Raw genomic sequence first — 72,089 nt, forward strand, 5'->3', positions numbered from 1 at the left:
CAATCTTTCCCAGCATCAGGGTCTTTTCCAATGAGTCAGCTCTTCGCATCAGGTGGCCAAAGTATTGGAGTTTCAGCTTCAACATCAGTCCTTCTAACGAACACCTAGGACTGATCTCCTTTAGGATGGACTGGTTGGATCTCCTTGCAGTCCAAGGGACTCTCAAGAGTCTTCTCCAACACCACAGTTCAAAAGCGTCAATTCTTTGGTGCTCAGCTTTCTTTATAGTCCAACTCTCACATCCATACATGACTACTGGAAAAACCATAGCCTTGACTAGATGGACCTTTGTTGGCAAAGTAATGCCTCTGCTTTTTAATATGCCATCTAGGTTGGTCATAACTTTCCTCCCAAGAAATAAGCATCTTTTACTTTCATGGCTGCAGTCACCACCTGCAGTGATTTTGGAGCCCAGAAAAACAAAGTCAGCCACTGTTTCCACTGTTTCCCCATCTATTTGCCATGAAGTGATGGGACTGGATGCCATGATCTTCGTTTTCTGAATGTTGAGCTTTAAGCCAACTTTTTCACTCTCCTCTTTCACGTTCATCAAGAGGCTCTTTAGTTCCTCTTCACTTTCTGCCATAAGGGTGGTGTCATCTGCATATCTGAGGTTATTGATATTTCTCCTGACAATCTTGATTCCAGCTTGTGCTTCTTCCAGCCCAGCGTTTCTCATGATGTACTCTGCATAGAAGTTGAATAAGCAGGGTGACAATATACAGCCTTAACGCAATCCTTTTCCTATTTGGAACCAGTCTGTTGTTCCATGTCCAGTTCTAACTGTTGCTTCCTGACCTGCATACAGGTTTCTCAAGAGGCAGGTCAGGCGGTCTGGTATTCCCATCTCTTTCAGAATTTTCCACAGTTTATTGTGATCCACACAGTCAAAGGCTTTGGCATAGTCAATAAAGCAGAAATAGATGTTTTTCTGGAAGTCTCTTGCTTTTTCGATGATCCAGCAGATGTTGGCAATTTGATCTCTGGTTCCTCTGCCTTTTCTAAAACCAGCTTGAACATCTGGAAGTTCATGGTTCACGTATTGCTGAAGCCTGGCTTGGAGAATTTTGAGCATCACTTTGCTAGCATGTGAAATGAGCACAATTGTGCGGTAGTTTGAGCATTCTTTGGCATTGCCTTTCTTTGGGATTGGAATGAAAACTGACTTTTCCAGTCCTGTGGCCACTGCTGAGTTTTCCAACTTTGCTGGCATATTGAGTGCAGCACTTTCACAGCATCATCTTTCAGGATTTGAAATAGCTCAACTGGAATTCCATCACCTCCACTAGCTTTGTTCATAGTGATGCTTCCTAAGGCCCATTTGACTTCACATTCCAGGATGTCTGGCTCTAGGTGAGTGATCACACCATTGTGATTATCTGGGTCATGAAGATCTTTTTTGTACAGTTCTTCTGTGTATTCTTGCCACCTCTTCTTAATATCTTCTGCTTTTGTTAGGTCCCTACCATTTCTGTCCTTCATTGAGCCCATCTTTGCATGAAATGTTCCCTTGGTATCTCTAATTTTCTTGAAGAGATCTCTAGTCTTTCCCATTCCACTGTTTTCCTCTATTTCTTTGCACTGATTGCTGAGGAAGGCTTTCTTATCTCTCCTTGCTATTCTGTGGAACTCTGCATTCAGATGGGTATATCTTTCCTTTTCTCCTTTGCTTTTCGCTTCCCTTATTTTCACAGCTACTTGTAAGGCCTCCTCAGACAGCCATTTTGCTTTTTTGCATTTCTTTTTCTTGGGGATGGTCTTGATTCCTGTCTCCTGTACAATGTCACGAACCTCCATCCATGGGTCATCAGGCACTCTGTCTATCAGAGTCCTCACTATACCTACACAGTTATTTCTCTTCTCCTAGTGCTTGCCCTTGGGAGCTGGGGGATAAGACTGGACAAGCAGAGCTGCTCTGTAGAGTCAGAGCATCCTTTTCTTTTGGCTGTGCTGTGTTTTCACTGCTGCTTGGACTTCAGTTGCAGCGAGTAGGGTCTACTCTGTAGTTGTGGTGCTTCTCATTGCGCTGGGTTCTCTTGTTGCAGAGCACCAGCTCTAGGCTTGCAGGCTCGGTAGTTGTGGCTCTGGGCACATGAACTTAGATGCTCTGCAGCATGTGGGATCTTCTCAGGTCAGAGATTTGAATAGAGAAATCTCCTGCATTGGCAAGTGGATTTTTTAACACTGAGCCACCAGTGGAGTCCAAGTTAGGGCATTCTTGGGACAGAGTTCTTCACTGTCACCTCAGAGGTAAGGTAGGATGGACCCTGGCAGACACTGCGAGGTGGGGTTGCTCTCTAGCTTGGTCTCATGGGGCAGAACTGGCACATCCACTGTGCTCAGGACTTTAGTTGTCATGCTCTGGGCAAGGAGGACTGAGAAGGGTCCTCAGTTTCCCCCTGGTGCTGTTGTCTCAATAGACCTAGCTTCAACGCCTAGTGCTCTCCCCTTCAAACCCACCAGATGCCCTTGTGAAGCTCTGAATGTTCTGCTGCACATAACTGGGTCTCTCCATTTTTGCTCTGCGCCAGGCTGCTGGCTGCTCTGTGCAGTCCTCCCACCCCTCCCAGGGATGGAGTCTGGCACGGAGGCTGGGGAGGAGTTGGGAGCTTCAGATCATGGTTCCTTCCACTGACTGTTAAGAGAATTCCCATCTCCAGCATGCTAGCTTGTGTAGGATGGAGGGTCCCTACCTGTCAATCTAGCTCTGTCCTTACTCAGAAGGGATCAACATGAGCTGCGTTAGTTTTCTTCCCGGACAAAGCGTGAGGGTGAAACAGAGGAAGCTGTGATAGGTGTGTCCTAAGAAGTAGGGGCTGGGTGTGTGAGGATGTGAGCAGAGAAACGCAAGAGACTCACTCTCGAATCCTTTTGATTGTCTGCTCCCTCATTCCCTTCTGCACTCTTGTACCCCTACACTCACAAAAACAGGAAGTGATGTCATCACACATGTGCATTCCTCCCCCTTTGTGTGATGCCTCCCTCTGGGTCACCACTTCCTGTCTCTGAGTCATCAGAAAGGTGATTCCCCTATGATGCTCTATATCCTCAGGGACAATGTTCACCAGCATCTACCCAGCTTCCTCTTCTATCTTTTCTTTAAAAAAAAAAAAAAAAGAGCTCACCCCACCCCCTCTAAAAAAAATCCCCAAAAACTAAACACAGTACAGCTGTTGGTCTGAGCTGCTGCAAGCTCACAAAATGCACGGTGGATTACAGCCCTCAGCCCCTGTTTGGAAGGATGGCTGAGTGCCTGAATTTAATTGGATAATTACAAGCGAAGATGATTGTGAAGCGCTACTCTTTCTGCAAGATGATCTGTCCTAGATCTTGCCGACTAAGGGAGGGGAGGGAGGTATTTGACTGCTCCCCCACCCCCAGATATAAATCACTCTGCCAGAATAAGCTACCCCAGGAGGCGCAAGATGGCACAGGAAGGATTTGCTAGAGTCGACTGAAGCAGCTGTCTTCGGGGAGCCAGTTCTGTAGACAGCTCTACTGCCTTCCCCTCCCTTCTCCTTTTCTCTTCTCCTCCTCCTCCCTTTTCAGTCCTTTGTCCCCTCTCCTTCCCTTCCTTCTTTTTTTTTTTTTTAAGGACCATTTAAAAATTCTTTATTGAATTTGTTACACTATTATTTCTGTTTTTTTTTTTTTTTTTTTTTCTGGCTATGAGGCATGTAAGATTTTAGCTCCCTGGCCACGAATCAGACCCACACCCCCTGCGTTGGATGGTGAAGCCTTAACCACTGGACCACCAGGGAAGGTCCTCTTCCCTTCATTCTTTCTTCCTTTCCTCTTTCCTTTCTTTGTTTCCTTCTTTTTTCCCCTCCTTCCTTCCTCTTTCCCTTTTTTCCTTTCTTCCTTTTCTTCTCTCTCTCCTCCTCTCCTTCTCTCATTTATATCTTCCTTCATTCCCTCTTTCTTCCTTAAATCTTGCACCCCACTTCCACTTGCTTCCTGTCTATTTTTTGCTTTCTCTCTGATTTTCACAAGAGGAAAGTGACTAGTAGGATCAGGGATATAAACCTAGTGCTTAGGGATCAGAAACTCATTTCCTAACCACTTATTGAGTACCCTAGGTGCTAAGTGCTTTGTTGGGTGCCCACCTCAGAGAGGTGTACAGTAAGTACCCACCTGGCCTTCAACAATCTGTGGAAATGTTTTGTCTATCCATTCATCTGTGGTTGGATGCTGGGGTTGATAAATGATGTTTTAAATGAAACATATGCAAGATTAAGAGTCTGGGAGGGTCAGGCAGATTTCAAAACTAGAGAAGTGAGGGACTTCCCTGATGGTCCAGTGGCTAAGACTCCAAGTGTCCTATGCAGAGCACCCAGGTTTGATCCCTGCTCAGGGAACAAGGTCCTACATGCCATAACCAAGACCCAGTATAGCCAAATAAATAAATATTAAAAAAAAAAAAAAAACCACCCAAAAAACTAGAGAGGTGAAAGGAAGCAGGAATTACAAGTGCATTTTTGGTGGATTTGCCTGGGTTAGGGAAAGGGCAAACATTTTGAACAGGAATGGTGGCAAGAAAGTCAGCAGTGGGGTTGGAAAGATGTAAGTAAATGCAGGCTTAGTAAGGGTGCAGGCTCTCCAAGAGAGTTCCTACCAATTACCCCCGAATCTCTTGGCACAAGTTGGGAAGGAGACACGGGCCTGGTGCAGGTGGAGGAGCTGGGGTGAGAAGTGGCGAGAATGAAACCACCCCTCCAAGCTTTGCAAGGGGAACAAGAGACCCTCAGATTGGAGACCTATCTGCAACCCACCTTGACTTTCTTCCCCTGCTCCCCAGGGGGCTCTCACTCTGTTCATAGCCTCTTCTTTGTTTTCCTTGCTCTCCCAGCTGTTAAATTATGATTGGACTAGAATTGAGGGACTTTAAAATCAGTGCCGTGGACATTTTGCAACAGAAGGATCTAACAAACCTCTCCAGCTGAGCCAGTCTCTCAGATTGAAGCCCGGCCTCCCCTAAGAGAGTGGCTCTGGCCTCTGATTTCGGGAAGGGCCAGTGGGGGCCGGTGGACCGAAGCCTGGGCTTGGAGAAAGAGGACAGTCCAGGTTCCTGTGCAATGTGGCCACGTTCGGGCTGGAGAACAACTCTGAGCCCTGATGCCTTCATCCGCCGGACGAGATGAGCTTAGACTCATATGAACCCGCATCACTGCGCCCGCATCACAAAGACAGTGATGCGGACGCAGTGATGGGTCACGAGAGTGGCTTCCCCGAGTGTGTGGACTGTCAGCTGCTCTACAGGGCTCCTCTCCTTCCTGCCCAGTCACAACCTTGCCTCCTGCACTGGAGTTGCCCCTTGTCCACTTAATCCTAATCCTTTTCTAATCCTGTCTTGGTGAGAAGATATCAAATGTCGGCCGCCTAGGCTGCCGGCGCCCCTCCCATCCGGGTGAGTCTTCTGGGCTCCGCGGGCCGATACCATTTCATGTATTATTTGGGCTCAGTCACTGGGGTTATTTTGGAAGCATGGCTTTGTGAGGCTTCTGGGAGCCGGTTTGAGAATTACGCAACGGCTTTAGTCTGGTGCACTGAAGCCGCTGCTTCCTGGAGCCAAGGGCCCGCAGCCGGAGACGATGTGCTGGGAAAGGAGGTGAAATTGACCTTCTGAGGTTCCCAAGGGACAGAGGGCGTGGTGTCTGTCTTCTCCCCTGAGGCTCCTACGTGATGGACCTTGGTTGTGAGCCAACTGATGAGGAGAGGGGTGTGCAGGAGACACAGAGGTGGGTCCTCTTAGCCCTGATTCCCCGCAGCTGGGCGACAGGCTGGTCCCTGGGACTAGGAGAGAAAAGGATGACGAGCAGAAGCAGGAGAGAGCCCGGGAGCAAACAGAATGGAAAGGAAGCAGAATGAGGGGACGGAGAGGGCGGATGGAGAGAGAACGCTGCCAAATGTACCGGAAATGGTTTATTTGCTGCAGACACCCCTGCCTCCCAAAGCCACAAGCTTTTCCTCCTAGAAGTCACTCTGTCCCTCTCTCCTCAAGTGCTCTTTCGGGGGGCAGAATCTGCTTTACTATAGGATATGGAAGTGGAAGTTCTTAGGGTGACATTTCCCAAGCTAAGGAGCTGGAGGAGGGGTGGGGTGATAAGAAAAGGTGCTCCCGAGCTAATGGGGTGGCTCAGCCTAGGCTCCTGTTTCATCCACCAAGGCAGATGTTGGCTGCCCTCCAATCCCTTCCCTGACTGGCTGCTGGCCTGTCTATAGGAGTACGCTTGCATACTCAGTATCTCAGTCACATCTGACCCTTTGGGACTCTGTGGACTGTAGCCCACCACGTTCCTCTGTCCATGGGATTTCCCAGGCACAAATACTGGAGTGATTTGCCATTTCCTTCTCCAGGAGATCTTCCAATCCAGGAATTGAACCCATATCTCCTGCATCGTCAGGTGGATGCTTTATCACCGAGCCACCTGGGAAACCCTATATAGGAGTACATCCTCCATCGATTGATTGTCCAACATGTGCCAGAAACTTCCAACACCTCACCTTTCTTAAGATTATTCTCATCTATTGAGGTAGGTATTATCACTTCCATTTTACAGATGAGTGATCTGAGGTTCTGAGAGGTTAAGCAGTGTGCCTTGGGTCACACAGTGTTAAGAGGCAAAGCCAGTTTTTCAGCTCCACTTCTGCCTGGCTCCAAAGCCATTCTTTATGGTGCTTGATGCAATTCAAGTGTTCTTTGATTTTGTCTCCAAAATGTGTCCTGATTCTGTCTAACTCCCTTCATATACCTGAATACATCCAGGCTGGGCCAGCATCATCTTTTAACTGGCAATCTGCAATAGCTTCTTAACTGATTACCCTGTTTCTGCTTTTGTCTCTCTCCAGTGTGCTCTCCAGAGGGCTCTAGAGAAATAATCTTAAAAGGTAAATTGGTTTAGGACACAACCTCCCCATAAAACTCAAGTGCTTCCTGGTGCACTTGAGCTCAAATCTGGAACCCAAGATTTGAGCTGGCTCAGCGGTCTCTGAGAGTCTGAAACTCATGACACAGTTTATTAGTAACACGGTCTTCTTGACTTAGCATGATCCAGCCACACTGGACATTCAGTTCTTTTCTATTGCAGAACCTTAGCACATGCTAAGGTTGAGGATTGAGGATGTTCCCTCCAATCTGCATCTGGCTAATTCTTATTCATTAGTTTGGGTTGTAGCTGAACGGTCTTTTCCTTCTAGAGAGGAGACCTTTCCTGACGCCCTCAACTGAAAGAAATCAAATTTGTGCTTGGAGCTTCTCCATCAGCAAAGAGGGAAACGGGATGAGTTACAAAGGTCTCATTGTCAGAAGGGAGAGAACATGCTAGCTCTTTATGGGTGAGAATTTCCTTTGGCACTGAATCCCTTCCCTCGGATTCATAAACTAATGTAAATGGCAGATTGTCCTCAACATAAATCATATGATGGAGAGAGGCCTGGATGGACCTCTCTGTGTGGGAGGACTTGCCCAGGGAGGCTTCACAGAGGAGACAGGTAAGACCTCTCCCTTGTGGATGGAAAGATCTGGATTAGCTGGAAGGGAAAAGAGCCTGGCTATGGCTTGATGAAGCAAGAGAATGAAAACACTGAAAGACTAGTGTGTAGCAGACACCTGGTATGAATACATCTTAGCTTGGGTTTTTCTAGTCCTCAAAGATTACTTAGTAATGCAGGCCTCTGCTGTGGTATCCAGTGTGGTTTTTAGGTTAATCCACAAAGGAGCTAATCCCTGCCCACCTCCTGTGTCCACTTCCTTTTTATCCACCCAAATGTTTCACCAACTCTGTCCAGCAGGGCCAGGACTAGGGTGTGGCAAGGGAGGTGCTGAGGGCACTTAGTGGGTGAGCCAAGCTTAAGGATCTGCTCGCATGGTTCACCCTGGGACACTAACTCCCGTGGGCCTGACCTCAGCCAATCAGGCCACTGAAAAAAAAAAAAAGCAACAGAAACCTCGATTCAAGTGTGTGGGGAGGAAGTAGAGAGGGCCACTAGAAAAAGGCCAGGAGTTGGACACATGCATTCAAAAGTGCTTTCCAAAAACATCTGACTTAGTTTCTTTACATTGTCAGGAAGGCTTTTAAATCCCAGCTGCCTCTTATTAATCCTGTTTGGGCTGATCCCCTTCCCGCCAACCTTGCTTTCGGGCTGTGCCAGCATAAACGGCCTGGTGGAAGTGGAGAGCACACCGAGTGACGTCAGTGGCTGGGTCTGGGCTTCAGATCTCAGCTCAAGCAGCTGAGAACACAGCACCTTGGTCCCCTTCCAGGGAGGCTAGAAAAGGCTCTACCCATTGCCCTCAAAGGCCTGTAAGGCTTGGGGGGGACCAGAGGGTGGATCGAGAGCCTGCAGGGTGCCTACACTGGGTGACTTAAGAGGTGGCCTGTTGACTCCAGGGTCATAAGTTGTTCTTAGCATGAGGTAGGGAACGGAGCATGGGTCTGGGGGGTCACAGAGCCCTGAGTCTGAATGTAGACAATTTTCTAATTGTATGACCTTGGGCAAGTTAACCAATATCTCTGAACAGTGTTTCCTCAATGGCATGATGTGAATAATGACACCAGTACCCACATAAGGGCTTCCCAGGTGGCTCAGTAGATAAAAGAATCTGCCTCCAATGCAGGAGACACAAGAGATGTGTGTTTGATCCTTGGGTCTGGAAGATCCCCCAGAGAAGGGATGGCAACCCACTCCAGTATTCTTGTCTGGAGAAATCCATGGACAAAGGAGCCTGGTGGGTTACAGTCTGTGGGGTTGCAAAGAGTTGAACACGACTGAAGTGACTGAGCACAGCACACTCACCTAAGAGGGTTGTTGTTGGGATTAAAATGTTTCTTTATGTAAAGGGCTCAGCACAGACAAGGTCTGGTGCATAATAGAGGCTCAATAAATGCTACCTCCCTCTTTCCCTCTCCTCTCCCTGCTCCTGTTCATCTTTCGTCTCTCCCTCCTTCCTTTCCTTCTTCTCTTCCTTCCTTTCTTCCTCCACCCCTCCCTTCTCCCCTCCTGCCCATTTTCCCTCTTTCCCTTTCCCCCTTCCCCTTTTTCTTCTCTGTCTGAGAAAGCTGACACCTAACAGTCTGTGGGAATGAGGTGGGCCAAAATGAACAAGGAACACACACCCTGGAAGCCTTAGGAATCAGAAGCATTGGAATTTCAGTACCTCTGAAAGCAGAGAGACTAGGAAGGGGAAAAAAAGTAGGAGGATCAGTGGAAAGTCTGCCCAAAGAACACTTTGGGGGACTCCCCTGGTGGTCCAGTGGTTAAGAATCCAACTTGCAATGCAGAGGATGCGGGTTTGATCCCTGGTCAAAGAACTAAGATCCCACATGTGCGTGCATGTGTGCTAAGTTGCTTCAGTCATGTTCGACTCTTTGCAACCCTATGGACAGTAGCCCTCCAGGCTCTTCTGTCCATGGGATTCTCCAGGCAAGAATACTGGAGTGGGTTGCCGTGCCCTCCCCCAGGGGATCTTCCTGACCCAGGGATCTTCCTGACCCAGGGATCTGAACCAGCATCTCTTACATCTCCTGCATTGGCAGGCGGATTCTTTACCACTTGCTCCACCTGGGAAGCCGTAAGATCCCAGATGCCTCAGGGCAACTAAGCCCATGCACTGACCACTGAAATTGCATGCCAGAGAGTCTGTGTGCAGCAAAAAAGACCTGGTGCAGACAAAAATAAATAAATAAGTATTTTTGTTTTAAAAAAGAATACTTGGATACTCATATTCTCTCTTCAAGTATCCAGGCAAGTGCCTCTCTCCCTGCTTCTCACCAGCAATGCTCCCATCAAGCTTGTAGACTTAGTCTGGCATTCATATAATGTGCTAAAAACGCAAGGGAAGATTTGCAGCCTGAACACTGAGATTCCCTTATCCCCTTCTGCTGCTGTATTCACTCAATGCAGGTGGCCAGGTGAGGAGAGTGGAGGCTGTATTCTGGGAAAACTGTCCTGTTTCAGACAGACTGAACAGAACAGATGGATCCTCCCTGAAGCTCTGGTGAAGCTCACCAGGCAATTAGTCCTGCCCACGCGTGAGAAACCTCTAATAAATGCTTCATTTCTCACCATTAGGTATGAAAAGAAGCCAAGAATCACCAAAATTTGAGGCAAGTCCAGAAGGTCAAACATTTGATGATTAGGGGCTCAAGAGGGAGAGAAAAAAAAAAAAAAGAAAGAAAATCGAGGGGTTAATTATCAAAGAAATGAGAACAAAATTTTCAAAGCATCTAAAGTCTTGGATTTCCTGTCCAAAAAGACTCAGTGCGTGTTTAGCATAATAGGATGAAAGAAAGGTCTCATGCAGAGCACATAATTTCGAAATATAAGGACCCTGCCAGAGAGGAACAAAGCAGATTATATACAGAATGGTGAAAAATTCTCAACCGTTTGATGATGATACAGCAGTGCCTTCCAGTGCCTCCATTGTTCTGAGGGAATCATGATTTCCCGCCTATAATCCTAGTTCTAACAAAACGACCAGTCAAGACTCAAAGGCAGATCTCAAAAAAATGTGCCTTCCTGAACCCTGTTTTGAGAAAGCAGCTGTGGGAAGTGCTCTACCAAGTGAGGATGTAAACCAAAAAAATAGGAAGACTTGGAATCTAGGAATCACAGACAATAAAACCGATGAAAGTAAAGGAAATTTAAAAGCTGACTGTAAAGGGAAGCTCAAGACAATAGTGGAGAACAGCCTAGAGCAATCCTTCCGTATGAAACTGATGATGGGAGGTTGCATGAGGGAAATGTAATAAGTGGTAGATTTCTTTGTGTGTTTCACTGTATTGAGAGTTTTACTATTCTTTTGGAAAATGTGGGCTGAATTAGAGATAGATACTAGAAAGGTAGATTGGAAAAAGAAGCATTTATGCAAAATAAAATATGTACAAGGGAAAACATTATCATAGTACATGGACTGTAGCCTGCCAGGCTCCTCTGTCCATGGGATTTTCCAGGCAAAAATCGTGGAGTGGGTTGCCATTTCCTACTCCAGGGGATCTTCCCAACCCAGGAGTTGAACCCTCAACTCTTACTTCTCCTGCATTGGCAGGTAGATTCTTTACCACTGCACCCCCTGGGAAGCCCAAATATATAGATATGTTAGTATAACTGTTGAATAATAATTTCACCCCTAAGCATGATATAACTATATGAGGAGGATAGAGGGAGGGAAAAGGGATGTTATATGTCTGGTGGGAGATGGTGAGGGGTTGGAGAGAGAAATGAATGCTTACGGACTGTCATAGGAAGAGAAAAGATAATGTCAAAATACATAACAAGTTAAAATAGAATGTAAATGGACTATTTAGAAAAGTGAGGATTATAGAAACATTGTGAAGACATAGTGCTGTTTGACTTCAAAAGCTATGCTTGTATATAACTTTAAGATTTCAAAATGGGAAGTGAGGAGTGTTTATTGCACAGTTGGGCTGTGAAGACCATCAGTTAGAAGAGGGCTCTTGAGTCATAGTGACTTTTTTTTTTTAAGGAAGGAAAAGCTCAGGTGCATTTATAACCTAAAATCTGAGGGGAATGAGATAGAAGATCCTGAAAAAAGCAGAGAATTAATGTTGCAGGATAGGATCTAAAGCAGAGAAAGGTGGAGGAATTCACCTCAGAAGGAAGGTCTAGAGAAGGAAGGGTCGGTATAGACACGGACTCATTTGGGATGCTGCAAGAGCTCTCACACCTATTTTTTTTGTGAAATAAGAGGCAAAACACATAGCTAGAGTGAAGATACTATTACGGAGAGAGTTTAAGGACAGTGTTGGACACATTACTATAGTGACTAGGGACAGAGAGCTGATCTGGGCAGGTAACAGGGTATCTGAGCAAACTCGAGAGTTCATCTGAGAATTGAAACTATGCCTTTGGAATGGCAAACCTTCCCAGCTGTGAATTTTTTCTAGTCACCTCTGCAGTCCTGGGGAACATGCATTTTGAAATACTGGAGATTTTCTAGATGAGGAGAGCAGCAGGACAGGACCGAGGAGCTGCAGGCGAGGGAGAGAAGTGATTGATAACCTGTTGTGTAGGGTCTGGTTTGGAGAGTCTGGTCTAGAGGAAGGAGGAGATGAAGCAGAGAACAGACTGGGGGAAAAGACTGCAAGGGCTTGGAGCACTCTGTGAAGATGGAGAGTAAAGTTGGAGGAAAGAGAGCAGGGGAACTCAAGGGAAGGTGTTGTCATGGATGTGGACCCCCAGAGTCTAAGAGGCTAAGATTTTGGCAGGGAGGCAGTTCCAGCATGCACTGTTGACTTAAAGATGATGAAGCCGGGGTGCTGGATGGGTGGTCTGAGGGCAGTGTTAAGGTGAGGAGAAACTAGTGAGCCAGTTGTCACTGGGATGAGTGGAGGTAGATTTACGGGAAAGTCAGACACGATTGCTACGAGGCCAGGCAGAGACTGGTAGAGCCAGATAGCGAGATGGTCAAAGAGAAGAACTTTCAGAAATGAAAATGACAAGTTGAGAGTGTATCCTGCCTCTAGAATATGGGACTTGGGAATGTGCACACTCCACATCCTAGAGGGTTGTAAGGGAAGTGATATCCTTGGGGAAGGGTCAACGTCAGCTATGGCAGGTTGGTGGTGGGAGCACCTTTCAAAAGTGTGCCTGGGGTTTCTAGACTTTGAAAATATTGGGAGGGAGGTTATCAGAGAGCAGATGAGTCAGCTGAGAGGCAGAGGGGGATGTGTCGTAAATGAGGTCAAGGAGATGAGAGGCATGGAACTAACTGATTTTAAGGGTTTGATTTAAAAACTCTGATGCAGAAACATTTTGCTTTATTGGAAGAGAAATAGACCTACAGATGAGGTGGGGAGAAGGGCAAAGTCTAATGTCCTTAGTGGCACCCAACATGGAAAACAAGCAAACAAATGAAATAAATGCTACTCATGCCAGAGAAGAAGGGGGTTCCTGCGCTGTTGAGTTGGCTGGAATCCTACTTGTTATTTCAGTTTAATTTTTTAAAAAAGGATAATACAAAGCTAGCAGCTTCTGATTAGCATGATTAAGGTCAGATTATTCAATGACAAGGGTAGGTCTAAGAATCTTGTTTTTCTCCAGGACTAAAATCAGGTTAGGAATCTTAGGATGGTATTTTCCTTGAGGTGGGGTTCTAGTAAAATGAATTTTGTTATCTCCTGGAACTGCCCACATGGGGCTTCCTAAACTTACTCTTTGATTCCCACCATTTCGTATTTTCTGGGCTTCCCAGGTGGTGCTAGTGGGAAAGAACCTGCCTGCCAATGCAGGAGACATAAGAGATGGGGGTTCAAGCCTTGGGTTGGTAAGATCCCCTGGAGGAGCCCATGGCAACCCAGTAGTATTCTTGCTTGAAGAATCCCATGGACAGAGGATCTGGCAGCCTATAGCCCATAGGGTCGAGAAGAGTCAGATGGGACTGAAGTGACTTAGCATGCACAAGTGCATTTAGTATTTTCTAGGGTTTCTCCCCGGAGAAGGCAATGGCACCCCACTCCAGTACTCTTGCCTGGAAGATCCCATGGATGGAGGAGCCTGGTAGGCTGCAGTCCATGGGGTCGCTAAGAGTCGGACACGACTGAGCGACTTCACTTTCACTTTTATGCATTGGAGAAGGAAATGGCAACCCACTCCAGTGTTCTTGCCTGGAGAATCCCAGGGACGGGGGAGCCTGGTGGGCTGCCGTCTATGGGGTCACACAGAGTCGGACACTACTGAAGTGACTTAGCATAGCATAGCATAGCATAGGGTTTCTCCCAGCTTTCGTTGACAGAATTCCACCCTCCTCCATGCCATTCCCTGCCTCTTGGGACTGCTTTAAGTTAATCACAGACCTGGGGGGATTAATATCACCACAAATTCATGAAAACTTGCTTCTTACTTCAACAAGAAAAACTTAGGCCAAAAGGATGATTTTTAAAATATTGTTTTAAAATTAATTTTTATTGGAGTATAGTTGATTTACAATGTCATATTAGTTTCTGCTGTACAGCAAAGTGAATCAGATACACATTTCCATAGATCCACTATTTTTTATATTCTTTTCCCATATAGGTCATTACAGAGTATTGTGTCAAGTTCTCTCTGCTATACAGTAGGTCCTTATTAGCCATCTACTTTATATATAATAGTGTTGTTGTTATTGTTCAGTTGCTCAGTCATGTCTGAGTCTTTGCAGTTGAGTGGACTGCAGCACGCCAGGCTTCCTGTCCTTCACTGTCTCCCGAAGTTTGCTCAAACTCATGTCCATTAAGCCTATGATGCTGTCCAACCATCTCCTGTTGCCACCTTCTCCTGTCCTCAGTCTTTCCCAGTGTAGTGTGTATATGTTAGTCCCAATCTCCCAATTTATTCCTCTCCCCTCCTTTCCCCTTTGGTAACCATAAGGTTGTTTTCTACATCTGTAACTCTATTTCTGCTTTGTAAATAAGTTCATTTGTATCTTTTTTTTTAGATTCCACAAATAAGTGATATCATATGATACTTGTCTTTGTCTGACTTATTTCACTCAGTATGACAATCTCTAGGTCCATCTATGTTGGTGCAAATGGCATTATTTCAGAAGAGCTACCATATGATCAGTATCTTTAAACTTTCTTAAAACCTTTTATAATTTATCTGAAGCTTTACTTTTCTTGCTGTTTTCTTTTCCTTTTTTTTCTTGCTGTTTTCTGCTGGTTCAAAGCTTACTTGTGCTTCACATTCAGATCAAGGGCTTTATGAATGTTTTAGGTCCAACCTCCTTTCTAATCAGGTGCGCGCGGTTATAGCTCGCCAGGCTCCTCTGTCCATTGTATTCTCCAAACAAGAATACTGGAGTGGGTTGCCATTTCCTCCTCCAGGGGATCTTCCTGACTCAGGGATTGAACCTGGGTCTCCTGCATTGCAGGCAGATTTTTTATCATCTGAACCACCAGGCAAAGTCTATTGCATCAGGTACTACTGCGTTAATCAACCTCTCTATCTCCTCCCTGTCTTGGCTAATATCCTCAGTCTTTCTTAACAGTTCCTTCCTCTAAGTCTATGAACATAGTCAATTCTTCCCCATTCTAACAACACTAAGGTTTCCCAAACCCCCCTTTGGCCTCCGACCCACTTAGTCACTTTTCTCTTTCAGTCTGCTATTGAGTGGCACTTCTGGAAACCAGTGTCTCCTGAGTGGCTCTATACAGGGGGTATTTATTATTATTATTATTTGTTCTGGTTTTTCTCTAGCTTCCTTCTGAATCTGGCACTATGGATGACTCTCATTTTCTTAAAGTGTTATCTTTCAGCTTCCAGAACTTATAGTCTCCTGATTTTTCTGTTACTTTTTCAATTATTATTATTTTTTGAAATTAATTTTTATTGGAGTATAGTTGCTTTACAAGATTGTGTTAGTTTCTGCTGTACCACAACATGAATCAGCTATATGTATACATATATCCCCCTTTTCTAGAGCCTCCCTCCCACAGCCTCCCCCCACCCCCGCCCCCAGCCATCCTAGCCCTTTAGGTCATCACAGAGCACTGAGCTGAGCTCGCTGTGCTATACAGCAGCTTCCCACTAGCTATCTATTTTACACATGGTAAAATATATGCAAAATAGTGTATATGCTTTTGAACTGCGGTGTTGGTGAAGAGTCTTGAGAGTCCCTTGGACTGCAAGGAGACACAACCAGTCCATTCTAAAGGAGATCAGTCCTGGGTGTTCTTTGGAAGGAATGATGCTAAAGCTGAAACTCCAGTACTTTTGCAACCCATGTGAAGAGTTGACTCATTGGAAAAGACTCTGATGATGGGAGGTATTGGGGGCAGGAGGAAAAGGGGACGACAGAGGATGAGATGGCTGGATGGTATCACCGACTTGATGGATGTGAGTTTGAGTGAACTCCGGGAGTTGGTGATGGACAGGGAGGCCTGGCGTGCTGCAATTCATGGGGTTGCAAAGAGTCGGACACGACTGAGCGACTGAACTGAACTGAACTGAACTGAGCTGAGTGTACATAAGTCAATGCTACTCTCTTAATTCATCCCACCCTCTCCTTCCTTTCCCACCACTTTCTAATTATTAATGTCTCCCTTAGGAGCTCCTCTTTGGTGCCACTTTCCAGGGTCTAGGTTCACCCTTGGGGCCCATCCTTGGCTCACTGCCCTTCTTCCTGGAAGAAATCATCCATACTTAAGACTTCAGTTACCACCTGTATGTAGGTAACATCCACGTCTCCCCAGGGAATACTGGATATGTATATTCCGTTGCATCTCTACTTGAGGTCTCATGAAGTGAAGGGAAAGTGAAAGTTGTTCAGTCGTGTCTGACTCTGCAACTCCATGGACTATATAGTCCATGGAATTCTCTAGGGCAGAATACTGGAGTCTGTAGCCTTTGCCTTCTCCAGGGGAATCTTCCCGATCCAGGAATCGAACCGGGATCTCCTGCATTGCAGGCGTGTTCTTTACCAACTGAGCTATCAGGACCATGGACACCTCAATTCAGCATCTTCAATACTTGACTCATCATTTCAAACCAGCTCTATTCCTAGGGACTTGCTCCTTCTCACATGAATTTAATCGATCACCAAGTCCTGGCACTTGTTCTTTCCAATTAATTTTTGGATTTGGTCTCTCACCTCCATTAGTATTATGAACACCCTAATCTGTACTTTTGTTAATGATCAACTTAATATTGTAAGTTTCCTGTCTTATCTCTTCTTGCCTGGAGAATCTCATGGATGGACGAGCCTGGTGGGCTACAGTCCATGGGGTTGCAAAGAGTCAGACACAACTGAGCGACTTCACTTCAGGGCTTCCTTGGTAGCTCAGATGGTAAAGTGTCTGCCTACAATGCAGGAGACCCGGGTTCGATCCCTGGGTCGGGAAGATCCCCTGGAGAAGGAAATGGCAACCCACTCCAGTATTCTTGCCTGGAGAATCTCATGGATGGAGGAGCCTGGTGGGCTACAGTACATGGGGTTGCAAAGAGTCGGACACTACTGAGCAACTTCACATCACTTGTCTTATCTCTGCCTCTAATCTTGTCTCTGTTAAATCCATACTAAGCTCATCTGCCACTGTGATCTGTTTAAAATGCTGCTCTGGCCATGTCACTCCAGGTTTAAAACCTCTCAATGACTCCACATTGTCAATGGGATAAAGTTCACACTTCTTAACATGGCATGTGGGACCCTGCACCAACTAGCCTCTCCAGATCTTTCTGCCTCCTCTGGCCTTCCTTTCTGCCTGCCTGCCTCACGTTTGTTTCCTAACAATACTGGCTAGCTCAGCAGTCTCAGCCCATGCCCCGCTCCTGCTTGCATCACGGTTTTGCCTAGATGGTCCCCTTGGTGAAGATGATCTCTTTCCTCCTCCTGCCCCTTCTTGTATTTGTCGTGTAAGATCCAGTTCATATGAAACTTGCTCCAGGAAGGCTTCCTTGAGCCTTCAAACTGCTACTGCTCCGAGTCCTCCAATGTCTGTATGTATCTCAGCATGTGGATAATAAAAAGAACAAGGGCTTTAGAGGAATACTGACTTGGATATAAATAACTCCACTGAGATAAAAGAATGGACTCTGTATGATTTCAGTACCTTTAGACCAAGGCATTTTTGCACCTTGTTTAATGTCCTTGGATATATTCCAGGGTCTCCTAGTTTATAGTCTGTGGGAACTAGAATAGAATTTTTATTCTAGTGTCGTGTGAAAATTGTATAAATCTTAATTATGTTGAATTGGTTCATGGTGCTTTTCCAGTATCTTTTACTTTTCTATATATTCATTCTGTTAATTTTTTGGAGTTTGATATTGAAAGTCCAACTAAAAATCTTAATTTATCTACTTAAAAAATAATTATAATATATAGTGGAGCTCCATGTAATTTTTTTCTGTATTTTTCAAGTCTCCTATAAATGTGTCATCATACTTTAATTATTTTTTTTAAAGTAATTCTTGTTTAATTTATTATTTATTTGTCTGCACTGAGTCTTAGTTGCAGCACGCAGGGTCTTTTAGTCGTGGCACATGAGATCTAGTTTCCTGACCAGTGATTGAACCTGGATCCCCTCCATTGGGAGCCCTGAGTCTTAGCCACTGGACCACCATGGAAGTCCCATACTTTCATAATTTAAAAACTAAAATGCAAAAAGAAGAAAAAGAAAAAAAAAATAGCACCATTGATACCTTGGGAAAGGTACTTCTGATTTTGGGCCTCAGTCAGTTTTGTCTTCGGTTGATTAAGGATATGGGAAGGATTATCTTTTTTAGTTTTGTAATTAATTATTTATTTTTTAATTAAAATTTTTTATTTATTTAAAAAATATTTGTTTATTTGGCCACATCAAGTCTTAGTTGCAGCATGTGAGATCTTCATTGCATCGTGCAGGATATTTTTGTGGTGCACAGGCTCTCTGGTCATACTGCAAAGACTCAGCTGCTCTGAAGCATGTGGGATCCTAGTTCCCCCACTGGAGATGGAACCCAAATCCCCTGCAGATTCTTAATCACTGGACCACCACGGAAGTCCCTGGGAAGGATTATCTTAAATAATGTATATGTGTGTAGTGCCAGACATTAGTAGGCATTAGTAGGCACTCAAATGGTAATTAGAAGGCCATGGCAACCCACTCCAGTATTTTTGCCTGGAGAATTCCATGGACTGAGGAGCCTGGTGGGCTGCCCATAGGGTTGCACAGAGTTGGACACGACTGAAGCGAATGAGCACACACACATTATTTTATTTGCATCTTCATCATTGTATCTATTATTTTTTATATAACTCAAATGTAGGAAGGATCCTTTTTTCATCACTTTTTTTTTTAAACTTGGATTAATTGATGAAAGATTTCCTGGGAAGTTAGTCTTACCGCCTCTTGGACACAGGGCTCTTATTGGCACCTGTTTCGAATCAGTGGTGACTCTGCTCTCTGGAAAGGTGGCGCTTGTGGGGTGGGTGAGAAATAGATGCTCCCCTACCCTGAGCTGTGGCTGTGCAGCTTTTTTTTTTGGAGGGGGAGCAATTCCTATGACTTACTAGAGGTTGTCTAATTTTCTTCAGGCCGTACACTGTATCACAGTGGAAGAGTAAGAAGTTTTTATTGAGGGGTTGTGTAGCTACCAGAAGAACATGACAGGGCACATTGAATGGAGAAAATCATTTAATAATTTGCTTGTTCCTTTGTATATCCCAGGGAAGTTTCTTAAAAGTGGAGGCCTTTGAAAGGAGAATGTCCAATATGTCCACCCCCATAGTTTCTCCTCCTTTGCATCTTAATGTCTCCTAAACTGGGGCTTCCATTCCCTTTCACAGTTACACCCCTCCCCACAAGGAGTGTAGCCCCCCTATTCTTGAGGTTTACAAATCTGAATGTTTCTTGCTTCACCTGAATGCTAATGATGTTTTCTCAGTTTTTCATTGCTGCCTCTGGTTGGAGTGGAAATGGACTCAGATTTTTAAAATAAGGATGGAAGTGGGTGATCAAGTTTTAGTATGGTCTCCGCATCAGTTTAAACTAAAACCAAGGTCACCTTGCTGAGGCAGGCAGCACAATTGAGTCTTATTTGAGCAAAGTCTATTCCTTCTCTTGTCTCATGTGAAATAGTAACACCTACCATTAGTGTAAGTAGTATTCTACCATGCCATCTACAAATGCCCTTAAGTCCTGGCTAGTTGGCAACAGATTTTATTAGATTTTTCTTAGTTTCAAAATACTCTCAGTGGAATGGGGATGGGGGTGTTCCACTTTCTTTTGACATGTCATTTGATAATGATCTGTTAAGGCATTTATATGGCAGAGTACATTGTGGCTTCTTGAGAGTAGAGGCCACATTTTATTCAGCCTGGGCTTCCCTGGTGGCTCAGAGGGTAAAGCATCTGCCTGCAATGCAGGAGACCTGGGTTTGATCCCTGGGTCAGGAAGATTTGCTGGAGAAGGAAATGGCAACCCACTCCAGTACTCTTGTCTGGAAAATCCCATGGATGGAGAAGCCTGATAGGCTACAGTCCATGGTATCGCAGAGAGTCGGACATGACTGAGCAACTTCACTTTCACTTTATTCAACCTAGGACTCTCAGTCTTGCTCACAATGCTGGCTTTATAGAAGTCTTTTGATTCATGCATATGTGAATGAATCCCAAAGTTTAATGAGAATATTCCAGCCTTTTCTGTCTTTTGTCAGTGGTGGAATTCAAGTGTGGAGCATAGTGGGTCTTCTTCTAGCTCAGATCTCTTCTTCTTGGGAGGTTCAGTATCAAGAAGCAAGAGAGCTTTGAAATTCCACCTCAGGCCTGTGGAACATTCCAAAGGATGGTTGGCTAATTGAAGTTCACTAATTTGTTCAGCAGGTATTTACTGAGGTCTCACTATGTGCTTGGCAATGAGTTAGGTGCTGCGACTACAGGAGGTGAATTAGAGATAGTCCTCCTAGAATTTGCAACTTTGCTCTAAATTTTTGATCTTTATGCAGTTTGTCGGAATAAGTTTCAATGAAAGGAAAAACATGGTATTATTTAGAAGAATTCTTTCTTGCTCCAGCCTGATACTACTCAAAATGGACTTTAGAGTTGTACAATTGATCACTTTAACCACTTTTATATACAACTAAGTAAGCATATAACATTCAGAAAACCAAGATCATGGCATCTGGTCCCATCACTTCATGGGAAATAGATGGGGAAACAGTGGAAACAGTGTCAGACTTTATTTTTTGGGGCTCCAAAATCACGGCAGATGGTGATTGCAGCCATGAAATTAAAAGACGCTTACTCCTTGGAAGGAAAGTTATGACCAACCTAGATAGCATATTCAAAAGCAGAGACATTACTTTGCCAACAGAGGTCCGTCTAGTCAAGGCTATGGTTTTTCCAGGGGTCATGTATGGATGTGAGAGTTGGACTGTGAAGAAAGCTGAGTGCGAAAGAATTGATGCTTTTGAACCATGGTGTTGGAGAAGACTCTTGAGAGTCCCTTGGACTGCAAAGAGATCCAACCAGTCCATCCTAAAGGAGATCAGTCCTGGGTGTTCTTTAGAAGGAATGATGCTAAAGCTGAAACTCCAGTATGTTGGCCACCTCATGGGAAGAGCTGACTCATTGGAAAGGACTCTGATGCTGGGAGGGATTGGGGGCAAGAGGAGAAGGGGACGACAGAGGATGAGATGGCTGGATGGCATCACCGACTCAATGGACGTGAGTTTGAGTGAACTCTGGGAGTTGGTGATGGACAGGGAGGCCTGGTGTGCTGCGATTCATGGGGTCGCAGAGTCGGACACAACTGAGCGACTGAACTGAACTGAACTGAACTGAAGCATATAATATTTAAGTGTTTAACACTTTTTAAGTTTTTCTTTTTTTTTTTTTTTTGATGTGGACCATCTTTTTTGAAGTCTTTATTAGCTTTGTCACAATATTCTTCTGTTTTATGTTTTGTTTTTTTGACCATGAGGCATGTGGGATCTTAGCTCCCCGATCCAGTTTTGAACCTGAGTTCCCTGCCTTGGAAGGCAAAATCTTAATAACTGGACTGCCAGGGAAGTCCCAAGTGTTTAACCCTCTTGAAGAGGAATTGAGAGCAGGCTTTGATTTGGGAGGAGGGGAGGCAATGAAGATTCCTTGGCTACTCTGTTTGGAGAAAGGGAGTGCTACTAATGGTGAGAGGGAGAGAATGAAGGATCTGGGGGTTGGGGCTCCAGTGACTGACCTTGAGGGGCAGGACAGTGGAGCGTAGAGTTGACCATCATTGGGACTTCACTCAGCCACTCATGCCTGGGTTGATCTCTGGCAACATCTCCAGCATTCTGATAGTCCAACTTTTAAAATCTGTAATATGAAGATGATAATGCTCAACTTTTTTAAAGTTATTTTCCATTTCTTTTTTCACCTCCACAGTTTGCCTTGATCTGTGTGAATTGTGAGTAAAGGTATATTCTTTGTTAAAATGCAAATAGTCATGGATTAAGGTATAAAAAACTATTATTGACCATAGGTATACTGGTAGGAACTGGGGTTTATTATCATTACTATTTTTATTGGCGTTTAGTTGCTTTACAATGTTGTGTTAGTTTCTGCTGTGCAACAAAGTGAATCAGCTATACCTGTACATATATCCCCACTTTGTCACCACAGAGCATTGAGTAGCGTTCCCTGTACTATGGAGTAGGTTCTCATTAGTGATCTATTTCATACATAGCAGTGTACATACATCAATTAGAACTGCAGTTTATTAACTAAAAGCTGTCACCTTGAAAAATAGAACCAAACTCCAGGAAAGACATTCCTTGCTAGACATGCTTATTGAGAAGAGTGGGTAAGGTTTTCACATACCTGAGCTTGTTCTGCAGTGAAAAGGACACAAGGAGGGCAGGAGACTTTGCACACAAGAGTAAGGTCCTAGAATATGGGATGGCAAAATGAAGCTTGCTCTCATGCATTTTTCACAGTAGACTCAGAACCTTTTCTATATGTCTTATTTCTTTGTATATATCTTTAATCGATCCCTGATCTGGGAAGATGCCACATGCCATGGAGCATCTAAGCCTGTGCACCGCAACTACTGAGCCTGTGCTCTAGAGCCTGGGAGCTCCAACTACTGAAGCCTGTGCACCCTAGGAGCCATACTCTGCAACAAGAGAAGCCACCGCAATGAGAAGCCCATGGGCTGCAACTAGAGAGTAGCCATGCTGCAACTAGAGGCTTGCAGCAACAGGGAAAAAGCCTGCAGAGCAATGAGACCCAGCACAGCCAAAAATAAGTAAAAAGATGTATGTCATACATATGTTTTTTATAGCTTATCTCTATTATCGATTATCTATCTTGTTTTTATCCTTTACATTATTTGAGATTTTCATAGGACAGAAGTTGCTTTTATGGGAATGTGTACTTCCCCAGTGGCTTAGTGGTAAAGAATCCTCCTGCAATGCAGCACACCTGGGTTCAGTCTCTGGGTTGGGAAGATCCCCTGAAGGAGGGCATGGTAACCCACTCCAGTATTCTTGCCTGGGAAATCCCATAGACAGAGGAGCCTGGCAGGCTATATAGTCCTTGGGGTCACAAAGATTTGGACATGACTGAAATGACTGAGTATGCACTCATGCACTTCATTCAAAGACAGTATTTTGCTCTGTACATCGAGATAGAGGAGAAGGACAGAGGAGGACAGAGGAGGGGAAGGGGAGGGAAGGGATAGGGGAAGGAGAAGCAAAGCAAAAGATATATTTGATGGTCAATGTAAGATTGAAAGCAATATACTTTATCCTGATTTGATGACAACTTGAATATTCCAGTCAACTTGAATGTTCCATTCATGGGTGTCACATTTTAGAAAGGACATTAGTAAATGTGACAGTCACTAAAGATGTGAGAAGACATTTAAGAAATTGCTAAAGGAAACAAGGATGTTTAAGTTGGAGAAAAAATCTCAGAATCCAAATGAAAGCTGTTTTCAAACATCTGAGGCATAGTCTTTGGGAGAAGAAGCAAGGGTTTGTCTTCTGTGTTTCAGGGAACTCAGGGTAAAGAAGAGCCCTGGGTCCTGAAGGTCTGGCCTTAGGGATGCGCCTGTCTGTGGGGACAACGTGAGTGTCTGTGTGCTCAGTCGTGTCCGACTCTTTGCAACCCATGGACTGTAGCCTGCCAGGCTTCTCTGTCCATGGGATTTCTCAGGCAAGAATACTGAAGTGAGTTGCCATATCCTCCTCCAGGGATTTTTCTGATCCAGGGATTGAACCTGCATCTGTGAGGAGTTAGGTGAAATGACTTTCAGGCTCTCTTCTGAGTCTAAATAGTTAACAGCCAATTGCTTTGAGTGCAATGAAACTTAGACCAGTTTATTAGTAATACTACTTAAAAATCTTGTTAAAAAGTACTATTTGTGTATTATAAATATTTCAAAAATGAAGAAAAATATAAGGGTCATGATAACAATCACTAATATTTTGACATACTGATTTTTCAATTTCCTCCACATTTTGAGCCAAACTGAGAACAGAGGAAATCTCTGATTGGTTCCCCTATCTTCTCTTTTGATTCCTGTCTGTCATTCCTTCCTTTTCTTTCATTTGCTTCATTCTTTCTCCAACCAGCCCCATCTTAAAACCTGCTCTAGAGAAGGGATCACATTTGTTTTAAAATAGATCTTGTGAGATTTTGTCAGCTGTCATTTCTACAAAAAAAATCTGCGTTCTAATTCTTATCCTTTTATTCTCATTTGAGGGCATTGCTCAAGCACCAGTAGCAGGTAGATGAGGGTTGTTATTGTGAGGCACACAAGAATCCTTCCCTGTACCCCTGAACTTATAATAATCATCATTCATGGATGCCATGTTCCGTACCTCCTAGCTCTAGCCTTTACAAGTAAGCTGTCATTTCTGTCATTCAAGGATCTTGCTTACAAATAACATGGTATATTCTAGAAACTCTAAGCAGAAAGGAATGTTTTAAAGGGTGTTACATACCTCACAAAAATCCCTGGGAGGGCCAGATAACCGGATTGGATGCTATACAACTAAGAACAGCACATCCAGAGACTATGAGCTAGGGACTGCGCCTGGAGCTATTCTAACAAAAACACCACTGCTAAAAAACAAAAGAAAACAAGGCCCCACTGCTGCCACCACCCTGCCCCTGGACGTATTTGGTCCTGGATCAGTTCAGAAGCTCCGCCATAGCTGTCTCCAAGCCAGACACCTCCACCACCACCCTTGCCCCCAAATTCACCTGCCTGCACTCAGCCTCTGCACACGCGACTCCTCCTACATTCAAGTTTGTGTGGATTTGAGTGGTCAGGGGCCTGTAACTGTGCTGCGAGGCAGTCTGGGGAAATGTACTATTTCCGCTTCTGCTTTGGGAATGTGTATCAGTTAGGGTTTTCCAGAGAAGCAGAGTCAACAGGGTATATTAGGTTGGCCAAAAAGTTTGTTCACGTTTTTTGGTACCATCTTATGGAAACATCCAAATGAGCTTTTTGGCCAGTCCATTGTATCTATATATTTTTCTAGCTAAATCTCTCTTGCTACACACACACACACACACACACACACACACACATATATATATATACATATATATATATATACAGGGAGTGACAGAGTTTGAGAGGTTCTTTTTGTCCTGTGCTGGGTCTTCGTTGCAGCACATGGGCTTTTCTCTAGTTGTGGTGTGCAGGGGCTTCTCTAGCTACGGACAGGCTCTAGATCGCACAGGCTCAGTAGTTATGGCACAAAGTCTCTCTAGTTTTAGCACACAGGCTTAGTTACCCCTCGGCATGTGGGATCTTAGTTCCCCAACAAAGGATTGACCCTGCATCCCCTGCAATGGAGGGGGCTTCCCGGGCGGCACTAGTGGTAAAAAACCTGCCTGTCAGTGCAGGAGATGCAAGAGATGCGGTTCTATCCCTGGGTCAGAAAGATTCCTGGAGAAGAAAATGACAACCCCCCTCCAGTATTCTCACCTGGAGAATTCCATGTACAGAGGAGCCTGGTGGGTTACAGTCCAAGAGTTGGACACAACTGAACACACACACACACACACATCCCCATATTGGAAGGTGAATTCTCAACTACTGGACTTCCAGGGAAGTCCCAAGAGTTTTTTATTATGAGGAATTAACTCACACAATTCCAGAGGCTTCAGACTTTTTCAATCCATTGTCTGCAGTCTGGAGACCCAGGAGAACCAGTGGTTTAGTTCAGTTCAAGGCCAAAGGCCTGAGAACTAGAGGAATTGAGGGTGTGAGCTCTAGACAAAGTCCAGAGGCGTGAGAACTGGTTTGGTGGGGGTTGCTGATGGTACAAGTCCCAGTCTCGGGGGAGAAGACTGATGTCCCAGCTCAGGCAGGAAGGTAGAACCAGCGAATTTTCCCTTCTAACTATTTGTTTATGTAGGTCCTCAATGGATTGGATAAAGCCCAGTCATGTTGGAGGGGCCATCTGCTTCACTCAGTCCACTGATTCAAGGGCTAGTCTCTTCTGGAAACACCCTCACAGTCATCCCAGTTCAGTTCAGTTCAGTCACTCAGTCATGTCCGACTCTTTGCAACCCCATGGACTGCAGTACACCAGGCCTTCCTGTTCATCACCAACTCCTGGAGCCTACTCAGACTCATGTCCATTGAGTCAGTGATTCCATCCAACCATCTCATCCTCTGTCGTCCCCTTCTCCTCCTGCCCTCAATCCTTCCCAGCATCAGGGTCTTTTCCAGTGAGTCAGTTCTTTGAATCAGGTGGCTCAAGTGTTGGAGTTTTAGCTTCAGCATTAGTCCTTCCAATGCTTATTCAAGACTGATTTCCTTTAGGATAGACTGGTTGGATCTCCTTGCAGTCTCTCAAGAGTCTTTTCCAACACCACAGTTCAAAAGCATCAATTCTTCAGCACTCAGCTTTCTTTATAGTACAACTCTCACATCCATACATGACTACTGGGAAAACCATAACCTTGACTAGATGGACCTTTGCTGGCAAAGTAATGTCTCTGCTTTTGAATATGTTGTCTAGGTTGGTCATAACTTTTCTTCCAAAGAGCAAGTGTCTTTTAATTTCATGGCTGCAGTCACCATCTGCAGTGATTTTGGAGCCCAAAGAATAAAGTCTGTCACTGTTCCCATTGTTTCCTCATCTATTTCCCATGAAGTGATGGGACCAGATACCATGATCTTCATTTTCTGAATGTTGAGCTTTAAGCCAACTTTTTCACTCTCCTCTTTCACTTTCATCAAGAGGCTCTTTAGTTCTTCTTCACTTTCTGCCATAAGGGTGGTGTCATCTGTGTATCTGAGGTTATTGATATTTCTCCTGGCAATCTTGATTCCAGCCTGTGCGTCATCCATCCAAGTGTTTCTCATGATGTACTCTGCATATAAGTTAAATAAGCAGGGTGACAATACACACCCTTGGTGTACTCTTTTCCCTATTTGGAACCAGTCTGTTGTTCCATGTCCAGTTCTAACTGTTGCTTCCTGGTCTGCATACAGGAAGAGGCACATCAGGTGGTCTGGTATTCCCATCTCTTTCAGAATTTTCCTCAGTTTATTGTGATCCACACAGTCAAAGTCTTTGGCATAGTAGATAAAGCAGAAGTAGATGTGTTTATGGAGCTCTCTTGCTTTTTCGATGATCCAACAGATCTTGGCAGTTTGATCTCTGGTTCCTCTGCCTTTTCTAAATCCAGCTTGAACCTCTGGAAGTTCACGGGTCACATACTGTTGAAGCCTGGCTTGGGGAATTTTGAGCATTACTTTACTAGCATGTACAACTTTACTACAGTCATCCCAATAAATAATATTAACTGGGTATATAGGCATCCATGGCTTAGTCAAGTTGATGCATAAAATTAAGCATCAGAAAAGGTGAGACCCATAATGCTGGTAGCAGTAGAATGTAGGGAGGTTATTCTCTGGTTTATAGAGGTCATGCTTGTGAATTTTAGGATCAAGTCCCAGGGTATGAAACCAGAAGTTAACCCTGAGGTCAGAGCTTTGCTCATGCCTCTGCACCTCCTGTGTATCCCTGGACTTGTGGGAGGGTGGCTTCTCCTGTTGTAGTGCTAACTGCGCCTTGGTGCTAGTGGTAGAGAACCTGTCTGCCGATGCAGAAGATATAAAAGAGGTGGGTTCAATCCCCTGGAGAAGGAAATGGCAACCCATTCCAGTATTCTTGTCTGGACAACCCCATGGACAGAGGAGCCCGGTGGGCCACAGTCATGGGATCACAAAGAATCAGACATGTCTGAAGTAAATGAGCATGCACACACTCACATTACCCCATAACATGGAGCTCCAAGTAGCTGGTTTAGGCTGGATAATGCCATATTTTTCAACTGAACTTTGTCCCTGTCTTATATTTGTTGTGATGCCTTCAGAAGAAACTTAGATAATCTTTTATTGAAAATGATTTTTATTGGACACTGTAAAGGCAAACGAATTGGGTATTAGATTTGACACAATGTGTATATCACCATGTGTGAAATAGATAGCTAGTGGGAAGCTGCTGTATAGCTTAGGGAGCTCAGTTCAATGCTCTGTGACGACCTAGAAGAGTGGGTGGTGGGGCAGGAGGGAGGTCCAAGAGGAAGGGTATATATGTATATATACAGATGATTCACTTCGTTATACAGTAGAAACTAACACAGCACTGAAAAGCAATTATACTTAAAAAAAGAAAAGAAACAAAAGGCAAATGGGTAATTTTATAGCTCTCTAATTACATGAGTTTTTCTTTCATGATAAAACCATCTTTTCCCCCAGAGCCCTCAAATATGTTTTTTAATGCCCCTCTTCATTCAAGAAGTGATTTCTTTAAAAAAATAAATGATTTTTGGCTGATTATTAAAATACAAGTTTCAACTCAGCGTTTATTTGAGATGGAATTCGAATGCTACCTGCAGAATTTTACAGTGAAGAATTCCAGTGTTTCTCTGGTGGATATTTAGCCAAGAAAGGAACAAATATCTCATTTTTCCTTCACAGTTAATTTAAATAGCAAAAGTGTCTTGTTTTCCCATTGCTCTCTGAACATATCTCCTTAGACTTATTTAAGGCTTGGTGGCAAAATTAAAAAAAATTATTTATTTAAAAATTTCAGATTTAAGAGATATAATTGACAAATGTAATTGTATTATATTTTCTTTTTTCTTGGTGGGAACATTTCATTCTACTCTCTTAGCAAATTTGAATTATACATGCTATGTTTAACTATGTATAACAATTTATAACCACGTTTTATGTTGTGTTAGTCTCTCAGTCGTGTCTGACTCTTTGTGGTCCTATGGACTTGTAGCCCACCAGTCTCCTCTGTCCATGGAATTCTCCAGGCAAGAATACTGGGGTGGGTTGCCGTTTCCTCCTCCAGGGGATCTTCCTAACCCAGGGATCCAACCTGGGTCTCCTGCACTGCAGGCAGATTCTTTACCATCTGAGCCACCAGGATTTTATAATTAGATGGGCTTATTCATCTTATTATGGATTTCCCTGATGGCTCAGTGGTAAAAAAAATCTGCCTCCCAATACAGGAGATGCAGGAGACGCGGGTTTAATCCCTGGAAGATCTCCAGAGTTGGAAGATCCCCTGGAGAAGGAAATGGCAACCCATTCCAGTATTCATACCTGCAGAATCCCATGGATACAGGAGCTTGGCAGGCTACACTCTATGAGGTCACAAAGAGTCAGACACAACTCAGAGATTAAACGACTACAACGACAACAGCAATTCATGTTATTGCTGAAAGTTTGTACCCTTTATTAACCTTTTCCTGTTTTCCCTATTCCCCATGCACTTTTATATTCTGTTTCTGTGAGCTTGACTTTTCTTTCTTTTAGCATTCCACCAAGTGGTATTTGTCTTTTTTTTTTTACTTTGCATAATGTCCTCAAGATACATCTATGTCATTGCAAACGGCAGGATTTCCTTCTTTCTCATGGCTGAATAATATTCCATTGTATATATATTCCATGTCTTCTTTACCTGTTCAGCCACTGATGGACGCTCAGGTTATTGCCATACCTTGGTCATTTTGAATAATGCTGTAGTCAACATGGGCATGCGGACATCTCCTCCATATCCGGTGTCCATTTTCTTTGGATACATATCCAGAAGTGGGATTGCAGGATCATATGGCAGTCCTAGTTTTAATTTTTTGAGAGATCTTTATAGTGTTTTCCATATCATCTGAACCAACTTGTACCTCCACCAACAGTGCTCAGGAGTTCCATTTTCTCTACATCTTCACCAATACTTATTATTTCTTGTCTTTTTGATAACAGCTATTCTGATAGGTATGGGGTGATATCCCATTGTGGTTTTGCTTTGCATTTCCCTGATGATTAATGATGTTGAGCATCTTTTCATATACCTGTTGATCATCTGTGTGTCTTCTTTGGAAAAATGTTCAGATCTTCTGTTAATTTTCTAACTGTATTTTTTTTTGTTTTTGCTATCAAATTGTATGAAGAATCACTTTTCAATATGCAGAGTGAGGCCAAAATTGACACCTCATTTAATCATAATCACGGACACAGATTGACCCCTGCCTGTGTCCAAGTTAGTTTACAAGTTAGTTCCTGCTTATCTTAAGGCACAAACTGTCCATGTTTATGTTTCTGGGCTCCATCAAGGCTTTCCCCTATTTCCTCTCTTCGCCCCTCTCTCTCTTCCCATCTGTCAAAAAACCTCAAAGCAAGAAAAAAAAATTGAAAATCCTATAGATACAGAAAGCATGCCCCTCCCCCCATAATAGAAGAAACCGCTGCTTACAAATATTCATGTTCTTTCTATGTGATTTTTACACTGAAGAGTCTGGTGCTAGGGACTTTGAAAGTTTGTATAAAAGATGAAAAGAATGAGGTGGAAACAGGGAGTATTCCCTTCCCTACCCCCGTATATCATTTTGGGTGAGTCCACACTCCCCTGGAATGATATGGGAGGGTTGATGAGCTGCTAGAAAATTATACTGGCCTGGACTGACTGCTTCCTGCAGCATTGGCTGGGAGTTGGAACATCAGTCCTTTGAGGAGGGTTGCAATGGGGGCAAGAGCAGGGAGAATGTCGGGTGGCTAGGAGTTGTCAGGACATTTGCAGGCGCCCTGGCCAGCATGCTATGTTAGATTTAATAACAGCAATGCAGAGTTCCGGAGTCCACTGTCCCTGAGAGAGGTCAGGCCAGTGGAAGGTGAAGTGTAAGAAGACTGTTTCCTCAGAATTTTCTGGTGTAACTCTGGGCAAGCTTTCACTCGAGGTCAGTTTCTCTAGGATTATTTTGCTCTCCAAAGAATGCCCAAAGGTTGATTGATGAATGGCCAGAAGACCTAGGTGAGTCCTTTTGAAATCGGCTCCTTCTTCAGGTTGGTATTTTGTCTGAGTGTCCATTCTCCCCTGTGTGGCTGCCGTGGAGCAGAAAGAACAGCAGATGAGGGCTGTGAAACCTGCCATTCTTGCTAGTTATGTGACCCTAAGCAAATTTGCCCATCCATAAAAGGACAGACTTAGATCAGAAACTGGCATTTAGCATGAGCTCTGAGATGCTTAGGGATTCAAGAGATCTTTCCAATATTTAAAAAATGACTCCTGGAAATCATACTTTACCTGTGATATGGCCACAAAGCTAAAAAAAGGATCGAGAGTTTTTGCTTTTGGCTGCATTAGCTTACATCCATGCAGCAGTGGTGTTGAATGCTGCCCAGAGGCTGTGATGGATTGTCAAAGACTGCATTTCTTTTTTTTTGTTTGTTTTTTGAACTTTTTATTTTGTATTGGAATATAGCCGATTAGCAGTATGTCAGGTGAACAGCAAAGGGACTCAGCCATCCATTTGCGTGTATCCATTCTCCCCCAAACTCCCCTCCTATCCAGGCTGCCACATAACATCGAGCAGAGTCCCATATACTATACAGTAGGTCCTTGTTGGGTATCCATTTTAAATATAGCAGTGTGTACATAAGGACATCATTTCTGAAACACACCTGGAGGGTCCAACCAAAGTCTTCTGTTAGATTATCCCACTATCTGAATTAAACTACTGTGACTAGAACTGTGACTTTACTGATAATGGTGCCTTTGGTGCTGAATCTCTGAGATGCAGCTCTGAATGTTCTGTAAAGTTCTCTGTAGGAGAGAAGACAATGAGGCTTCAAGGAGAATGTTCTTCAGTAATACTGACCATGCAGGGTGTCTAATTATGAGGTAGGTAATCTTGCTTTCTGCAGCACAGTCTTTCCATCCTGTTTGCTGCCTTCACCAAGAAAGCCTCCTTGCTGAAACAGTGAAAGTGTTAGTCACTCAGTCATCTCTGACTCTTTGTGACCCCATGGACTATGGCCCACCAGGCTCCTCTGTCCATGGGATTCTCCAGGCAAGAATACTGGAGCAGGATGCCATTTCCTTCTCCAGGGGATCTTCCCGACCCACAGACCAAACCTGGGTCTCCTGCATTGCAGGCAGAATCTTTACTGTCTGAGCCACTGGGGAAGCCCTTGCTCAAGTAGGGTTGTCATAAATTGACATGTTCCATGTTCCAAAAGTACCTCCTTCTTTCTCCCCTCACTCCATCCTATGGATAGTTACCCTTTTATCTGCCAAGTAATAATGGACTCCTTAAATTATTTGTCTGAATGTACTCTGTGTAAACTAGCTAAAGGGACCTATATATCTGGAGGACCAACGATTCATAAATCTTCCCTGGGGTCAGCTTGTCTGCATCCATAACTCAAGTGCTCAATAAAAAAGTGTTGACATAAATGATGTGAGTACCTTTCATGCTGTCAATCAAAGCTAATTAATTCTGCTTGAATCATTGGGAACATTTGATATCTAAAGGGGGCCAGTATGCCAGACTTGTTTCTTAGATCTACTGTGCATGGAGAATCTGGATCAATAGTACGAAAGAGACTAAAAAAAGAAATGCTTAGGATATCTGAGCAAAAGAAATTGCTTGCCAGCCCACTCAGGCACCTTGGAAACTTGCTTTTACTTTGGTACTCCTGGATGTCATTTTCAATCTTGAAAGAAGTATGGTGTTTTTCATCATGTGAACAAAAAACACAAGGAAAGAAAGAAGGGGCTTGTATTTAAACTGATCTTGTATTTAAACGTTATGTTGTTGTTCAGTTGTTAAGACGTGTCCGACTCTGTGACCCTATGGACTGCAGCATGCCAGGCCTCCTGTCCTTCAATATCTCCTGGAGCTTGCTCAAACTCCTGTCCATTGAATTGATGATGCCATCCAACCATCTCATCCTCTGTTGTCCCTTTCTCCTCTTGCCTTCAATCTTTCTCAACATCAGTCTTTTCCAGTGAGTCGGCTCTTTGCATTAGGTGGCCAAAGTATTGGAGCTTCAGCTTCAGCATCAGTCCTTTCAATGAATATTCAGGGTTGATGTTCTTTAGGTTTGACTGGTTTGATTTCTTTGCTGTCCAAGAGACTCTCAAGAGTCTTCTCCAGCACCATAATTCAAAATCATCAATTTTTTGGTGCTCAGCCTTCTTTATGGTCCAACTCTCACAACTCTACATGACTACTGGAGAAACCATAGCTTTGACTATACAGGCGTTTTGTATTTAAACACTATGTTAGGGAGCAACTTTTTAAAAAGACATGGAACAGCAACTAATTTATGTTAAACACTATGTTCCAGGCACTGCGCTAAGCATTTTATATCCATTATTGCATGTAACCCTCCCAGTCTGTCAGTATGGCAGGTAATGTTACTTTTACAGATCAGAGGCTCAGGGTGGTTTACCATCTTGCCTGAAGTTAGGTCTCTAGGTAGAAGTAGAGTCAGAACCTGAATCTAGGTCTCTGGCTCAAAGGCTTGTGTTTCTAACCAACAATTGCTATTGTTCATGGTGCATGATTTGACATTTTCTCACCAAAGCTCTTCTCTGATAGATTTTTGAATAATCTCTATGCAAACTCTGCAGCTGCATCTGATTATCTTATCTTGGAAGCAAAAGCATTCACCTTTTAGAAAGGAATGGTAGAATTCAAAATTCGAGAGGGTAAAATGAGTTTGAGAGACTGCAGAGAATCTGAGGGAGAGAGCAGATTGATAATTATAAAAGGAATTGCCCATTGGTTAGAAGAAGAATGAGTGCTGGGGATGTGATGGACAGCATGGTGACTATAGTTAACAGTACTGTATAGTGTGTTTTAAAGTTGTCACGATGGTCGAGCTTAAGAGTTCTCATCACACACACACACACACACACAAATTAACTTTGTGTGTTGATGGCTATTAACTGAACTTATTGTGGGGATTATTTCATAATGTACACTTCTAGCAAGTCATTTTGCTACACCCCTAAAACTACTACAGTAGTATATGTCAGTTATATGTATGTATGTGTGTGCTCAATCATGTCCGACTCTTTGCAACCCTTTGGACAGTAGCCTGCCAGGCTCCTCTGTCCATGGGACTTTTCAGGCAGTGAAACTGAAGTGGGTTGCCTTTTCCTCCTCCAGGGGATCTTCCCTACTCAGGGATCAAACCTTTGTCTCCTGCATTGCAGGCCAGTTATTTATCTGCTGAGCCATCTGGGAAAACCATGTCAATTATATTTCAATTAAAAAAATTAAAAAAAAATTGCCATGGAGCTTTGAAGGTCCAATACTCTTCCTGAGTTAGAAAGGTAAGGGTACACTGTTCAGTAGTAGAATGCTTTCAACAAGTTACCTCTTTCTGACTAGCCACATGACCTTGTCACAACCTTTGTGATATCTCTGGTCATCGGCTCTTTGAACAGTCTGCTCCTAGAATAAGTAGCCAATCATTGTAGTTTTTCCTTTTCAAATGACCTCTGTCTTTCTCTTTCTCCCTCTTGTACATAGCACAGAAGAGGAGGAAGAGGATAGTAGTTAGAACAATGACAAGAAGCGTGCACTTTATGTCATTTTATTCTTTTGACATGTAGATTTCTTGGTGACTTTGAAAAAGAACAATAAAACATTTCTGAATTCCTTTTCAGGGTAGGAATTGATGAGAATATTTTGGCCCTTATTTTTAACCAGTTAAATAGCTTTCACATTCCTTAGCAACCAAAAAGTTTTATAGTCATCTCAGTTAGGAAGCTTTTTGGAAGATATTTCCTTTTATGTGTGACACAGAGCAAAATTTTGAGCTGAATTTAAGTAAGAATGTTTTAAAATTGAGATTCAAACTAGCATCATGACATGTGGTTCGCATATAAACAAGTGATAAAATACTTTTAAAGCATTCCACTCTATTTTGTTAAAGCAGGTGGTCTGAAAGCATCTGTTTTCGTTTGAATTTTTTAAATCATAAATTAAAAAAAAACTCAGTAAACCAAACTTGGAAGTACAAAAGCACATAAAGGGGAAGAAATTAAAGAACTTAAATTCCTTCCTCAGAGAGGCAATCACTATTAACATTTCCTTCCAATCTTTTTTCTATTCACATTTATGTTGTATCAGTCACACTAAGATTGGTTGCTCATGAGTTCCAAGTCACTCAGTTATGTCTGACTCTTTGCGACGTCCTGGACTGTAACTCACCAGGCTCCTCCGTCTATGGGATTTCCCAGGGAAGAATACTGCAGTGGCTTGCCATTTTCTCCTCCAGGGGATCTTGCCAATCCAGGGCTCGAACCCAAGTCTCCTCTGCCTCCTGCATCACAGGCAGATTCTTTGTCAAGGAGCCACCAGGGAAGCTCTTAGGATTTGTTATGATGTGATGATAAGCACCTCCAAATTTTGATGGACTATTGATACAGATACATTTGTTTCTAGCCCATGGCATGTGTCCATTGCAGCTAGTCCTCCCTCAGAACAATCAGGATCTGGAACATCTCTGATAACCATGGCAATGGAGACAAGAGTGCTGTGAGCGTCCACACCTGGGAGGTTGCATGCTTGGGCAGAAACTAGCGTACATGACTCCTGCCCACAAATTATGACAGGACCCGATCACGTGGCCTTACCAACCACAGGCCACCACTGTATCATGTAAGCTTTGCTCAACAATACGATGATGATGATGAGTTTTAAAATATTTGCTTGTTTATTTTTGGCTGTTCTGGGTTTTTGTTGCTACACACAGACTTTCTCTAGTCTTGGCGAGTGGGGGCTGCTCTCTAGTTGCAGTTCATGGGCTTCTCATTGTGGTGGTTTCTCTTGTGTGGTATGAGGGCTCTAGGGACACAGGCTTAGTTGTTCCACAGCATGTAGGATCTTCCTGGACCAGGGATCAAAGGTAGGTGTCCCCAAGGTGGATTTTTAACCACTGGACCACCAGGGAAGTCCCAATATGATTATTATTAAAGAATAGTTTTAAAGCTTAGTTCAAGTTGGGTGAAATTCACAAAATTATATTTCTTTTCAAATTAGTCTATAGTTCAGACTTTCAACCCAATCTCGTTGGATTGCTGAAAGTTCATTTTTTGGTCAAATCTATTACATTTTGTTGGAAAGTAATGTTTTCTTTCCCTCACTCCAGATGTTTCTTTCCATGTGCTGAGAGACCCGCCAGTTTAACACTTTGGCCCTCCAGTGTCTTAATTTGATTGGTGCGTTTAGAAGAAGAAATTGTGCAGCAGAGCCCAGGCCTTCTGTTCTCCTTCCTTGAACCGGGAGCTGGCCACATGAGATGTGGTCTGCGCTGCTCTCAGGCTGTTGGGGGCAGTCTGTCCTGGCCCAGCTGGGATGACCAGTGATCAGTCTGTCCAGCTGAGGATTTCCTGGAATCTGAGACTTTTGGTGCTAAAACCAGGAGTCTGTCTATGACTGATTGGTCAAATCCAGACAATTTTGGGATCCAGGACTAGGAAGCCCATTTATTTTATATGTAAGTCACATACTCTTTTATCATATTTATCAGTAATCAGGGTGATAATTTAGTGTCTCATCAAAGACACTTTATAATTAAATTTTTTTTGTCTTTAGTTTTTAAAAGAATATTTATTTATTTTTATTTTTTGGTTGAGGTGGATCTTAGTTGCAGCACAAGGGATGTTCACTGAAGTTCTCAAGCTTCTTTCTAGTTGTGGTACACAGGCTTAGTTGCCCCGAGGTATAGGGGATCTTAGTTCCCTGACCAGGGATCAAACCTGGGTCCCCTGCATTAACAATGTGGATTCTTAACCACTGGACCAGCAATGTGGATTCTTAACCACTGGACCACCAGGGAAGTCTCCAAAGACAGGTTTTGACTCATTTCTCAACTGGACCAGAACTCAGGCGAGTAAGGGAGATGCTGTTCACCAGACCTGTTCAACCTGAGCCCTGGTTGCACAGTCCCCACTTACTCTTACCATGGATTGATTTGGCAGCCTTCTCAAATAATGAACCCAGATCTGAAGTTGCACTTCTCCAAGATAAACATCCCCATGGGACTCATAAGTTTGATCTAGCTGAGGTCTAAGATCAGAGTTTATTTATCTGTTTGGCTTCTGTAGTGCAATTTCTCCAAAGCACAGTGATGTTTAGATAACCAGGCCTGTAGTGATTAAAGGAGGGTCAGATCAAAGTTGGGGGAGGACAGCTGGGTGAGAGGGGGTGTAAGTAAATGAGGGAGAGAGGGGGATGGGCATCCAGACTGCTCCATCACCCTAGGAGGGCCCAGGTTGTCAGGCGATTATTGTTAGACATTCGGAGACTATCGGTTTCAGCTTAGTCTGGTCAGTCATCCTTTTCATTGTCTTGGATGTGGTCAGACTTGCTGAGAATCAGCACAAACCTTTTCCAAAAGGAAGTCATGTGAACAACCTTTGGTCTCAGTTATCTTCAGAAGAGGCTTCTTTTTTTGAGGCTCTATGGAAAGAAAGAAAGAGAGAGAAAAAGAAAGAGTGAGAGAAATAAAGAGCGAGAGAAAGAGAGAGAGAGAAAGAGAGAGAGAAAGAAAGAAATTCAGCACCCGTCCCTCTGCTTTCGGTGGGCAGGTGGGAATGAAGTACTAAGTATTTTGTCAGGAAGAGAAAAGGCAGGTCTGTGTTTTTCTCCTCTAGGCTGATTCCAGAGTCAACAAACTTATTCTACTCTAAGCCAGGACCATCCATAGAGATGGTGGTTTCTGTAATCACTGGCTTTCTAAAAGTAAGCTTTTAGGATCTTCTAGCAGTTTGTGATGTTGGAATGGCTTTAGTAACATGGTTGAATACATTCTCAGATGTAGAATGCATTTTCCAAAATGGGTCTTACAGAGGCCTATAGAAGCATTTCAGCCAGGTCCTCTGCAGAGTGATGAAATTAGAAGTTTGTTTCAGTGAACAAGCTGTGACTGTACCATTTGGAGGTTGTTAGCTTTATACCAACTTTCTGGGGTTCTAAGAGAAAGCTAAGGATTCATTCTTGTCCTTTTGATGTAACTGAGAAGAAATCAACATGCATGAAATGAGAGAAAAATACAAAGCTGTGTAATATTGTGTCGGCTGAAAAATTCCTTTAGATTTTTCCATAAGATGTTCTGGAAAAACCCAAACGAACTTTTCAGCCAACCCAATATTATTCAAACTGTAGATGCTGTAGGAACGCAAAGAAGAGAGCATCCAGGGAGCACGGGAGTGGCAGGACAAAACTTTTTGGAGAAGATGGACAGGAACTTCACCTTGAAGGATTTGGGAGGGCACGGCAGACCCCAGAAGAATATGCGTGTGCATGCTAAGTTGCTTCAGTCATATCTGACTGCTTGTGACCCCATGGACTGTAGCCCCCAGGCTCCTCTGTCCATGGGGATTGTCCAGGCAAGAATACTGGAGTGGGTTGCCTCATGCTTCTCCAGGGGATCTTCCCAACTTAGGGATCGAACCCATGTCTTTTATGTCTCCTGCACTGGCAGGTGGGCTTTTTTTTTTTTAACCACTCTAGCGACCTGGGAAGCCTGGAAGGACATGAGGAAGGCTCAGAGATGGGAACATGGGGCCTGTGTGGGAACTAGACTGCTAGTCTGGGACCTGCAGGGAACAGGCTGAGGAATGCCCTGAGCAGCAAACAGAGAAGCTAAAAACAAAACAAAACAAACAGGAAATCAGGGCTAGTTGAATGTTTCTGAATAGGGGAAGTGACATGTTTGAAGAAAAGCTTTTGTGGTTTTGTGGAAATGACTTCATGACCCAAGGTTTCATGACAGTACAAGAATTTAGCCACCACCTCACTAGGCTCTGAGAAAGGAGCTGTGATTTGGCTCTGAGCTGCTGCTGCTGCTTCTTAGGTTTCATCTTTCTAATTTATAAAATGATGATGGTGGTGGTGGTGGTGGTAGTGTGGTGATGATTTTTTGTTGCCCTTTCCATGTCCAGGCATCACCAATCAGAGAGAAAATGGCCTTGTGTTGGAGCAGGTTCCTGAGTCCACCCTTAGGTCCAGGTGCTAACCTTTACTTGCTGGACCATGGGAAGTGTGGGTGTCTAGGGGAAGGTCAGAGAAGTGTTTTGATTTTTTTTCCCATTGACTTTCTGTTTTTCAATAGCTAGTACAGCTATGCTAGAGAGGACTGAACGGATATTGGCTTCCCAAGAGATTTAGTTCTTGGTGATAAGTGTGACCTCATTTCACAGCTAAAAGTAGACAATCTAAAGGCTAAATGGTATGTTATTATTATTTTTTAAATTGTTTGGCTGTGCCAGGTCCTAGTTGTGCCACTTGAGGCACGCAGAACCTTCAGTTGTGGCAGGCAAACTCGTATTTGCAGCATGTGGGATCTAGTTCCTTGACCAGGGATTGAACCCAGGTCCCCTGTTCTGGGAGCTTGGAGTCTTAGCCACTGGACTAGCAGGGAAGTCCCTAAAAGTATGTTCTATATCATACAGCAACAGGAAATAAAAGAAACAGTTCTGTATTAGATTTACCCCTTTGCCCATGGCTCCATTTTTTTTTATTCAAGTGTTGTTGATTTACTATCTTGTGTTAGTTTCAGATGCACAGCATAGTGATTCAGTATTTTTGGAGACTATATTCCATTGGAGGTTATGACAAGATGTTGAACATAGTTCCCTGTGTTGTACAGTAAATCCTTGTTGCTTATTTGCTGCATGTATAATAGTTTATATCTGTTTATCCCATACTCCTAATTTGTCCCACCCCCCTTAGTTATCCATAAGTTTGTTTTCTGTGTCTGTGAATCTGTTTCTGTTTTGTATATACGTTCATTTGTATTATTTTTTACACTTCACATATAAGTGATATCACATAGTATTTGTCTTTCTCTGCCTGACTTATTTCACAAGTATAATGTTCTCTAAGTCTATTCATATTGCTGCAAATGGCAACATTTCATTCTCTTTTATGACTGAGTAATATTCTGTTGTATATAAAAATATATATTAATATCACATCTTCTTAATCCAATTGCCTATTGATGAGTACTTGGTTTGCTTCTTGACTGTTGTAAATAATGCTGCTATGAACACTGGGTACATGCATCTTTTTGAGTTAGTGTTTTCATTTTTTCTGGATATATATATATATCCAGGAGTGGGATTGTTGAATTATATGATAACTAATTTTAGTTTTTTGAGGAACCTCCACACCATTCTCCATAGTGACTGCACCAATTTATAGTCCCACCAACAGTGTAAGAGGGTTTCCTTTCTTCCACACACCCTTCTCCAACATTTATTATTTGTAGACTTTTGGTAATAGCCATTCTGACAGGTGAGAGGTGATACCTCATTGTGGTTTTGATGTGCATTTTTCTAATAATTAGCAATACTGAGCACATTTTCATGTGCCTGTTGGCCATCTATATGTCTACTTTGGAAAAATATCTGCTCAGGTCTTCTGCCCATTTTTGGATTTGGTTGTTTGTTTTTTTGATATTGAGTGGTATGAGCCGTTTATATATTTTGGATATTAACTCCTAGTTGGTCAGATCATTTGCAAATATTTTTTCCTAGTCCATAGTTGTCTTTTTGTTTTGCTGCTGGTTTCCTTTGCTGTACAAATGCTTTTCATCTTAGTTAGGTCTCATGTAAAAATGTTTGCTTTTATTTCTTTTGCCTCATAGCTTCTGCTTTTATCATGGTAAAAGATTTTCTGAATTTGAAATCTTTTTCAGAAAAAAAGGTTGAATGGAACAGGGGAGGGGAACAGAGCTGGATAAAAGAAAAGACTACTGTAGAGCAGTGGAGTAACTGAGTATTCTCAATCCACAACTAATTGCAAAGTGGAAAACTTCAGTCTGCCCGAAAGCCAGTCCCTTGGGAGATATTTGTGCTGGTGAAAAACTCTTTGACAGGTCTTGAATCTAATCCTTGAGTGGATAGATGAATGATGAGTGAGTGAGAAAAGCACCAGGAGCCTGGAGGGAGAGTGATGAGACTCAAAAGTTATAGCTGTAGTTCTACCGTGTGGACCCCAGGAAAAATGTGCCTTTTTGAAACTCATTTCCTTGCTTCTAAAATGAGGATAAGGAGAACCTCCCTGGTGGTCCAGTGGCTGGGACTCCCTGCTTCCAGTGCAGGAGGCGTGGGTTTGATGCCTGGTCGGAGAACCAAGATCCCACATGCTGCATGGTGTGGCCAAAGAAAGTAAAACCCCCCAAACAAAACTGCTTAAAATAAAATGGAGATAAGTATTCCTTTGCAGGAGGTTGTGAGATCTAATGAGAGGGTGCCTGTGTATGGGTCTTTATGAGTATTAAAACTTTGTGCAAAAGAAGCTTCTTGAGTCTTTCCACTCTGGCTTACTTTGTAACTTTCTGTGTGTTTTCCAGGTAACCAATTAGCTTTCAGTCAGTGGAGTTGCCTGCTTTTCCTCCAGTGGGTCTTTCCCCCGTGGCAGAGCAGTTGAAGTAGGTGTCTGCCAGCCCTGGGACTGTTTCCTAGTGGGCCTGTGTTGGGGAGGGGAGCTCAATGCCTGTGGGGGCTTTTTGGACAGTTATCAGCAGTCAAATCCTGGTACCTGATGTTCCCTGGGGCCTCAGTGGCATGGACACCTGAGAAAAGAGACTTGATGATGATAATCCTGTCACATCTGACCACTGACAAAGAGCCTGAGTTTCTCCTGGTTAAATGGTCCCCCAAACCTGGATGATCCAGGAGGTGAGCTGGAAATTAGCTGGACCTCCCCCCCACCAGCACTGAGTCATGAGCAGCCAGAACATCCTCCTGTCCCAGGGCTAGATGTGAGCTGGGGTCAGGATTGTTCTTACTTCAGTTTCCTTTCCTCTCTTAATCATTTCCAGGCAGCCCTCTCCCTGACATGAGGAATATGGCCTCTGTTTATGGAACTTGTGGACAGGCTTAGATTTTGGGATCCTAGGCCACTCGTCATTAGGTTGATGACACCCAATCAAGGATCTACGTAAATGCCAAGCAAATTGCAGAGGAACTTGCATTTGCAACTAGAATGTTGCAGTTCACATTGTTGCTGTCACAGTACCTGTGAGCTCTTGTGGACATGGGGCAAGCCTGGCTGGCTACTCAGAACTTTGTGAACTGCATGTTCTGGTCTTAGAATGAGAACAACAATCTTTGTCCACCTCCGCCCAGGATTTGTCGTAAAGATCAAATGAGATACTGGATGGTGTGACGAAGCACTTTTAAAATGTCAAGAGTGATACAGAGCATGAGCTGAGTGCTCTGTGCTGTACAGCAAGTTCCCACTAGCTATATATTTTACATATGGTAGTATATTTATGGGGCTTCCCAGGTGGCTTGAGTGGTAAGGAACATGCCTGCCAATGCAGGAGATATAAGAGATGTGGGTTCAGTCCCTGGGTTGGGAAGATCCCCTGGAGAAGGAAATGGCTACCCACTCCAGTATTCTTGCTTGGAGAATCCCATAGACAGAGGAGCCTAGACCGCTATAGTCCATAGGGTTGCAAACAGTCAGACATGACTGAAGCAACTTAGCAGTGTACAAATGTCAATCTCAATCTTCCAATTCATTTCACCCGTCCCTTCCCGTCTGTGTCCACATGTCTGTTATCTACATCTGCATCTCTGTTCCTGCCCTGCAAATAGGTTCATCTGTACCATTTTTCGAGATTTCACGTACATTCAATAATATATGATATTTGTTTTTCTCTGCTGACTCACTTCGTTGCACAGCAGAAACGAACACAATATTGTAAAGTAATTATATTCCAATAGAAACATACTCAAACGCTTAGAAAAACATCTTATGGTTAACAAGGGAAAACCTGGGGGCCTGGGAAGAAGGCATAAATTAGGACATTGGGATGAACATCTATACACTAATAAATATAAAACATTATCAACAGGGGAGTACTATATGGCATAGGGAACACTACTCAGTACACTGTAAGAATTTACATGGGAAAATAATCCAATAAAGAATAAATACATGTATCTGTACAATTAAATAATGTTGTTATACACCTAAAACAAGCACAGCATTGTAAATCAACTATGTCAACAACAGCTTTGTGCTCATCATGTCTGACTCTTTGCGACCCTTTGGACTGTAGCCAGCCAGGCTCCTCTGTCCATGAAGTTTTCCAGGCAAGAATTCTAGAGTGGGTAGCCATCCCCTTCTCTAGGGATTCTTCCCCGTCCAGGGATTGAATCCATGTCTTCTGCTTCTCCTGCATTGACAGGCAGATTCTTTACCATCAAGCCACCTGGGAAGCCCCATAACTATACTCCAATATAAAATAAAAGTTTAATTAAAAAAAAAGAGTGGTATAATGTAAAGTCTTTTTGTTCCTGTACCATAAGAGGGATACTTGGGGAAAGAGAAGCACTGACCCCCCTCAGACTCTACTATTGTGAAATTTGGTGGGTATTGTCAGGTTCCTAGGGTATAGCTGGGTCACCATGGCTGTTCCCCAAACCTCTGGGAGCTATACTCAACTTGATGGCAAGCAGTTAGTTGGGGAGACACAGAAGGAAGTGGCTTAAGCAACTTGGCTTTTAAACACACCTGGAAGTTATTCCTGTTGCTGGGCCAGGGGTGGGATTCCTGCTGCTTTTTTCTTTTCCTTTCCGGGCTGGTCTTTGTGTATACAAATGTTTCTTTAGGGACTTGGAGGATGGAGTGGTAAGAACCAGCATGGAGGCAGCCCAGTATCTGAGTTATTTGTGTCCTAATCTAGAGAGAACTGATAGCTTTTAAGGAAGGGGAGCTGGTTTGTGTGTTACTGGCCACTCCACATACCTGCCCTTAATCCTGTTTCCAGAAAAGGGACAATTTCTCTGCTCCCAGAAAGTGCCAGAGAGGCACCATCCCCTGGGTTGGCTCAGGGGTGTGTCTCAAAATAATGTCTTGGCATTATTTTATGTGCTAGGTTGGGCCAAAATCTACCAAGTTGCCTTTCCTTCGTGTATTCAAAAGGATATGAAATCCATGTTTAAGGTTTATTAACACTCATTCATCGTGGACCATTTGGCAAGAGTTTTTATCCAAGAATGATTTCCTGCCTGGGGATGAGGCCCATCCAAGGCACTGGATTTTACCCCTTGTTCTGTTCATCTTGCTGGGTGACCTGAGCTAAACTATTTATTCTTTCTGTTACCCATAACTTCAGCCTTGAAAGAGGATGTCCTTTTAATTTTAAAAACAAAAATGAAACAAAACCCCAAACTCTCTAATCTTCCAAAACAGAAAAAAAAAATGTGCCTTTTGAAAAGAGGAAATTACTTTTTATTAGGTGTAAAAACCAACAAAAAAGCTCCCAACATCCCCAAAGTTCTGGGAGTTGCCATGAACCGCTGACCCCATTCCGTTAGGTTGGCAAACAGTCTCCCCCCAGCCCGCCATCCAAGCAAAACCTTGAGCTTGTGCCATGAAACAGCCTCGCCTCCCGTCACATCCAGAGATGTTTCTATATCCTCCCCAGGGTGCCGGCCTAGTCTTGTGTAAGGGATATTGTAGTCTTGTGTAAGGGACATTCATTGGCACGTTGATAAAATATGCTGGAGTGGACTTGAGGGACAATCGTGTAATCACATCATTTGAGAAACGAGGAAACTGCAGTTCAAAAAGGGAATCGTTTGCCAGTTCTGTGTGGGTTTGTTGGAAGATCTGAGGCTGGAACCTCATCCTTCAGAGCAGTATGGACTCTTCCCATGAAGTCCTAGAGACTTAAAGATATTCCCAGTGGCAGCCATAGCCATTGCTTACCTAGTATTAGGTGTGTTTCCCTATATCCCCCAGTAGTCTGCTTGGGGATTCGTGAATAGATCTGGCCAATGGGCTCTTGGCAGACCTCCACAAAATTTGACAAGAAGCAAACTTTTGTTGTGTTAAGCCACTGAGATTTCTGAGTCATCTTTGTTATTGTGGCATAACCTAACTTTTCCTGATCTACACACTTATCAACTTGGGAAAGTTGTCCCAGGAAAACTGACTCTTTGAAGGTGGTAGAAGGTCTCATCCAAAGGGTGATGTCTTTTGTCACCTGGGAGGTGGTAGAGTAGACCAGTTTTGAGACAAACATTGCTTTTACAGGCTTGGGAATCTGGCTGCTAGAGTGTGTCTCTAAGATCCATCACTTGTTAGCTGTTTGACTTTTGAGTCATTTACCTAATCATTGTTCCTCGGTTCCTCCTCTGTAAAGTGGAAATATTAACAATGACTCTATCATTGACTTGTTGGGAAGGTTAGATGAGGTAGCATATGGAAAACCCTTATCATAGTGCCTACCGCAGAGTGAGCTTTCAATGTGTTAGGTCGTGTTATTTACTGAACATATGTACTCTATAAAAATTGCTGTACTGGACTTTTCATGCTATAGGAGTGAATTGACTGTCTTCAAGGTACTTGTTATTAAACAGCAGCTAGATGCGTATCTACATAAGATAAATCTTAGTTGAGAAGCATGGAAAATATGGGTTCTCTGGGTCCCATTATTCTTTTTAAGAAGATATATTTAAATAGACTAATTGCTATTTTTAAAATAATTTAATTAATTAATTTATTTTTGGCTGTGCTGGGTGTTCACTGCTGCCCGGGCTTTTCTCTAGTTGCAGCAAGTCGGGGGTTACTCTCTAGTTGCCGTTCGGGGCTTCTCTTCGTGGTGGCTTCTCTTGTTGTGGAGCACGAGCTCTAGGGTGCACCGTTTTCAGTAGTTATGGCTCCCTGGCTCAGTGGTTGCAGTTCCCGGGCTCTAGAGCATGCACAGGCTCAAGAGTCGTGGTGCCTGGGCTTAGTTGCTCTGTGGCGTGTGGGATCTTCCAACATCAGGGATCCAACCTGTGTCTCCTGCATTGGCAGACAGTTTCTTCACCATTGAGTCGCCAGGGAAGCCCCGGGTCCCATTTTTGGAAGATCTGCACTAGGGGGTCCAAATAACAACCTCTTTCGGTGACACTGTCACTCAGTATCTGAGGTCTCCAGGATGGTGCTGGAGAATTCGTCACAGAGAAACCAATTCCATGTCAGTATTCACCAACCTTTGCTTTTACCAAAAGAGTGGTATTTGAACTTGGGTTATGTGACAGCCAATATGAGAAGAAGATTTCAAAATACCTAAGGGCTATGGTTGAAATTAATGAGTACTCTTCTCTGGGGGAAAAAAATTCTTACAAGGGAAAAATAATAAAACACTACATAAAACTTTGGTTCCAAATAAATGGATCACATACCCTGGCTCTACTAAATGCCTCCAGAAATATTTATTTATTAAAAAACATCAACTACTCAACTGCTGTGAGGCAGGGGTTGATCTGGGAGCCAGGGCAGGAATGCAAGGGTTAGGACCGCCAGTTCAGTGTACCTTGCGTGTTTTTTGGGACAGCCTGTGCTCTATTTTCTAGCATTTCCTCTGGCCAACACGCCCATCATAATGACTCTTAGGAATCCTTACTCTTGGTTTTAGTTATTTTCTAAGAATGAAAAGGAAGGAAAAAACAAAACAACATCAGAAATACCCTGGGTCTTAATTTCTAGAGTGGAGATTGTGACCTGCAGAAGATTTTCCTTTGTTTCTGTCATGTTCTATCACAAACTTGAAATCACTCCAAAAGGAGGAATGGGTTTTCAGTTCCTCTTGTATGTAGGGTAATTTTTTTTTTTTTAAATAGGAAAAGCCCAGTTGTGACTAATGACCCAAGTGGGGTTATTCCTCCCTACACTCCCCAGCAATATCCTCTGTCTTGTGAGCCAACTTGTCAGAAATAGTCACAACCTGGGCATTTTCATCAGATTAAAAACAATCTGTTTATGAGGTGGGCTTTGAATGTGTCTTCCTGCCTCAGTTTCTTTCTGAGAGGTTATTTTCTAACTACATATGAAAAATGGCTATCCTTTGGGGGAGGTTGTTAGAAGATATATCTGAAATGGGAAAAGTGTCATAAAAATGAGAAAATAGTGCTTTCCACATTCTAGAACATTTTCAATTTCACGGTGTCATTTGATTTTGATAACATCTCTGTGAGTTGAGGGGAATAGACATTTTATTTATTAATTTTTTTGAAATAGACATTTTAATTCCGATCTTCTGGACAAAAAAAGTGAAGCAAGGAGTACCTCAGGAACTTAGGAAATCATTGCAAGTCAGGACCAAAACCTAATGCAGTGTTCCCAAGTGATAATAAGGAACACATAGCTCTTTCTAGACTCTCAGGAGACTTGTGCTTAGTTCCTGATCTGCCACTAAATGGGAGTGTGACTTTTAACAGATCGCTTAAAATTCTTGACCTGCCATTGTTTTCGTTTATGCAATGATAGGGTAGATGAATGCCTTGTAAAGTCCCAACACTCTGTGTTTCTTTCCACCCTATAAAGTGGTTTTGAGTGGGTGTACATGTGGGGATTGAAGGCATTACTGGGGAGTAACACACGGCAACTTCCAGAAGAATGGAAAATCCAGTTATCATGCCTGGAAGAGGCTGGGATCTGCATTTTCTATCTTTCCAAGATGCCTGGCCTCTGAGAGATGCCCATCATGCTAGGTGTGGACAAGATGGTGTTGACCAAAAGCAGAAAGAGGAGTAATGCTTTTGTATTTTACCCATTTCCAACAGATATACCAGAGCTGGAGAATGAAAGGTGCCATTAGAAGTAAGGATTGTTTATTTATTTGTTTTCATGTGTGTAGCATAGACATTTATTACAATAGAAATTGACAAATCAAGGGTTCTAATAACAACTGTGTAAATAGACCAAATTGTTTGTTTGAGCCTAATTCCCCCAAAGTTATACTTGGAGGAGAAAGGGATTAACAGGTACAAACTATAATGTATAAAGTAAGTTGCAAGGATATACTATACAACATGAGGAATTAGCCAATAGTTTATAATGACTGTAAATGGAGTATAACCTTTAAAAATTTTGAAACACTATATTGTACACCTGTAGCATATAATATTGTACATCAACTATACTTTAATAAAAAAGTTATACTTTTCAGAGGTAAGGTAAGGGTTTTGTTAAGCAATATGTACATGACTGTTTCTTCCATTTTAATGCAAATTAGTGACTATTTCAAAAGAGTGTATTGGCTTGGCTGGAAGACCAGAAAGGAACCTGCGTTTGGCAGGAGGAAATTCAGACTGCAAACAAGGGTTACTTCCATTGTGGGAACAGAATGGAAGCACTAAGGGACTTCATTTTCTTTCCCCCCTTAATAAATGCTTATATTTGTCTTATTGGCAGACGTTTATCTTCCCCTGGATCTCCTTGAGCCTTTGAGAAATATTGAGATGATATAACAAAGGACATGTCCTCCAAAGATAAGTGCCTGCTTTTTAATAAAGAACTGCTCTCAAGTAAAATGGTGGAATGAAAATAGCATGAAAGGGTCCAAAGAAAAATTTCTCTTTTGTTTTGATCGGCACTATGAAGTTGGTGCCAAAGGGTGAGGCTCTTCTGTGTCCAGGGTGGGGCAGATGAGAGGCCACAGAGCAGAGTCAAGGCTAGCTGGGCGTTTGTCTTCATCTACCATTTATGCCCTGATGTGGCTGTGTGAGCTTAGGTAAGTCATTCTTCTCACTAAGCCTCAGCATACTCAACCGTACAATGAAGGATCAGAGAAATGGTGTTCAATTTCCTACAAAGAAATCTTGAATCTCCATGCAGCTCATTGAAATTGCTTTTTTTTTTTTTTTTAACCAGATGCTCCTTTCTATCATTCCTCAATGATTCCCCTCCTGGGATAAGCTCATAACCTCTCAGAAAGGCTTCCCCAGGGGGGCTGGGTAATGCTGCCTGGACAGCTTTGAAAATGGGGTACATTCTCCTTTACCTTTGGCCTTTGAGTAGGTTTATTTTTTAAAAAGTTATATTTCAAAATAATGTTTTTCTTTCTTTTTTGTTTTTTATTTTTATTTTTTTTGCTGTGCCCCAGGGCATGCAGGATTTTATTTCCCCAACCAGGGATGAAATTGTGCCGCCTGCAGTGAAAGCTTGGAGCCCTAACCAGTGAATCAGTGAGCCTTAGGGAATTCCCCATTGAGTAGGTTCTTGCTTGGAGCAGGGAGTGGCTGAAATCTCTGGTTGCAGATATCCAAGAGGGCTCAGAAGCATTTGAATGATCTCAGTCATTGGTTAACAAATTAAAGCCAAAGAAAACTGACCCCCTGGTCCTCACCCTAGTTCCAGGGAATCCCTAGGGGTGGTGCTTGAAATCTATATATTTAAATAAGTTCTGCAGGTGGGGGCCAACTGCCATCTTAAATCATCTCTTGGGTTCTCTTCTGAGATACAAAATGTTTTTAACATAGCTCTTAATGTTGAGGTGAGAAGGGACTAGCCAAAAAGTTGACCACCACCCCATCTTGCCGCCTTATCTCACACTTTAAGCTGATTTCTCAGAGCCCCTCACCACACCAGTACTGACTCACCTGGTCTCTGTGATCATGCCCCACATCAAATGTTATTTGCCCTCCTTTTGGACTTTTCAAGTTCACCCACTTTTTGTTGTTGTTTATATCAGCTCAAGTCCTCTTCCTGCAAAATACCATCTTTGTTCACCCAGCCCAAATTTAGTATCCTATTTTATACCCCCTCTGAAATCCATTCTCTGTTCCACTAACCAATATGGTAGCCACAAGCCATATGTGGTTGTGGCTGAGCACATAAGATGTGCTTTGGTACATTCACACACTGTCTTTCATTGTATATGCTTTGGTGAGCTCAGTCAGGCTAGTAAGCCTGCCTTCTGGAGCCAGAGCTCATAGAGGACAAGTGTCCAGGGCATATCTTTTTTCTGGCATCTTCCTTGGTGTTAAGCACAATACTATCACAAAGAGGAGCATCCGGTGGTCCTTTCTCCCGGGACCAGCTGACCCATCTACAGAACCAGAAGTCAAACTTGTAAGAAGGCTGTTGGTGGCTGAATGGAGACACGGATGACAGGTGGAGATAGCTATGGAGGTGAGACACTTGCCTTTATCGTGTCCAAAGACGCATATGTTTAGTGCCTGAATGACAGCACAGGGCATGCCTCATTCTCTTCCTGGCAACTGCAGCCCTTGCCCTTCTCCCATATAGGCGCATGATGACCCTTTTCCCCTGCAAGGATGATGTTGATGTTTGTTGTAATTTGGCTTCCCATGACTTAAAAGAAGGTGAAGGTCGAGCCTTAATATTGTGATTTAGCACATGATTAAGTACGTTGGTTCTGATCTGCATTGTCTGGTATGGTAGCCGCTAGCAACAGATGGCTATTGAAATTTAGGTGAATTAAAATGAAGCAAAAATTTAAAATTTAGTCATCCAGGTGTACCAAGTACATCTCACATATGGTTTGTGGCTACTATTGGATAGTGGAACACATGACACTTCAAACATTGCAGAAATTTCTATTGGACAGTGCTGATACAGACTGTCTGGGTTCAAACCTCTGCTCATATGTGATGTGATTTTGAATAAACTACTTAGTTGTTCAGTGTCTCAGTTCACTCATTTATAGGGTAGAGAAAATAATAGTACCAGCTTCACACAATTGTTAAGGTTCAAATAAGATAATCCATATAAATGGTGTGGCAGAAACATAACACTCAAGATTAGCTGTTAAACAACATGGCTTCTCGTGCTGGCTCTATTGTTTCTGAGACTTCTCTCCCCACTGCAAAGGATGATTTTGGTGCCAAACATTGGGAGCTTCTCGACACATACTCATTATATGTACGAAGTGTTAACTTCTGTGGGAACAAAGGGTTCCGTGGACAGAGAGTTAGGAGGTTACTTGGCACAGCTAGTCCTGTTGAGTCAAGACTGAGTTTTCTCTGCCTACGTGCAGTAACTTGGATCTGCCTTTGAACCAGAGGACATTTGATGCTTTCACCTTTTCTGAAAGGACAGAAATTTCCCTGATTGTGGGCGTTCAGCCAAGGGTGAGCACGTCTTGACCCTCTCTGGGTTCTTTCTCTCTCTTTTTCCCCCACGCTGAAAGCATATTCCCTCTGAAGAGGAAGTTTGTTTTCTGTGTCCTGGAAATGTCAGGCTCCCCAGAGGGCTAAAGGGTGGACCTGTCTCAGTGAAATGTCTCTTCCTCTGATGCAGTGGGTGACCCCCTGCTTTCTTGAATGACATCAGCCGAGCGGTAATCAAAGTACTCACGCCTGACTCACCATGGACTGTGGAGAATTGACTTCCAGCATAGCGGGGTGGGGGTGCGGTGGAGGAAATGGCCCTTGGCATGTGAATGACTTCTTGACTTTTGACTCAGACCTCAATTGTGCTCAGGCCTCGGCAGTCCCCTGCTTTCCCTGAGCATCTGTTTATTGCCTTGAAGCTTCTTGACTTAATTCTTTGCCTGGTTTACAGTAAGCCTACCCTGGGTTTCACAGGTCACTGCAGAAGAGCTGAGCAGTTTGCATCAGCAGGGAGCCAGAATGCTAGGACACTTGCAGAGTGTGCCTTGAGGCTGGTCTTCGCATTGTAAGTTCCCATCAATACACAGGAGCTAGAGTCCATCAGCTGATGCATTTTGGCATTTGGTCGTGACTTACGTGAGGGAGAGAAGGCAGTGTTTGAGACTTCAAGGGCTGATCTAGCATGAGGGAGCTAACCTTGACTTACTTTCAGAAGCCCAGAGATATCAGCTATTTCCCAGCCTCTGAGTCGTCTAATCTCCCTAGTAATTATAACTCATTGTTCCTCTGACTTCCTTTTCCATAGGACAGTGTCTGGGGTGGACTTGTCCTAGGGCAGGGCTTCCAGAAGCAGTCCTAGAGAGGGCTCAGACATGTGCTCTAAGATTTTCTCAGAGCTCCTTAAAGTCTGACTGATGAATTGTCTGAGAGCCAAACCGAGATGAGCAAAAGTGAAAATTCATTTACCGTTGGGCCTCTTTCTCTGCTGAAACCACGGAGTGCTCACCACCTCATCCATCATCGTAATGCAGCGCTCAAGATAATTTTCCTCTTGCTTTCTAGAGCATAGCGAGATAGGCCTTTTCACTCTTGGGTACACTTCCTTCTAAATATTGTTTTTTTAGGGACACTTTTAATATAATGTCAAAGTTCTAGCAAAGTTGCAGGAATATACACCTTTCCTTAATGATTCATTCCCTGTTGACAGTTTCCCCATTTTCTATTTTGCTCTATCATGTCTGCCTCTTTCCCCCTCTCTTTCCATCTTTATTTTTCTGTTTTTACCCCTGAACTTTTGAAAGTAAATTAGAAACATTGTGCCTTTTTCTTCTTAAATACCTGTCTGTATTTTCTTTAAAAAAAAGGATATTCTCTTACATAAGTATAGTGTAGTTACTAGAAAATGCATAAAGTTTTTAAAGACAACAAATGTTCTCCATACCTTTCTTAAAGAGTGTGTGCTTAGTTGCTGAGTCATGTCCTACTCTTTGCGACCCCATGGACTGTAGCCCGACAGGCTCTTCCTTCCATGGGATTCTCCAGGCAAGAATACTGGAGTAGGTGGCCATGCCCTTCGAATCCACGGATCGAACCCAGGTATCCCGCATTGCAGGCAGATTCTTTACTGTCTGAGCCACCAGGGAAGCCCATACTTAAAGAGTGTATTACTGTAAACAAAACAAAACAAAACAAAGCTACCCACCTTCCCTGAATCTCCAGAAACACAGGTATTTAGGCCATTTTGTGTATTTGCTGTGATGTTGGAAGTTGTAAATGGTATAAGGAAAGATTAGAAATAGTCCCTGTCCTAACTGAGGAAATAAGATGGATGAAAAGTTAAAAAATAAGTGGAAGATTTAAAAAGAGCCTATTAATTGGTTAAATCCAATTATTTTTTCTTTGAGAAAAATAATTTAAAATACCCTTGAAATCACCATGAAAAAATGGTAAGTGCAACATTAAAATAATTATTTAACTTTATTTTTAGGCCATATAAATTCCTTAGCTAATAGCAAAATTGGAGAAGGATTTCGAGATAATTGACAGTAAAGTTTTAATTGAATTGAATTTTTTCATACTTCAATAAAATTAGGGTATTGAGCAAAAAATTATTGTTTTAGTAGACAAAGTCTTCAGTTGCAAAAGCAGAGGAAATCTGTACTAAAACTCATTTGTAATATTTAAGTATTAAAGAATTATAGAAAGTTTGACTACGTCCTCTTTATTTTTGCAACACTTCCTAGCTCTGTACCAGGCACATGCAAGATAATTGTAAGACTTTGTTTGATGAAAAGCAGTGGAGCAGGAGACATAGAACATGAATGCATATCCCAGGGGCAAGAGTCTTGGATTATTCATTTTTATCTCCAGAAGAAAAGATGCTGCCACAGGATTAGAATCCAGTGGAAATGTATATATTTTTTAGTTAAAATTTTCAACACATCTCCCTTGTTTAGTGAGACTGTGAAGAAAAGATGTCTGGGACAGGTTTTGTACTCACTGTTGCCAAGACTCATATGCTGACTGTCCTGACCCACCTGTAGGCCTGGGATAGGCAGTAGGAATGAATTATTATTATTTTTTGACTGCACCATGTGGGATCTTAGTTCCCTGACCAGGACTCGAACCCATGCCTCCTGCATTGGGAGTGTGGCATTTTAACCACTGGACTCCCATGGAAGTCCAGGAATGTGTTATATGAAGCTGAGATAGTTTCAACCTCATACACTGTAGCCCACCAGGCTCTTCTATCTGTGGGATTTTCCAGGTAAAAATACTGGAGTGGGTTGCCATTTCCTCCTCCAGGGGATCTTCCTGACACGCCACAACAAAGATCAAAGATCCCACATGCCACAGGCACAGTGAAAATAAGTAAATATCTAAAGAAATGTAGATGGAGGAAAATGTATAATTACACTGGGTAGTCTCACTTTAAAAACGTGACCTTGAATCTAAAGTGGACTTAACGCTGAGGAACAATCTTATTCTTCACTCCTGGTTATCTCATTCTCTCACTTTTCCAGAATTTCTTCACAATCTGTCACAGTCTCATCCCACACACTCCCTCCCATGCAACTTAATTTTTAATTGAATTTTATCAAAGTAAATCATGTACATAGTTTAAAAGTCAATAAATAACATTAGACATATAATGAAAACAACAGTTCTTTGCCAAATTTGTGTTCTTATCCTCATATTCTTGAGGTGATACTTTCTTTTTTGTCAGGGGGCGGGTTGCACTTTGAGGCATATGGAACTTCCCTGACCAGAGATAGAACCCATGCCCCCTGCAGTGGAAGTGCCAAGTCTTAACCACTGGACCACCAGTTTTTGTTTGTTTTGTTTCCTTCTCCCAGTGAAAGTCCATGATTATATTAGTACTTCTTGTTTTATCAATGACATATTGACTTTACACACACATTCTCACACAGACACACACATTTGTACATGCACACACATGTTTCTTCTCCCATCACTCCCTCTTTAATATTGTTTTCTTAAAAGTTTTGGTTAAATCATTCCCCAGTGGTTACACTATCATTGCTGTGTAACTAATATTCACAGCTGAGCTTCATCTATGCCAGGACACCATTTCTTCTTTTTGATAAAAATGAATTTTTCTCTGAATTATTGTCACTTTTTTATTCACCAAGTTTTATTTGTTCTAATCATTAATCTCTCCAACTTTCCTCTAAAACATGTCAGAGAAGCTTCTCTGACTATTCCAGGTTTTCTATTATTTTAATTTTTTCTTGACAGCCTCCTTCAGGGAACCTCCCTCCCCTGTTCCAGTCCAGCTGGTTTCTTTCCGGGCTCCTGCAGAATTGCCATCTGGGGCCACTCTTCATTACCATTTTGTGGGGTCCTTCATCTCTCTTATGTTAAAGCCCTGCTACTAAGACCCCACATTTTCCTTTCTAGCCTAAGTCTTTTCTGTGAGGTAGTGAATCATCCAGTAGTTTCCCAAGAAAGGTACCTGGGAAGACAATTTTGGGGGCATACTGAAAACAAGAAATATCTTTATTTTACCCACATACTTGATTGATAGTTTGGTTGAATTGCTGTTGTTGAATTTGTTAAGTTGTGTCCAACTCTTTGCAACACTTTGGACTGTAGCCTGCCACCCTTCTCTGTCAGTGGGATTTCCCAGGCAGGAATACTGGAGTGGGTTGCCATTTCCTTCTCCAGGGGATCTTCCTGACCCAGGTATTGAACCCAAGTCTCCTGCCTTAGCAAATGGATTCTTTACCACTGAGTCACCAGGGAAGCCCATTGGCTGGATACTTAATTCTAAATTAGAATCAATTTTCTCTCCCATTTTGATGGTACTGCTACACTGTTTTCTAGCTACTAGTGTTGCTAATAAGAATTTTAATGATGTTGATACATGTCTTGTAAATGAACCCATTATTACTCTCCACATAATTTTAGGTTCTCATTTCTGGTATTGATAAAAGTGACATGATGAACATTTTCAGTCCTGGAAATTATTATTATTACAGTTGTTGTTGTTGTTCAGTCACTCAGTCGTGTCTGACTCTTTTTGATTCTTTGTTATTATTGTTTAATTGCTGCTCTTTTCCTACTTTCTCTTTCTAGAACCCCTACTAGTTGGCCATTGTATGTCTGGATTGATCCTCTGTTTTCCTTATCTCATCAATTTTCTCTCTCTTTTTCTGTTTGTTCTACTTCTTGGGATTATTTCCCTACATTTTTGCTGAATTAAATTGTCTTTTCTTTTTTTTTTTGCTATTGTGCTTTTACTTCTCAAAAGTTCTTTCTTATATTTTGAATATTCTCCTTTTTACAGTATAATGTTCTTGTATCATGGACCTAGGATTTCTTATTTTGTGGATGGTACCAATCATAAAATACTCTCTCTTAGTCTTGAGTATGACATGCAGAGAAATAAAAACAAACTTGCTGAAGAATACATGAATGCCCTTGTCCCTGGGGCTTTGGTGTTCAGCACTGGGCATGAGGTGTAACTTAAACATTTGTTTTCATGACTAACTCCAGGGAAATATTTATTCATGTCTCCTGCCCAAAGTCTCAGGATTGAAGGGAATTGTCTTCAAATGCTGGGTGGTGTCACGCAGGATTTAGAGAAGATGGTTTAGGTGAATGAGGAGGATGTGAGTGATGGGAGCACTTACGTAAATGTAAAAACAGTTTGTCAAATCCTTTTCTCAGTTAGCATGAGTTCAATAGATTTTTGCCTGATAAAATATCATTTTCCAATAGCACCCAGTATTCATTTCTTGCTCGTCTTCAGGTTTGAATTGTGGTTTCAGAGTTATTCAAGGATTAGCATAATATTTGCCAACAGTTGTTCATAGCAGCTGAAGAACATTTTGCAATTTTAAACAAAAATACTCTGAAATTTGTGTATATGTGGGTCTAGACGTAACATTGTGAAATGCGATACCAATCATTCATTGGCAACTGGATGGATGTTGAATTGGAAATAGGTTTACTTTTATGAAATATGTCAGAGTTAGAGATAATCATACTTTCAAAAAATGAATAAAACCTAGTTTACATAAACCAGTTTGATTTAAACTTTGGTATTTTTAAACTATAATAATGCATTTTTTTGTCTTTAAATTGTATTTATTTTTTCTTTTGTCCTTTTAGTCTTTAAATTTTAATAGGCCATTTTGAATGCTTTAGAAGAAATAACTTTTGAAATGCATTATGAACACAAAAGGGCTTCCCTGGTGGCTCATACAATAAACAATCCACCTGCATTGTGGGAGACCGGGGTTTGATCCCTGAGTCGAACATCCCTGGGTTGAAAGGTGCTTCCCAGGTGGTGCTAGTGGTAAAGACGCCAGTGCAGGAGATGTAAGAGACATAGGTTCAATCCCTGAGTCAGGAAGATCCCATGAAGGAGGACATGGCAACCCACTCCAGTATTCTTGCCTGGAGAATCCCATGGACAGAGGAGCCTAGCAGGCTACAGTCATTGGGGTTGCAAAGAGTCAGATGTGACTGAAGCGACTTACTATGCATGCACACATGAGCACAATAGCTTTTGACATTTACTTTATACTTTTATTGAAAATATATTAGAATTTTAGTTTTTGGTATCATTACTGTCAAGAGAGTCTAAAACATGTAAAAATCTCAGTTGGAAGAACAGTGGTTTTACTGATATGAAGGCAAGGAAAATAAACTTGTGGAATAAATAAGTAATAATTATGAATCATGTATAATTTTTTTTTTTTACTGTTAATGGCTAGCCCAACAATAGAATACCACACAAGGACAGTAATTCAATCATTGTTGCTATTTTTCTGATTTTCAGTCATTTAAAGTCCTAGCTTTATACAGAGAGTTTTTTTTTTTTTTTGCTGCTGCTGTTGTTGTTATGAGGATATATTCATCAAGATAAGAGGAGAGAACATTTTATTTAACAATTTGTTAGCTTGCTTAAAATTTTAAAATATTTAAAGACATGATGCATGGGACTTTATCTGTACTTCAGCCCCAGCCTTTTCATTTGAAGAGACTTAGAAAGCAGGTATCACTTTAACAACAGAACTCTATAGTCAAAGCTATAGTTTTTCCAGTAGTCATGCACAGATGTGAGTTGGACCATTGAGAAGGCTGAGCACTGAAGAATTTATGCTTTTGAATTGTGGTGCTGGAGAAGACTCTTGAGAGTCCCTTGGACAGCAAGGAGATGAAATCTCCTTTAAGTCAATCTTAAGGGAGATAAACCCTGAATATTCACTGGAAGGACCGATGCTGAAGCTGAAGCTCCAATACTTGGGTCACCTGATTCGAAGAACTGACATATTGGAAAAGACTCTGATGCTGGGGAAGATTGAAGGCAAAAGGAGAAGAAAGCAGCAGAGAATGAGATGGTTAGATAACATCACTGACTTAATGTACATGAGTTTGGGCAAACTCTGGGAGATAGTGAAGGACGGGGAAGCCTGGCGTGCTTCAGTTCATGGGGTCAGAGAGTCGGACATGACGTGGTGACTGAACAGCAACAGAGTTCTCATCTATTCTTGCCTGGAGAATCCCATGAACAGAGGAGCCTGGCGGGGTCCCAAGGAATTCGACCTAAAAGATGCGACTTGGCACGCACTCAGAGTTCTCATTATTGTTGGGTTTAGACCTAGAATTGAAGGCTATTGAGATTGTTACCTGGGCTCTTAGGTTCCCATCTTCCTTCCCCTATTATCTACTCCTCTCTTTTAAACTAGGATAGGAAGACAAAGACTATGAAAGTGTAAGATATTTTATGTTATTTTTTTTTTAAAGAAGAAGAGTCCTTCTTAGGACTATTTTTTAAAAACTGTTTTATTTATTTACTTATTTTATTTGGCCACAGTGTACAGCATCTGGAATCTTAGTTGCCTGACCAGGGATTGAACCCTCCATAACCACTGTCAGCCACTGGACCACCGGGGAAGTCCCTATAATTTATAACAATCTCTTGTTAAGGTATAGAATATACACAAGAGATTGCATATATATTCAGTTGCTTTTGGTGAGATGAAATGCTCTAGTATTTTGAGATGAGATCAATGAAAATGATTAGCTCTTTGGCAATAGAGGTTATGTAGAACTAATCTTTCTCTGAGTACTGTGCAAATCATGGAGTGTTTTTGGGAAAGACGAAATACTTGCAAGGCCTGGAGGATGCATAGGATTTCATCCACAGAATATTGGAGGTGAACAGACTGGTTCCAAATAGGAAAAGGAGTACATCAAGGCTGTATATTGTCACCCTGCTTATTTAACTTATATGCAGAGTACATCATGAGAAACGCTGGGCTGGAAGAAGCACAAGCTGAAATCAAGATTGCCGGGAGAAATATCAATAACCTCAGATATGCAGATGACACCACCCTTATGACAGAAAGTGAAGAGGAACTAAAAAGCCTCTTGATGCAAGTGAAAGAGGAGAGTGAAAAAGTTGGCTTAAAACTCAACACTCAGAAAACGAAGATTATGGCATCTGGTCCCATCACTTCGTGGGAAATAGATGGGGAAACAGTGGAAACAGTGTCAGACTTTATTTTTCAGGGCTCCAAAATCACTACAAATGGTGACTGCAGCCATGAAATTAAAAGACGCTTACTCCTTGGAAGAAAAGTTATGACCAACCTAGATAGCATATTCAAAAGTAGAAACATTACTTTGCCAACAGAGGTCCGTCTAGTCAAGGCTATGGTTTTTCATGTGGTCATGTATGGATGTGAGAGTTGGACTGTGAAGAAAGCTGAGTGCCGAAGAATTGATGCTTTTGAACTGTGGTGTTGGAGAAGACTCTTGAGAGTCCCTTGGACTGCGAGGAGATCCAACTGGTCCATTCTGAAGGAGATCAGCCCTGGGATTTCTTTGGAAGGAATGATGCTAAAGCTGAAACTCCAGTACTTTGGCCACCTCATGAGAGGAGTTGACTCACTAGAAAAGACTCTGATGCTGGCAGGGATTGGGGGCAGGAGAAGGGGACGACAGAGGATGAGATGGCTGGATGGCATCACTGACCCGATGGATGTGAGTCTGAGTGAACTCCGGGAGTTGGTGATGGACAGGGAGGCCTGGCGTGCTGTGACTTATGGGGTCGCAAAGACTCGGACATGACTGAGTGACTGAACTGAACTGAACTGAGGCTGGGAATGCCATTGTGAACACGGTACAAGGGTGTGTGTACGTGTACCTGTGTGTTATGTGTGTGTGTATGAGTGTGATGGAGTGGGGGTGGGAGAAAGACTGAGAAAGATTTTAGCTTGGATGAACTGGATAGTGTGCTAGAGAAGAGTGGAGAATAAATAAGATGGAGTAAAAGAGGGCCCCAGCTGATGCAAGAGTTTGGGGAAAAAACATCATTATCAGGTTACGTTATGAGCATGTGAGTGGTGTCATTGGAAAATGGTGATTTATGGATCACTGTGAATTATTGTAACTACTTTCAATCAAGCAAAACAAAAGAGAATGATTAAGACAGTGTCTATTTGCATAAAATTTGGTTTTAACATCTGGAAATCTCCAGAGAAAGCAGGAAGGAAAGTTACCCACTTCACAACCAGGCTCATTTTCTAAAGACAATTTTAAGAGCCAATTTTTTTGAGTGTCTTAGCTTAACTATAAAGAAAGCAAAGAGAAGCAGGAAGGGTGAGGGCCAGGAAAATTTGAGATGATTTTTCCCGTGTTATATAATGACATACAAAAAAAGTAGATAAGGGCATAAGTCAATCAATTTCTCTGATTTGGGGCCAAGTTGAAACCTCCTGTATTCTATTTGTTCATTTTAAAGAGCTTAATGTTAACAAACTCAAATCCATCTTCTTTTATGCTCATAAGAAAGTGCAATAGCTATCAAAGAAAACCTCTTGATCAATTTTTGTTAAAATAAATACAGAAAGGAACTGAGGCAAATTAATCTCCAGCACTGCTTCCTAGCCCTTAGGAGGGTGTTGGGGAATGTTTAGGGGGAAGAGTTAGTTCACAGCTCTCTTGTTTTTACAAAGCAATAAATATTACCCTCCTAGTTTGGGAATTATCCTGTATGTGAATATCAGTGGAGTAACACAAGGCGTTCCAGGACTGACCTTAATATTAATTGGCTGTATGACTTTATAAAATTCATCTTTTGGGGACCCCATTTTCTTATCCAAAACAAGAAGGTGTGCCTTTGGAGAAAGAAATAGAAAGTCAGAGGGAAGTAGGAAAGTGTCATCAAAAGAAAGAGTCTGGGAGCTAGATGTGCTCATTGCTACTGAGGTGTTGCTGCTTCTAAGATGAACATATGTGGAATCTAGAAAAACAGCACAGGTGAACCTACTTCCTGGGCAGGAATTAGCGGTGCGGACAGAGAGCAGGTGTGTGGACGCAGTGGGGTCAGGGTTAGGGTGAGATGAACTGGGAGATTGGGACTGACATTCATGCACTACCACGGGCAAAGTAGATACTAGTGGAACTTGCTGTTTAGCACAGGGAGCTCCACTTAGTGCTCTGTGATGACCTAGAGGGGTGAGATGGGCGGGTGGGAAGGAGATTCAGCTATCAACATATACATGTAGCCGAACACTACATATACATATACATATACATATACATATACATATACATATACATATACATATACATATACATGCTGCCAATTCAATTCCTTTTACAGTGGAAACTAACAGCACTGTAAAGCAACTATACTCCAATAAAAAGATGTCAGCTGACAAAGCAAGAAAATATATGTGTGTATACTAACTTGTTACTCACATATCCATGACTATAAACATTTGTATCTATATTAAGCTAGGTAAATTCACACTGATTTTTCCAACTCTAATCTACTTCCAGGTGGATCATTCTAGTTTCCTCGCCTTGATCATCTGTAACTTCCCACTCCAACAGTGAGAACCTGGTTCCCACCGTCTGTCTCCATTAATTTAATTGTTCAGTTCTAGTCAATGGCACCCCACTCCAGTACTCTTGCCTGGAAAATCCCATGGATGGAGGAACCTGGAAGGCTGCAGTCCATGGGGTCGCTGAGGGTCGGACACGACAGAGAGACTTCACTTTCACTTTTCACTTTCATGCACTGGAGAAGGAAATGGCAACCCATTCCAGTGTTCTTGCCTGGAGAATCCCAGGGACAGGGGAGCCTGGTGGGCTGCCGTCTATGGGGTCGCACAGAGTCGGACACAACTGAAGCGACTTAGCCGCAGCAGCAGCATCATACATTTATAGTTGTATCGAAATGGTTAATCTGCACCCCATGAAACAAGTTTATCAACTCAGGTACAATGCTTATATACAGTTTCTTTTGCCTTTGATCTTAGAGGCTAAATCTTCAAAATCTATAGTGTCAGCATCTTTTACCCCATCCCCTTCAATGAAATTGTTTCATGTGTTTGTAATACAGTTATGTTGTTCTTCTATTCTGGTATCCCCAAAACTCCTAAATGATTTTTCAAGTTTACATCAATGTCCACCAGTATTTAAAGTTCTATGAGTTTTCACAAATGCATGGTGTCGTGTATTCACCATTAAAATATAGTACAGAATAATTTCACCATCCTAAAAAAATTCCCTGTGCTTCACCATTCAACTCTGTCTTCTTCCCTCTGTGCCCTGGAAAACACTGGTATATTTACCATCTCCATAGTGTTACCTTTTCCAGATTATCAAATAATTGGGTTTTAACACACTGGCTTATTATACTTAGCAGTATCTACTTGAGATTTCTCTATGTCTTTTTACAACTTGATTGTTTATTAAGTATTCCATTGTGTGGATATAGCAGGGTTTGTTTAACCTCTCATTTATTGAAGGAAACCTTGGTTGTTTGTTTACATTTTTTTTTGGCAATTATGAATAAAGTTGCTATCAACATTCACTTGCAGGTTTGTTGTGTGAATATTAAGTTTTCAAATCAGCTTGGCGAAGACCTAGGAGCCCGATGGCTGTAACTTATAGTAAAAAATTGCCAAACTGTCTTTCAAAGTGGCTCTATCATTTTGCATTCCCATAACAATAAATTCAATAAATATATTACTTTTTCATTGATTGAAGAGAATTAAAAATGGAAAACTTTGACTTTACTTGGAAGTTAGTTCTCATGAGGGAAAAAAGCCACTTCCACGGAGTGTGTTCAATGTTTTGTCACTATGATAGTGCTAAAAACACAAAGATGGTGCAGGCTTCAAACAACAGAGTGTCAATGCCAAACAGGAAGATGAAGAATGAATAAAACAGGATACCCAGCTGACTTTTAACAATATGGTTTGACCTGTGTGGGCCAATGGGTTCAATTATACTCAGACTTTTTTTGCTACATATATAGTTGGTTTGTGAAATCTGCAGCTGTTTAGGGCCAAGTATAGGAAATGAGCATCAGCAGATTTTGATATCTGTTGTGAGTCCTGGAACCAGTCTCCCTCAGATACCAAGGGAGGGACAGCATCAGTTTATATTTTCTAGAATTTTATATAAATGGAATTGAGGATTATATATTCCCTTTTTGTCTATCTCCTTTCACTCAGAATAGTTATTTTGAGATTTTCCATGTTGTGAGATCAATAGTTGACTCATTTTGATAGCTGCATAGTATTGCATTGCATGAGTATACCATACTTTTTATTAGGATTTCTCATTGCTTACCCTATCACCTGTCTGTTCTTGTGTAATGTCTACTTTATGCATTGAAACCCTTTGCTGTTGTTCAGTCATTCAGTCGTGTCTGATTCTTTGCAACTCCATGACTGCAGCATGCCAGGCTTCCCTGTCCTTCACCATCTGCTAGGCTTGCTCATACTCATGTCCTGTGAGTCAGTGATGCCATCCAACCGTCTCATCCTTTGTCATCCCCTTCTCTCGCCTTCAATCTTTGCCAGTATCAGGGTCTTTTCTAATGAGTTGGCTCTTTGCATCAGGTGGCCAAAGTATTGGAACTTAAGCTTCAGCATCAGTCCTTCCAATGAATATTCAGGATTGATTTCCTTTAGGATTGACAGGTTTGATTTCCTTGCAATCCAAGGGACTCTCAAGAGTCTTCTCCAACACCACAGTTCAAAAGCATAAATTCTTTGGCACTCAGCCAAAGTAATGTTTACTTTATCCTTTGAAACCCTTCAGTTCAGTTTGGTTTAGTTCAGTCGCTTAGTCGTCTCTGACTCTTTGCGACCCCATGAATTGCAGCACGCCAGGCCTCCATGTCCATCACCAACTCCCGGAGTTCACCCAAACTTATGTGCATCGAGTCAGTGATGCCATCCAGCCATCTCATCCTCTGTCGTCCCCTTCTCCTCCTGCCCCCAATCCCTCCCAGCATCAGGGTCTTTTCCAATGAGTCAACTCTCTGCATGAGGTGGCCGAAGTACCAGAGTTTCAGCTTTAGCATCAGTCCTTCCAATGCACACTCAGGACTGATCTCCTTTAGGATGGACTGGTTGGACCTCCTTGCAGTCCAAGGGACTCTCAAGAGTCTTCTCCAACACCACAGTTCAAAAGCATCAGTTCTTTGGCGCTCAGCCTTCTTCACAGTCCAACTCTTACATCCATACATGACCACTGGAAGAACCATAGCCTTGACTAGATGGACCTTTGTTGGCAAAGTAATGTCTCTGCTTTTGAATATGCTATCTAGGTTGGTCATAACTTTCCTTCTAAGGAGTAAGCGTCTTTTAATTTCATGGCTGCAATCACCATCTGCAGTGATTTTAGAGCTCAAAAATATAAAGTCTGATACTGTTTCCACTGTTTCCCCATCTGTTTCCCATGAAGTGATGGGACCAGATGCCATGATCTTAGTTTTCTGAATGTTGAGCTGAAACCCTTAGCATATATTAATTATATTTGGTTTACTTTCCAAGTCTGATATTCTAATATCCCTATCATTCTGGTCCTAATTCTTTCTCTGTGTTTTCAAGTTGTGTGTTTTTTTCTTGTCTTGATATGGCTTTTTAATTTTTCTTGATAGTTGGACATGATGCTTCAGGACAATGGGACAAGTGTAAATAGGTCTTTGGTAATGTGGTGAGGTGTTGGGGGAGGGGAAGTGTCCTATAGTCCTATGATCAGGTCTCAGTCTTTTAATGAGCCTGTGCTTATGACTGTGAACTTCACAAGTGTTTCTCAGTATTTTTCTTACCCTTAGGCAGGAAGAGATGGCTTTAGTAGGTTGCAACTGGGTATTTCCCATCTCCTACCTGGAAAGCTATAGCTGACTGTGTTGGGTATTTCATTTCTCCCAGCTCAGTTAGGCTTTAATAATAAGCTAAAGAATCTACCTCCTAATGCAGGAGACATGGGATCTATCCTTGGGTCGGGAAGGTCCCCTGGAGAAGGAAATGGCAACTCATTCCAATATTCTTCCTTGGAAAATACCATGGGACAGAGGAACCTGGTGGGCTACAGTCCACGGCATCGCAAAGAGTTGGACACAACTGAGTGACTGAGCACACATGCACAATAACCCAGCAGGTTAGGTTCTGATAACTAATTTCTTCTGAGAACAGGCTTTATTAAGAAGAATGCTCTGGCATAGTTAAAAATATTTCTTTCTCCCCTCCCCTGCTGGAAGCTTGAGGAAATTTTTTCTGACACTCTGAGAAACCAGTAGAGCTTGGTATGGCCAGTCTTTTAGCGATTCTAGTGGGTGTTTAGTGGTATCTTACTGTGGTTTTAATTTGCATTTCCTTAATCACTAATTGCATTGGGCATGTTTTCATGTGATCATTTGTCTTCCGTATATCTTCTTTGGTGAAGTGTCTATTTAAATCCTTTGCCCGTTACTTTATTGGATGATTCTTTTATTATTGAGTTAGGAGAGTTTTAAGAATATGTATTTATATTCTAGGTGCAAGTCCTTTGAGGGATGTTGCTGTTCAGTTGCTAAGTCATTTCCAAATCTTTTGCAACCCCATGGACTGTAGCCGACAAGGCTCCTTTGTCCATGGAATTCTACAAGCAAGAATACTGGAGTGGGTTGCTATTTTCTTTTACAGGGGATCTTCCCAACCTAGGGATCGAACCTGCGCCTCATGTTTCCTGTATTGGCAGGCAGGTTCTTTATCACTAGCGTCATGAGGGAAGCCTTTCCTAGAAATATTCCATGTTAAATTGTATGGGAAGCATTGTCAAATAAGTGATAAAACTTCCTAGGTATATTGTATGGGTAAATGTTTCTAATATAAGTGTTCTAGAAATTTTCTGGAATTCATAAAAATTTGGTATGTCCTGGTAAAACTAATCGTAATTGTAGTTATTATTTTAAAATGTTGTGTGTCACAGCAGTAATCAAGTTTTTTTGTCAGTTGCATTGTGATCAGGCCTTTTACCATGCCATTTAAGTCTTGTCATTCATAGTTAGTTACCATGTCACTCTGATGCCTTTACAAAAATGCTTCATTTTCAAGAAGTTTTATGGAAGCATATATTTTTTTTTTACAAGTACAGGGTTTTTTTTTTTTTTTTTTAATAAACTTTAGATCATACTGTTGACCTGGATAAGAAACTGAGGAATATTAATGGAAAACCTGATGGTTTCATAAAATTGTTAACAAAAAAGATTAGTTACATAGGAATGAGTGAGCTGGTAAATATAGTTATAATTTTAAGTTGTTTTTTGGTCTGAAATATTATTGTCTTTTAATCTATATTCTCCAGATAGAAGAAAATCTTTCCCCTTAATCTAATGGTGTCTATAGCAAATTGGTAAATTATATCTTTGCAAGCAGCATTGAAACATTGAAACATTTATCTTTTCTACTTGATCCCACCAGAAATCGAAAACTTAGGTTACCAGAAGTCTTATTAGATGAATAAGGAAGGTTACCACCTGACAGGTGTAGAAATCTCAAGATACACTGGGGAGCTCGAGAAGAGAGAAATTCACTCAAATTTCTGATATCGTGGGCAGAATCTGTGGTAAACCCTTGGCATGGCTTTCTGGGCCTGCCTTTAAGAAACATTTTAAAAGTTTACTCTGAGATTCCTTACAAAAATTTCCAGCAAAATCAATTTGAAAAAAGCCTGTATGATCAATTACACTTATGTAAGTAATCAGACCAGGTTTATTGAAACCAGACTGATTCTTCAAACAAATTAGTTATAATTTAACTATATTTGATAGAAATGAGGGCAATTTTAGAGATAAAAATTATATTTTGATGGATATTAAGTTCTATTATAATTAATTATCTTTGAGGTTTGATATTTACTGCCTGAAACTCACTTTCCAGATAGCTCCTTGTTGCTATGTTACATTATTGTAAATTTTAATTGAATTATTAAAAGAATGCTCCAAGCTTATTTCTGAAGCTTATCACAGCAATCTATCTTTGGATGAAGATCAGATACTTCACCACCTGCAACCAGGAGATTATGTATACTGAAAAGAACATAATTTAAAGAACTGCCTCCAGCCTAGGTGAAAAGACCTTTTATCAGATACTCTTAACTAGCTCATGAAAAGTAAAACTGAAAGGATTTGACTCTTAGATTCATATTTCCCACCTAGAAAAGGCCCCTACACTGGACTGGTTTACAGACAGGACTGCTGATTTCAAAGTTGCCTTAAAATGACACTCAAACTGAGGAGGGAACCACACCCACACGAGATCAAGAAGATGTCCTCAGAAGTAGACAGCTACACCAAGATGCTGTGTGATTATTTATAGTGTTTTCTTAATTTCTTGGACTTTTGCATATGCATCAGTTATTTTTTATATCATAAGTGCAATCTGATGCAGAGTTTTAAAAGTCATTCAGTTTGGATTTGTGGTTAACTACCTATATGCAGTCCACTTCTCAGTTACTTCAGTGGCTTTCTCCTCTCTCAGATTCTAACTGGATAGCCCTTAGGAAATTAATTCTAGAAGAAAGAAGTTATAGTTGCCTTTGGGCCACTATTAATAATACTACATGGGATCTCTCACTTGGCCAATCAGGCATTCCTACTCTAACCATGTCCATAAATTTGAATTTTCTCTTCAAGTTACTCAAGCTCAATCAGAATAATGAACTAACTTTTAGTGAAAGATTTCCTCAGTTATGGATTTATATGGATAATGCCAGGTCATGATGGTTTAAATTTAGGGCCTCCCCATTATGTTGGGAACAATTAAAACATATTAAGGATGATCAGCCTAATAACACTAGGAAATTGGGCTGAGTGACTTATGAACAATGCCAATATATCATTTCCTTTAAAGATAGAAATTGGTATGGAACGGACTAGGTCAGATGACCTAGAGATATATGGTGCTGCACCTAATGGAAGCTCTTACTTTACATTCTTACTTATGACCTTACTAATCCTACTTGGTATATTACTTGTATTCTGCCCATTCTACAAGGTTGTTCTTCCTTGCATTACCAAAATGTGTGACTGAGCCTATGACAAAATGAAGATTAGGTGACTTGAAATAATTGACCAAATATATAGTTCTACATGACTTCCTTGATGGTTAAGTTGGTAAAGAATCTGCCCACAATGCAGGAGACCGCGGTTTGATTCCTGGGTTGGGAAGATCTGCTGGAGAAGGGATAGGCTGCCCACACCATTATTCTTGGGTTTCCCTTATGGCTTAGCTGGTAAAGAATCCGCCTGCAATGTGGGAGACCTGGGTTCAATCCCTGGGTTGGGAAGATCCTACATGATATCAATGATAATAGTGTACCTCTAGATATGTGAAGAAGCAACAAGAGAGAATCTTTTCCTGGACCATCACAGACTAGTCAGACAGGTGGTCCAGAGACTTTTGGCTGTTAACAAGGCCTAGTCCAGTAATGACACATTGAATGGTTTATCAGTGAAATCCTGGTCTGACCTAGGAATGAGCATTTGTAGGACTATGGGACCAAATAGTCACGAAATGCCTCTCAAACCACGGTCAGTTTTATTATCATGATCACAGTCGTGTCTGACTTTTTGTGATCCTATGGACTGTAGCTCGCCAGGCTCCTCTGTCCATGGGATTCTCCAGGCAAGAATACTGGAGTGGGAGAAGTGGTTGCCATGGAGTGGACAGAAGTGGAGAAGGGTTGCCATGTCCTTCTCAAGGAGATCTTCTCCAACCAGGGATTGAACTTGCATCTCCCGTCTTGGCAGGTGGGTTCTTTACTACTAGTGCCACCTGGGAATCATAGTGCCCTATGATCATGAGGGGACACTGAAAACTAAAAACTGCCTCTCTAGTTCTACAAGAATTAAATCAATAGCCACTATTGTTGTTGACCTTTAACACATCCTGAAAGGATTTCAGGGCAGAAATCAGGAATGAAGCATAGTGTACTCTGGGAAAACTTATAGAACAAGCCTTCAGATAGTTAGATATTTTCAGAAGAAAAATTTATAGATCAAATTTCTTGCATTGTCTCATACTTGCAAAAGCACTGAAGACATTAATTAAGACATCTGTCCCTTGCAGCTAGTGGCAACTTTCTACTGAGATGTGTGCTTGGTTGATGTCCCCTTTCACCAAAATCACATATGTGCTGGCCTCCCCCTTATCTCTTCAGAGAAGTTTCTTAGAGTTATCTGAGAAACCTTTCCTGGGATATAGTCCTCAGTAAGTTCCCAAATACAACTGAAATTTATAGCTCTCACGTGTTTTTATTTCAGCCAACACTATCAAAGAACCAGCTTTTAGTGTTGCCAGTTTGGTGTAATGTTCTATTTCACGGTCTTTGACTTTGATCTTTATTAATTCTTTTGATTTCCCTGTTTTGCATTTAATTTGCTCTTCTGTTTCTAGTTCTTCATGTAGAAGCAAAGGCCATTGATTTGAGACTTTAAAAAACACATATATGTGTGTGTGTGTGCTTAGTAATAGGAATTTCCCTTTAAAAGTAATGTCATAGAAGATGATGAAGCAGGAAGCATTGGGAACCTTTGTCTCCACCTGGACAACAATAATACTGGCAGAAACTGTCTGAAATAAATCTTTTGAAATATAGAAGACACAAATAACCAAAATAAGAACTGAAACTAACATTACTACTGACCTGACAGAGATAAAAAGATTGTAAGAGTATGCTATGAATAACTATATGCCAGCAAATTAGATAGTCTAGAAGAAATGGGCAATTCCTTAAGACACACAAATTAACTAAGTTGACTCAAGAAGAAATAACAAATCTTATCATATATATAAAATGCTAAAAAGATTGAATCAGTATCCATAAACCTTCCAAGAAAGAAAAATCCTGTACTGGATGGCTTCACTACTGCATTCTAACAAACATTTAAAGGATTAATACCAATCTTTCTCTGACTCTTCCAAAAAAAATTGAGGAGGAGAGAACATTTCCCAACTCATTCTATGAGACTAGCATAACTCTGATTGCAAAGCCAGAAGACATCACAAGAAAAGAAAGTTACAGTTCCATATTCTTTATGAATATTGAGGTAAAAATCCTGAAAAAAATATTAGCAAATTGAATCCAAGAGCACATCAAAATGATTAAACACCATGAGCAAATGGAATTTATCCCTGGAATGCAAGTGTTAACTCAATATAATTAAGAAAACACAGTTAATAGAATAAAGCAAAAAGTCCACATGATTATCTCAACTGATGTAGAAAAAACATTTGGCAAAATGCAACATACCTTTAATGATAAAAGCTCTCAAGAAAGTAAGAATAGAAGAAAAATTTCTCAACACAATAAACAGTATTAAAAAAGTTTATTGAAGTATTTGCGTTTAAAAAAACAAATTTTGTGTTAGTTTCAGGTGTACAGCAAAGTGTACAGTTATACATATATTCGTTTCTTTTCAGGTTTTCCTCATATAGGTTATTACAGTATATTGAGTAGAGTTCCCTGTGCTCTACGGTATGTCTATAAACAGTATTTATGAGTAACCCAAATCTAACACAGATGAATGTGCTTGCTTTCCCTGTTGTTATTCAACATTGTACTGGAAATTCTTGCCAGGGTTTCTTATTGTTCATGTTAACTTTGATTATCTGATTGAGGTAGTATCTGTCAGGTTCTCCACTGGAAAGCGAAGGAACTCCTTTTAATAATGTGTGCTTTGAAAGAAAGTCATTATGTACAGTATACATTTTCAGAGTGGACAGTTACGTTCCATCCCATTGGGAGCAGAGTGTTTCCATCAATTATTTAGAATTCTTCTGTGATTTGTCTATTGTGTGTGTGTGTGTTGCTCAGTCCTGTCTGGCTGTTTGCGACCCCGTGGACTGTAGCTTGCCAGGCTCCTCTGTCCATGGAATTCTCCAGGCAAGAATATGGGAATGGGTTGCCATTTCCTTCTCCAGTGGGATCTTCCCAAACCAGGTCTCCTGCATTGCAGGCAGATTTTCTACCATCTGAGCCACCATTATCTCCCATTTATTGATTAATCAATTGATTGATTGCCATCCATGTGGCCCCATGGATATATTATACTTTGGATTATAACTCAGTGTTACTTTATTTTGTTGCTCAAAATAGCAGAAAAACAGTTTTGGTATTTTTTCCCAAAAACCAACCATTATTTTTTCAAATATTTTTTCTCCCTTTTCTTCCATTGAAGGAACAATATGCTTATTGAAAGTGAAAGTGAAGTCACTCAGTCATGTCTGACTCTTTTCGACCCCATGGACTGTAGCCTACCAGGCTCCTCCGTCCATGGGATTTTCCAGGCAAGAGTACTGGAGTGGGGTGCCATTTTCTTCTCCAAGGAATCTTCCTGACCCAAGGATTGAACCTGGGTCTCCTGCATTGCAGGCAGATCCTTTACTGTCTGAGCCACCAGGGAAGCCTAACATGCTTATTAGTCCAGTTAAATTTGTCCAGCTGTTACTCTTTCCCCCTTTTTTTCTACTCTCTGTGTTCCTTTTAGTATAGTTTTCATTGCTATGTCTTTAAGTTCTATAATCTTTTATTCTGCCATATCTAATCTCCCATTAATTACATACAACATATTTTATAATCTCTGACACTGTACCTTTAATCTCTAAGCATTACACTTATGTACTTCTTGTAGCTTCCATATCTCCACTTAACTTTTTGAATGTATGAAATACTATTACTACCTTCATGGGTCCTTGTCTACTCATTCTAACATCTGTGTTAGTTTTTGTTAATTGGTTTTTCTTCTCGTAAGGCATCACATTTTGGGTTCTTTGCATGCCTGGTGATTTTTTTATTGGATTTAAGACATTATGAATTTTACCTTGTTGAGTATTGGGCATCTTACAAATATTTTTATATATATATATATTCTTAACCTTTGTTCCAGGACACAGTTGAGGTACTTGAATATATTTTGATTCACTTGTGTCCTGCTTTTAGGATTTGCTAAGCGGCATAAAAACAAAGTTTGGTTTAAGGCTAATTATTTCACACTACTGAGGTAAGGTCCTTTTGAGTATTCTACCCAGAACCCTGTGAATTATGAGGTTTCTCAGTTGGCTGTTGGAAATTGGCAGTATTCCTGGCCTTAAGTGGGTCCTGGGCACATTTTCCCTCAATTTTTTAAGTTCTTTCCTTAGCCTCAGGTAGTCTTGTCACAAGGATCAGTATTCTGTTGAAGGCTTAGTGGGGACCCTCTGTAGATATCTGAGGTTCTTTCCTTGTGCAACTCTCTGTTTTTTGATATTCTGTCCTGTGAAGTATAACCAACTTAGATCAGTTTCCTAAATTCTAGGAGTCTTTTGGGCTCTGCTTAGGCTTTTCTCCCTCCATGTCATGACCTGGAAACTGAGGATAATATACTGGGGCAATGGTAGGGTTCACTTCATTTCCTTCCATCTTTCAGGATCATTGTCCTTTATTACATGATGTTCAGTTTCTTGAAAGGGTTTTTCTTTTTTTTTTTCATGTTCTTTGTCTTTTTGTTTTGTTTGGTTTGAGTGTTTCGGACAGGATGTTAAATCTTTGTTACTTTATCTTTGATAGAACTTGAATATAATTTTCTTATTTGTTAAGTATTTGCACATAACAGAGAACTTAAAAAGACATGCTGCAAGCAAAAGAGAACATCTAAGCCTTCAGTTAGCCCTTAG

The 72,089-nt window shown here is 41.9% G+C and overlaps 1 long non-coding RNA gene across 1 annotated transcript; it reads left to right on the forward strand.

Annotated features, from left to right (window-relative positions):
• Positions 1 to 5,221: 5,221 nt before the first annotated feature.
• LOC139184458 (uncharacterized) lies at positions 5,222 to 48,510 on the forward strand. Its single transcript, XR_011567955.1, has 3 exons — positions 5,222 to 5,407; positions 6,358 to 6,533; positions 47,945 to 48,510. It is a non-coding gene; the product is annotated as an uncharacterized lncRNA (long non-coding RNA).
• Positions 48,511 to 72,089: the final 23,579 nt, after the last annotated feature.

This window comes from Bos indicus, chromosome 8 (assembly GCF_029378745.1).
Source record: "Bos indicus isolate NIAB-ARS_2022 breed Sahiwal x Tharparkar chromosome 8, NIAB-ARS_B.indTharparkar_mat_pri_1.0, whole genome shotgun sequence".
NCBI lineage: Eukaryota > Metazoa > Chordata > Mammalia > Artiodactyla > Bovidae > Bos > Bos indicus.